This window comes from Carya illinoinensis, chromosome 6 (genome assembly GCF_018687715.1).
Source record: "Carya illinoinensis cultivar Pawnee chromosome 6, C.illinoinensisPawnee_v1, whole genome shotgun sequence".
Taxonomy (NCBI): Eukaryota; Viridiplantae; Streptophyta; class Magnoliopsida; order Fagales; family Juglandaceae; genus Carya; species Carya illinoinensis.
The window spans coordinates 5526696-5598784 of NC_056757.1; the positions used below are offsets into that span (position 1 = coordinate 5526696).

At 34.3% G+C, this 72089-nt stretch overlaps 4 protein-coding genes, 1 long non-coding RNA gene and 1 pseudogene across 7 annotated transcripts; 2 read left to right on the forward strand and 4 right to left on the reverse strand.

Annotated features, from left to right (window-relative positions):
* Window positions 1-814: 814 nt before the first annotated feature.
* Window positions 815-3183, reverse strand: LOC122313883. Its single transcript, XM_043129179.1, has 2 exons — window positions 3069-3183; window positions 815-1527 (listed from the first exon to the last, which is right to left on the reverse strand). Exons 1-2 carry the CDS (start codon window positions 3076-3078, stop codon window positions 1124-1126), a joined length of 414 nt encoding a protein of 137 aa, XP_042985113.1. The 5' UTR covers window positions 3079-3183; the 3' UTR covers window positions 815-1123.
* A 10752-nt stretch (window positions 3184-13935) lies between these two features.
* On the reverse strand, window positions 13936-18040 carry LOC122313755 (annotated as a pseudogene).
* Window positions 18041-19796: 1756 nt separating this feature from the next.
* Window positions 19797-25916, reverse strand: LOC122313756. Of its 2 annotated transcripts, XR_006243486.1 has the most exons (6): window positions 25623-25916; window positions 25161-25378; window positions 25000-25065; window positions 24750-24826; window positions 22187-22236; window positions 19797-20779 (listed from the first exon to the last, which is right to left on the reverse strand). It is a non-coding gene; the product is annotated as an uncharacterized LOC122313756 (long non-coding RNA). The 2 variants fall into 2 exon arrangements; XR_006243485.1 differs by having other exon boundaries at window positions 19797-22236.
* Window positions 25917-27551: 1635 nt separating this feature from the next.
* Window positions 27552-28698, reverse strand: LOC122312456 (ethylene-responsive transcription factor ERF014). Its single transcript, XM_043127065.1, has one exon. The coding sequence runs from the start codon at window positions 28525-28527 to the stop codon at window positions 27859-27861; it is 669 nt and encodes a 222-aa protein (XP_042982999.1). The 5' UTR covers window positions 28528-28698; the 3' UTR covers window positions 27552-27858.
* A 22642-nt stretch (window positions 28699-51340) lies between these two features.
* LOC122314306 (transmembrane emp24 domain-containing protein p24delta3-like) lies at window positions 51341-54940 on the forward strand. Its single transcript, XM_043129808.1, has 4 exons — window positions 51341-51745; window positions 51928-52140; window positions 52276-52352; window positions 54482-54940. The coding sequence occupies exons 1-4, from the start codon at window positions 51509-51511 to the stop codon at window positions 54624-54626; spliced, it is 672 nt and encodes a 223-aa protein (XP_042985742.1). The 5' UTR covers window positions 51341-51508; the 3' UTR covers window positions 54627-54940.
* An 11199-nt stretch (window positions 54941-66139) lies between these two features.
* Window positions 66140-71190, forward strand: LOC122312943. 2 transcript variants are annotated; one of them, XM_043127618.1, is made up of 3 exons: window positions 66140-66534; window positions 66618-66707; window positions 70744-71190. In XM_043127618.1, exons 1-3 carry the CDS (start codon window positions 66274-66276, stop codon window positions 70819-70821), a joined length of 429 nt encoding a protein of 142 aa, XP_042983552.1. In that variant the 5' UTR covers window positions 66140-66273; the 3' UTR covers window positions 70822-71190. The 2 variants fall into 2 exon arrangements, with proteins under 2 accessions (XP_042983552.1, XP_042983553.1); XM_043127619.1 differs by lacking the exon at window positions 70744-71190 and adding an exon at window positions 66952-67209.
* The last annotated feature ends 899 nt before the right edge of the window (window positions 71191-72089 follow it).

The following is a 72089-nucleotide window of genomic DNA, read 5'->3' on the forward strand; positions in this document are numbered from 1 at the left end:
ATAGTCTATATTAGATTATTAATATTTTTTTATACCATATATAATTATATAATTAATAATTTAATTATATACAACTATTATATAAATAATATATATAAATAATATTTATTTATTTTTTATTTCTATTCGGTCCGGTCCGGTCCGAAGTGAAAAACTCCCGGACCGGGACCGGACCGAATCTTTTCGGTCCCTTAAAAATGGGTCCGGTCCGGTCCGGTCCAAACAGTGCCGGTCCGGTCAGTTTTGCCGGTCCGGACCGGCCGATGCTCACCCCTACTTAGTAATACAGTCTGCCCCCAAAAATATTTCGGCCCAAAACTAAATAAAAAAATTCCATCTCATTCATAAAATGTATCAAATGATTTTAATCTAATTATTAGGCCCAATCAAAATGCACATCTCATTAAAAAAAAAATTAAAATCGTTTTCCATTCTCAAAATTAATTGTTAATCTCAAGTGAGTTTTTCATACTTATAAACACAAACATTTTTAAAATGGCTTGGTACTGGATGTTTTTTGGGTGGAGGGAGGGCTTTCACTTGAAGAGGCCAAGAGGATTTCAAGATTTTCGGACTTCTGTTGAAATAAAAATGTACGCATTGTATGTTTTCATCTTTTGTTCTCTTTTGTTTTGTTTTGTTTTGTTTTTATTTCGGCTGCAATCTCATGATGGATTATGATATGTGATGTAGAATTTATGAAAAAATCATATATGTTCGTTCCATTCACTCTTAATTATTAATATCCAAACAACGTCGGAATTCTTATTTCATTTCCTTCGTATGAAACTCTCAAACATGAAAAACATTAAAATATTCTAAAATTATTTTATTTTTTCCATTCCATCCTTTCCTCCCAAACAAGTTGTAACACTCTAAGGAGTAAAAAACACCAACATAGATATAACAACAACCAGAAATTTCCCCCCAAAATATCAAATATTGCAACATGTAACGATCGAACAGTACTACTAAGTGCAAATTTAAACACACCAACAATCTTAAAACTAGTACAATTAAAAGGTCCGACAAACAAAGTGGTAACATATTAATATCATTTCAACTTTAGTACAAGTTCCATTCAGCAGATCGACTACATATATAGCAGTCATCTCTAACTTGATCAAGTGGAGCTGCTCGATTGTTTAAATTGTTTGATCTTTTTAACGATGGGATCGTAGATTTCTTGTTTATTCTTTTTTAGATATTTCTTGATCTCCTTTTCGTTTGTCTGCGGATTCTTAACGTACTCTAACCACTTATTCAAATGGTCAATGGCTATTTCAATCTCTTTCTTAAGTGCAGGCCCAAGATTTTTATCCTTCACAACATTTTTCATCTCTTGGATGTCATAGCTTTCCAAAATTTTCTTAGCCTTGGCTATCACTTTGTATTTATCATCTTCAGGATTGAAAATGTCATCTTCGCCGTTGGTTTTCTCCTTAACAGAAACCTCCAGTACGATAGAAGGCACCTTGATTTCAAGATTCTTATAAGTGACACTGTTCGTAGGCTTGTCATCAGGACCTTCAATGATAAGATAAGATAAGATAAATCTATCACAGGTTAGAATTTTATGAAGATATGTTAAAAATTTAACATTGAACATTTCAACACAGAGATGAGACATGACATTCTTAAAATTCTCAAACTTTTTCAATCATAATTTATTTTTTAAAAATTACTCAAACAAGAAACATTTTTTAATTTTAAATCTCTTAGCATTTTCATCTAATCATTACCTAATCATTATTCAAATACAAAAATCAATACAAATTTTAAAAACTTCAAAATAAAACACAAATTAATATTACTATTTCAAAATTAAAAGAAATATATTTGAACAGTTTTTCAACTTTATAATATTTTTATTTAAATTTTTCTCACTCATTTATCAAAATTCAATAAAACATTTTAATTCTAATAATTTTACTTTTATTTACAAAATTCTGAGATACTTCAAGTGTCCAAACAAACCCTTAGTACTCTTTACCTGATATTCTTAAATTTCTTAAAACTTCTCGTAATTTTCTTTTCGAATACTACTCAAATACAAAATCAAAATATTTTTATTCAATTTTTTTAACTCTCTTTTTTCAAAACTCAACAAAAGCATCTTATTAATTCAAACCATGAGATGCTTCAAGTGTCCAAACGAGCCCTTACTCTCTATCATATAAAACCAAAGCTGATTCTCCCACTAGGGAACCTAGGCAGCCGCTAAGGCCCCTAGCTAGAGGAAAAAAGCCTCCAAATAAAATCTTCCAATCTTTCTTAAGGGGGGAAAAAAGCTACAGTTAGGATAAATTGATTAAGATGTCATTTGGATAGTGAGTTGAGATAAAAGTTAAATAAAATATTGTTAAAATATTATTTTTTATATTATTATTATTTTGAAATTTAAAAAAACTGAATTATTTATTATATTTTGTATGAAAATTTAAAAAAATTAGACCTAAGTCAATGAGAGAATATCAAATTTTTATAGATCGTATGTAATTGATAATATCTTTAATTAATTTTTTATATTTCTCTCTTCTTTCTTGTGAACACTAATCTTTCCTTACTATATATATTCCTATAATTGCGTGGATTTGTTTTATTATTATTATTATTATTGAAATCTCACATGAGTTAATCTTACCAGAAAAGTACTCATGCATGTAAGACATTAGAATTATTATTATTATTATTATTTGTTTTGACCCCACTTTTCTTAAAAACAAAACAAATATGAAGAAAATTAGCATGAGCTTTTTTCTTTGTATGCGTATCTTTTATAATTATGTTTCTAAATAAATAAGTTATTGTTATAATTATTTAGAAACACAAATGGTTTTCGTATGATTCTTTAAAGAGGTAAGAACCCATTATATATAACTGCTTCTCAAAAGCCATTTGCAAAATTAAATTTAATAAAATCCTAATACTTACATAGATCAACAATATTAATGCGATCTCAACATAGAAGATGATGTACTATAACGATAGAAATGATATTTAAAAGTTAAATTTATTTAGAAAGTTGCTTATAACTGGTCGAAAAGAAAGAAAGAGAGAGAAATTACCAGGATTCATGGCGACCTGCAGGTTCTTGGCGTCAACACCTAGTGCTGCATATCACATGAGAGGATGCAACACACGATGGCGTCGTTCTATTCCCTTTATAGAGTTTGTTTCCAGCTTGCTGACGGACCGAGTACAGATCACGACACACGTCATCGGTAGACTACTGTTACAAGTCAATGTTTGAGTGATCAATTGCAACACGTTTATCTGAAATGAAGATTTCATTCATTTTGATATGGAAAATGTGACCATATCCCAAGTCAATGATTTCTTGTCCACGAGCCATCCGACACAACCAATATTTTTTATTGAGAAATGTTAAGTTGTCCTTTGTCATACGGTGTGTTTTTGTCTTGAAAGTTGAATGCCTTTAGGGCTGCATCTTTCAAATCACAATTTTTAAAGACTAATTTTATATATAGAGAAAAAATTTTATATTAAATTATATATTTTTGAATCAAATAATAATAAAATATTATTTTTTTAATTTTTTTAAATTATTATTTTTATATATTTTATAATTAACATAATATGTTCAAAAATACAAATTTCATATATCTAAATATTATCAATTTTATATATTAAAATGACCACTTTTATCAATAAATATTAATATATACTAAAAAGACACTTTATATCATCAACTTAATATAAATTTAATATATTAAAATCATCTTAATATAAATTTCACAAAATTGATTTTAATGAATAGGAGAGAAAAAAATAGTAAAATAATATTTGAAGAGTGAATTGTAGTTCTTCAAACTTGAATAAATACTATTTTTTATTCTTCAAAATTTTGAAGATGCATAATCTAATGTAAACTAATTTAGAGGAATATTATATAAATATGAAGATGTATAAGTCATTTCCAATGCTCGAAAATATTATTAAGAATATAAAAATAAGATGAGGATTTTAAGTTTAAAATATTATTTTTTAATATTATTATTATTTTAAGATTTAAAAAAATTAAATTAAAATTTGAAAAAATTATATTATTTATGATATTTTTTATAAAAAAATTAAAAAAATTATAATAATAAAATAAAATAAAATAAAAATTTTATATCTCCACTTACTTTCAAACCAAATCGTTCCTAATCAAAATCCCTATCTCCGGGCGCAATCTTATCCTCCAGTCGGCCATTGTAGACGTCCAGAATGATCACAAAAGTCTTGTGACAAGCCTATTAAAGTAGAGTAGAAAGATGGAAGATGAGGGGGTGTCTTTTTATTTATATATATATATATATATATATATATATTTCTTTCTCGTGCCCACAAAAGGACGAAGTATGAATTAAAAGAAAACTAATTAAAATTAAATATATCACTCCCCTTTTACATATTATATTGTAAGCACTAGGAAACTTGGTGAGCAAGACTTGAGTGTGTGTGAGTGATAGAGATATGTTTATGAGTTTTGCTATATACAAGCACAGTCGCACATTAATCTGTGTATTAATATTGATTTATTTATACTTAAAATTTAAATTAATACTGTTTTTAATAAAATTTACTTTTTAACCAATCACATCACATTAGTGCACGGATTAGTGTATAATTATGCTTGCAATTATATTTTTTCTTAAAATATAGATCTTACTAAGGAGGACCCCATTTGGCAGCTCATATTTGCCAACTATCAATAAAAATGATTTTTGTTTTTCAATCATATATCACAACCATAAATAAGTCATTTCCCTTTAAAAAAAAAAAAAAACTCAAAAAGTTAAAAAACAATTTTTTATTTATCCATTGTTTGTCAAATGTGATGCTAAATATCATTTCTTTTAATTGGGTTAATTGCAAAATCAATCGTTAGATTTTCACAAATTAAAAATCTAAAATATTTTTAAAATAATTGGAAAATGACAAAAATTGATTGCCTAATTAATCCTTTTTCCATATCTACATCTATTTCACGCAAGTATGTTGCTTTGGATTTAGAGATAAAATAAAATGATTTTAAATAAAAAATAAAAATTAAATAAAATAGACGAATTAATTTATTAATAAGATAGTATGTCTTTAATTTCTATCTCTACCAATTTTCGACATAAATTTACAATAGATCTCAAATCTTAAAACTTCGGATTACTAAGCACATCAATTTCAAAATACTTCAATTAAAATCTTAAATTGATTTTCTCATTCTCAGAAAAATCAAGAGAATAATACTTTTCTGCAAGATAACATATATCATCAATATTAGACTGCGTTTGAATGTTGAGTTGAATTGATATGAAAGTTGAAAGTTGAATAAAATATTGTTAGAATATTATTTTTTAATATTATTATTATTTTGAGATTTGAAAATGTTGAATTGTTTATTATATTTTGTGTAAAATTTAAAAAATTTATAATAATTAAATGAGATAAGTTGAGATGAGTTAGGAGAGGTTGCGGAACCAAATGGGCCCTAATTATTTAAACCCATCCTTGGGATTCAAAGTTGAGCTAAGCGTTAAAAGCTTTGTTGTTCATTCGCCAAACCTATTGTCAAATTCTTGTATTTTAAAAATGGAAAGAGGTTAGAAATACTATTGGTAATGGTTAGATTTTTTTATAATAAAAATATGTATTTTATTTTATATGAGATATGTTTTATTTATTTATTTTTATATAAGATTAAATTTTATAGAATGGCCAAAATAATTTTTAGACGAGGGACCAATACATGATTAATTCATAAGTAGGAGATCAGGTGCCAATGTCATATGGGCAGCCCACAAATAAAGTAATAAAAAATGAAATAACAAAAATTACAATATGCACACTAGAAAGTCTATTCACATTTGGTTAATTGGGATAAGATTTGTACTCTTTATCATTGTGTTGGGATTTTGAAAGTTGAGTGTTTTTAATAAAGCATTAATAGGAACAAAGAGTAACATAAAAATTTTGAATTTGAGATAAAAATTTAAAAAATTATTTTTTAATATTATTATTTTAAAATTTGAAAAAGTTAAATTAAAATTTTAAAAAAATTAAATTATTTATTATATATTATATAAAATTTTAAAAAGATTATTTATAATAATAAAATAAGATAAGATGAGAATTTTATATCTCAACATATTTCTAAACCAAGTTGTTCCCAGGTCAATCCCTATCTCCGGGCGCAATCATGTCCTCCTACCCCGGGCGCAATCATGTCCTCCTTCCGGCCATTTTGGACGTCTAGAACTACCGCAAAACTATTAAAGTAGTCTGTAGAGTAGAAAGGTGGAAGACGCGAAATATATATATATATATATATTTTCCCTTGCTCATGAGGGGACGAAGTATGAATTAAAAGAAAACTAAGTAAAATTATATATATCAATCCCCTTTTACATATTACTAGTAATAGAGCAATGTCCAATGGACATTTGCCTAGTTTAGATTTTTTACAAAAATTTTATAATTTTTTACAAAAGCAAAATGATTAATAAATTATTTAACCTCATGTTTAAATACCCAATTTCATGTTTTCACAATAGAAACAAGACAAGATCCTAACTAACCGCTTGAACTATAAAATGTAAAGAAAAAAATCAATTCCATTAATATAAGAAAAAAAATAATTAGATGACTACCAATAAATTAACCCTTATTCCATTGAGGTAATATTCATTTATAGATGAATAAATTTATATGTTGAAGAAGAATATCCAAAATAATGTGACATTTATTATATAGAAATATATATATTAGCCTAACATGGTCAATATTAACATAAAATATGAAATCAAGTTTGATTTACCATGAATACAATCAAACCCATATTTATCTACGTATGATCAATTTGTAAAAGTCATGTATTATCATCAAGAATATAGAAATGTCAATATTTAAAATAGTTTTGTTAAATTTGTAGGATTTATTTATGATTCAAAATTATTATATATTTTTTAATTTAGATATGATATATTTTTTAATTTATGAAATTTATAATCTAAACTATAATCTAACATGTCAGAAATTGTTCTCATAAAACTTTTATAAACAATTAGTATTAATTTAAAAGAAAAAATACTATAAATCATTTGTGATAAAATTTTTAGATGGACTAATTTTTAAGATGGTTTGATTTTAAATATAAAGCCTAAGGTCAAAAAATGAAAACCAACCCGTGTGGAAGCCAAGAGGTCTCGATTCTTCGTTCATGGTTATTGTTTGTTTTCTTTTTGTTGGTTCTATTCCGTTTATGTTGGTTTCCTCGATATGATTTCTTCGTAGTCCCTATTTCTCGCTTCCCATTGTGTATTTGTCAGTTCTTCTCGGATGGTGGAGTGCGGTGGAGTCGTATGTGACGTAAGGAGCTTTTGATGCTGATTAATGACAAAACAATAGTTAATGGAAAATAATAATAATAATAATAATTACTGTAACAATTAGATAACCACTTATTATAATAGAATAGATATGATTGACTATATAATATTGCTGACAAATTAAAGACTGTTAATTTAAAAATAACAAAATGATAAATATTATTTATAAAATGATTTAAATTAATGTGATGCATGAAATTATAAATATAATTTTCTCAATCGTAAAATAAACTTAACATACGATATAAAATTATCAACTCATAAATTCCTTTCCCTAATAAATTTAACAATTCTCACAAAAGCAAAGCCATGGATGTGTGTATATATATATCTATATGATATTGGTGCTTCTACTCAGTTTTATAATTTTGTCTCCTCAAATTTACCAATAGTACAATTGAATTTTTTTCCCTTTTTCTGTTAATTATTTTTTAAATGGTTTTAAATATTAAAAAAATATCACTTCACTAATAATCATTTTTTAATCATCAAAAAAAAATTAAAATACCCAATCATTAATTTGAGAGACACAATCATAAGGCAAAGTATCATTTTCCTGGAACTTACAGTCTTCTTGGGTCTTCTTCTATGCAAGCTTTACAGTTACGTAAAGGAAACATTGATACTCCAAGAAAGCCCTATTGACAATAAAGAAAGGACAGAGAATATGTCCAAATTAATTGAATTTCCTTTTCATTTTATTCATTTTCCTTTTAATTATTACAACTTTGATACTACATTAATTATTAATATATAGCGGTAAGTTTCAAATAATCCTATGACAATATTTTTTTATCTTTCTAATTAAATATTACAACAGATAGTGGTAATAGTTTGTAACAATACTTTTTTAACATTTTAAATTATTATTATAATTTCACATGCAATTTATATACCTAAATAAACTATGTGATAGTAGGTAAGTCTATAAATACATGATAATATATTTTTTTCTCACAATCCCCACAGCCCTTCTCATTCCCGCCCCTTTTCTTTTTCTCTTCTCTCTCACCCATTTTCTTTTTCCCCAGGGCCCCATCCCTTTTTGTTTTCCCACACCCCTTTTCTCCCCTCCCCAACAGATAGTGGTGGTTGTTTGTAATAATAATATTTTAAATTATTATTATAATTTCACGTGTAATTCATATACCTAAATAAACTATGTGATAGTAGGTAAGTTTACAAACACATGATAATGTATTTTTTTCTCACAATCCCCACAGCCCTTCTCGTCCCCGCCCCTTTTCTTTTTCTCTTTTCTCTCACGCATTTTCTTTTTCCCCAGGCCCCATCCCTTTTTGTTTTCCCACACCCCTTTTCTCCCCCTACAGCAGATAGTGGTGGTAGTTTGAAACAATACTCTTTTAATATTTTAAATTATTATTATAATTTCCTGTGTAATTCATATACCTAAATAAATTATGTGATAAAACATGATAATGTAAGTCTATAAACACATAATAATATATATTTTTCTCATAGACCCCACAGCCTTTCCCATCCCTGCCCCTTTTATTTTTCTCTTTTCCCCCACCCTTTTCTTTTTCCCCAGGGCCCCATCACTTTTTATTTTTCCACACCCTTTCTCTCCCTGCATTCTTCCCACCTTCCTATATGCCACCCCCCCCCCCCCCCCCAAAAAAAATTCAAATTCTCTCGAAACTTCTATCCCCTTATCTCTCTCAATCCTCTGTATATGTCTACCCATTCAGAGGTTATTTGAGTTTTACATATTAAAATATATTTGAAAATAAATATCAAAATCATATTTTTACTTTCTCCTAAATGTAATTTTAAACTTATTTAAAATTAAAAAGTATTTTAATACACAACACTCAAACAATATAATTTTATCATTAAAAAGCTTTTAAATTTATTTAAACACTTATTAAGATTCCTAACTCAACCTCAAACAATCCCTTGAAACATTTAGTTTAGTTCAATTAACTGATACGATAAATTAGAATATTTGGCTAAGCTTTGCATCAACCGAGTATTATCATTTTATTTCAATCATTCTACACCATAATTGGCTCATTATATTTTATACGATTTTAGATTTATACGGTATCTGTCACATTATAGGGTTTTTTTTTTTTTAAATAAAAAGTATATTCATTTAGGGGGCATGATATTTAATATAGGCTTTTTTTAGTGGGAAGGTAAGATGGTTTGGATTTACTTACACATATCATGGGTGTCAGAGATATGAAAGAATTATATAAAAATAAATTTATAAAATGATATTATTTTATGTGATGTATTATATTTATTTTATGATAAAATAAATTTATAATTTAACATATGATATTAAATTACGTTATTTATTAATTTATTTTTATGAAATTCCTTTAAAATTAAATTATTTTTCTATTTTTATTTCAAACTCTTATTCGTCAACAAAAGCCGTTTCACATGACAACGACGTCATGACCCGTTTGATTATACACAGCCTAACGATTGTCCTTTCCCAACCCAGCCCGATTTTATTAAAGAAAAAACTTCAGAACTACATCGTTCCAGACTAACCCTAAAACCCAATTTTCTATTCTTTTTCTTACCTCTGTTTCTTCATCCCATCCCGTCTCCTACATCCATCGCCCCCAACTCTCTACAAAACACCCCCACGCGTCTTCCTCTCTTACTCTTCCCTCTCACCCCTCTCTCTTTCAGTCGCCCTCTCTCCACATCGTTAAGCCTCTCCGACCACCGCACTCCCTACCTCGGCCTCTTTCTCTCTCTCGTTGCCGCCCGCCTCACTCTCTCTCCCTGAAATTCTCAGCCGCCGCTCACCATTGGGCTATTGCCAACAACGCCGCCCACACTGCCGCTCGCTACTTAACCCTCTTTAGACTTGCCCACGCCAAAGCCACTACACACCTCACGCCACTCCAGCCCATCCTCCACTGTCCCCTCAGTCGTCTGTTGCAACGCCCCGCCACAGGTAAATCTCTGTTTGTGCATGCTCTCTCTCTTTCCATCACTCTCTCTCCCTCTCTTGGTCTCTCGTGCCGTTTCCTCCCTCTGTCGCTTGCTCTCTCATCTCTACAGGTCTGCTAAGAGGCTCAGTAAAAACGTACACAAAGCAGGGGTAAAATTGAAAAAAAAAAAGTTAAACAAAAATATTGTAGAAGCCGCATTCGCGTTGATATATATAGTAGATATATTTGGTCCTGCTGCCCGCTCGCCATTTCATCCCTATTTTGTAAGCACTATGAAATTTCGTGAGCAAGACTTGAGAGAGAGAGAGAGATCCGTTTATATATATTACATAAAAATCTCAAATAAACAAATATTTTATAAAATAATAAGTCTTACTAATGAAAAATAATTTTATTATGCCTTTTTAAAATGAGATTATTTTTTTATAAAGACTTGTATAGCATTTATTTATTTTAAATTTGTATAAATCATTTCTCTATTTATTTATAAGCTAACTTTTGTAGACCAAGTATACCTCTCTCTTTAGGATATATATCTTACTAAGGAGGACCCTATTTTGCAGCTCATATTTGTCAACTATCAATAAAAATGATTTTTCTTTTTCAATCTTATATCACAACCATAAAAAAGTCATTTCCCTTTAAAAAAAATCAAAAAATTAAAAAATAAATTTTTATTTATCCATTGTTTGTCAAATGTGATGCTAACTACCATTTCTTTTAATTGGGTTAATTGCAAAATAAATCGGTAGATTTTCACAAATTAAAAATCTAAGAATCTTTTTAAAATAATCGAAAAATGACAAAATGTGATTGGGCAATTAATCCTTTTTCTATATCTCCATCAATATCACATCCGTATGCTAGTTTGGATTTAGATATGAGATGAGAAGATTTTAGAAGAAAATTAAAGAAAATATTATTATAATATTATTATTGTTTTATAATTTAAAAAAATTGAATTGAGATTTTAAAATATTGAATTGTTTATTATATTTTATATAAAAATTTAAAAAAGTTATAATGATAAAATGAAATTAAAAAAAAAATACTTTCTAAATCCAAATGGGATAAAGATAAGAAGTGAAAGAAATCAAGTGATCCTCTCAACACCACCTAAAACTTCTCATGCCAACCCTAGAGATAAAGTACATCACTCTTCCTCCTCTCCCCTACTCATAACTGTTTAACTTTAATAATACTGGCCCAAAAACAATTTTCAAAGACTTTGTATCCACAAGAGGTTATTAGAATTTTGTACCACCTTACGCATATTGCTTTAATAATTCATCAAGGTCCCATACTATATCATGACCAGCAATACAGAATTAAAATCACTAAATTTATTATTAACTAATCAAAGCACAAAATGTTATAAACCTCAAATGAATATAAATGTTTATGGCATATTGAGCTTGTTTATGCAAGTATACATTTTCTATCAAATGTCTAAATGAATTGGATTGAATCTTTAGCAACTAAGAATCGGCAAGGAACATTGAATAGCTCAATACTTTAACTACTAATTTCCTTTTTCTTTTTGGATTCTCAATTCACAAATACCTGAACTCTTTATGAGCACTAGTGTTCTCGAATATCATGCGAGCAACACTAAACCTAGTTACAAAATAAGGAGCTAAAAAGTGATGAAAGAAATTCATTAAAACAAGCTCCATTAAGTACACAAGAGGATGCCCAAAGAAATAAAGAATGGAAGAAGAAACTTTTTAGCAAATCTAGAGAATGCTCCTTATATTCACAACTTCGACCATTCCTTTAAATCCATAAACACCAAATGATAAATAGAGGAATCATCCTCCATAAATTGGCAATATGTGAATTGGCCTTACATCTTTGCCAACATGCTAACAAATTGACCACCCTATTGGGCATTACCCAAGCAATGCTCGTTCTATTAAAGAACTCCAACCATAATATCATTGCCACCTTACAATGAAGTAAAAGATGATCCACCGACTCTCCATTCTTCTTTCACATATAACACCAATCCATTACGAAGAGACAACTCATTTATCAAATTATTCAAGGTCAAAAATTTTAGAAAAGATGTTGCCCAGCTAAAGAAAGTAATCTTAGGCAGCACCTTACTTTTCTAGTTACACTTCCAAGGAAATAAAGTATGTTTTTGACTTGACAAAACCTTGTATAATGGCTATAAAGTAAACTTCCTACTCCTTGTCTTCATCCAAGCATCATGTCTACCACATTATTACCAAAATTCAAGGAATACAATAAACTGTAAAAGTATAAATAACTCCAATTTCTCAATCATGAGTAGCTCTACTGAAATAAGCATTCCAATGTGGGGAACTACTAGAACAATCCAGCAACTCAACACCAAAGCCTCTTGATTAACAACCAACCAAACGAGAGAGGGAAACATGGTCTTAAGGGCTAAATCATCACACCAAAATTCATGCCAAAAACTGACCCTAGATCCATCACCAACTGCGAAACTAATAAAACAAGCAAAAGCCTCCCATCTATTTCTAATATTCTTCCACAAACCAACACCATGCACACTTCTCACTTCATTAGAACACCAACTTCCTTGCAAAATCCCATACTTCATGATCACAATAACAATCTTCCATAAGGACTTCCCTTCCAGATGGTACCTCTATAACCATTTTGCAAGAAGTGTCTTGTTAAAAATCAAGCAAACAAATCATACATAAATCTAAATAGTTAACAAAAACTAATTAATAGTATAAATCCACAATACCAAACCAATTATATTATAATATGACATCACCTAATATCAATTTTTTTTTTTTTTTGGGAAAGAAATTTTTTTTTTCTCGCTCATCGATACATTGACTTCCTATCATTATCATTATAATAAACTTATATCTTTTATCATATTTTAAATCTTATTTTATATTTATATTTTTTTTCAAAATATACTAAAGCTTTTATAATTTTTGGGGGCGTTGCTCTTTGAGGGGCCTCAGACAACTGCGTTTACGTCATATTTGGATATTGAATTATGTTAAAATGAGTTCAGTTATTTATGAATAATAATTAGTTGAAATAGTAGAGTGAATTTTATAATCTACTTAATATAAGTTTAAATGTGTTTTAATATTATGATAAGTTTATATATATTTATGAAAAGTTAAAAAATATTGTGAATCTCCCGTATAAAAAAATATATTGAATTAAAAAAAATTGTAGATCTCATAAAAGATTTGAGTTGAGATAAATTTAGTGCTCAAGAGTTGGTTTAAATGTCAATTTCAGCTTAAAATTAGTTGAATCCAACTTGCAAACGGAGCCGGCACTAATAGGAGTCGATCTTTCTTCGTCTATCTCTTATAGTAATATTTTTAGGGTATGATTCGGCAAATGATTCAGCAAAATAAAAATAATTCACCAAGGCATGAATTAACTGTCATTTGCATTTCAACCAGAATGTACCTCCCAAGATTCAGCAAGGCATGAAGTTTAACTACAACGCATTCCAAATACACCTTCCAAAAAACAAAAAAATAAAAATTAAAAGTTCAAAATTATTAAAAAAAGAGAGAGAGAGAGAAAAAAAAAGAAAAAAAGAAAAAGAAGAAGAAAGAAGGCAGCAATATCAGAGCACTTTTCACATCAATCCAACGTTGCATCACAAGATCAACACGAAACCTTGATACTCAAAAATCAACACCAACAATTCCAACCAGAAATTACAGACCATGCATAAACTTTAAACGTTCCAAACTATACCAAACAGTGCAGATTTAAAACATACCAACAATAAAACTGGACAAACAAAGTGGTAGCATCGTTGCAACTAGCAGTGAGCTCAATGACTCTTTATCATTCATAACAATCAGCTCTATTTTCGAGAGGAGCTGCTCGATTGCTTATGTTGTTTGATCTTCACAATGATGGGCTCGCAGACTTTTTTAGTCTCTTTCAGCTTTTCCTTAGCCTAGGCACTCTGGCGACCCCCTAACCATTGAGTCACCTGGCGAATGGCATCTTCAATCTTCTTCTTACTTTCGGGCTAGCTCAAGGTTGGACGAATCTCCTTATCGTTGACAATACTTTTCAAGTCGTAGTCATAATCCTCCAAAGCTCCCTTAGCCTTGGCCTTCTTTTTGTACTTTTCATCTTCAACCTTGAAATTCTCTGCATCCTTGATCATCCTATTAATCTCTTCTCTGGGTAGTCTCGCCTTGTCATTGGTGACGGTGATCTTTTGGCTCACGCCAGTGGTGCTCTCCTGAGCAGAAACCTTCAAGATGCCATTGGTGTCAATATCAAAGGAGACAACGACCGTAATCTTACCCCTAGGTGCAGCAGGAATGCCAGAAAGCCTAAATTCTCCCAACCAATAATTATCCTTAGCTCTTGTTCTTTCTCCCTCGTAAACAGCGAACAAAATACTAGTTTGGTTGTCCTTGACGGTTGTGTAGTTTCGTCTCATCTTGGTGGGACTGGTAGTATTCCTTGGAATCACCAGAGACATTATACCATCGTCGGTCTCCACCCCAAAGGACAAAGGAATGACATCTACGAGCACAATGTCTTGAACCCTCTCATTACCCGTACCAGCCATGATTGCAGCTTGAACAGAGGCTCCATAGGCCACGGCCTCATCCGGGTTCAGGTTCCTTTTAAGCTCCATGCCGTCAAAGAATTCCTGCAACAGCTGCTGGACCTTTGGTATTCTGGAAGAACCACCCGTAAGAACAACATCATGAACACTTCTCTTGTCCAGCTTAGCATCAGCCAAACATTTTTCCACAAGCTTAACAGACTTCTTGAAGAAATCCATATTGAGTTCTGAAAATTTGGAACAAGTGATATTTGAGCTGAAATCAATACCCTCATAAAGTGCATCCACGGCAATAGTAGTATCAAGTGCAGAAGAAAGAACTCTCTTAGCTCTCTCGCATTCAGTTCTCAACCTTCTCATAGCTTTGGCATTTCCACTTATGTCTTTCTTGTACTTCTTTTTAAATACTTCTACACAATGGTTAACCATTCTGTTGTCAAAGTCCTCACCTCCAAGGTGAGTATCTCCGGCAACAGCCTTCACTTTAAATTCACTCCCTCCAATGGTAAGAAGTGAGACATCAGCCGTACCACCACCCAAGTCAAAGATCAACACATTTCTCTTTCGAATGCTACTACCCAGCTTGTCAATGCCATAAGCAATCGCGGCTGCTGTTGGTTCATTCAGAATCCGCATGACTTTGAGGCCTGCAATGTGGCCAGCATCCATTGTAGCCTGACGCATTTTCTACAGGCATGCCCAGGTAAGACTCAGCAGTAATCCGCATCTTGACAAGGACCATCGATGAGATTTCCACGGCAGAAAATATCCTCCTTTCACCCTTGTAAGCAACCTTGATCATAGGCTGGTCATTGGAACCTTCAATGACCTTGAATGGCCATAAGTTAATATCACTCTGAACCAAGGGATCACTGAATCTCCTACCAATCAACCGTTTTGAATCTGCAAGATCATAAAGGAAAAATGGAGAAGTGAGTAGACAACACTAGAGAATATGCTATACAGGTGGCAAGCCACACTCAAAAGATTTTTTTCTTTTCCCCCTTCGGTGAAACCTTTTTCAAGAGACTTGTCTCTACTCTCGACTTTACACTCTCGGAGTTTGCTCAAAGATTGATGCATTCAATATTGTTTTCACAACTCATATCATCTCATCTAATTATTACAATTTTTTTAAATTCTCACATAAAATAAAATAAACAATTTAACTTTTTCAAATCTCAAAACAAAAATAATATTAAAAAAAATATATTCTAATAATATTCTATTCAGTTTTAACTTTAATTTCAACCCATTTCATCTCATATATAAAAACAAACCCCTAAGGTAAGTAGTGAAGGGAAGTTCGATTTTACAGTTTATGGGTTCAGATTTAATAAACCTTTAATATGTAACCGAAAAAATAATAATAAATTGATTAATTTTCACATTAAATTTTAAGAAATAATTAATGCTGATAGTCCAAGTCTAAAATCCTAAACCTAAATATATTAATCTCTTACAAACTAGAACTACTAATTCTACAAGAGATCCATTGAACAATCATGTTGGAATTGGAATGAAAGAAAGGGCAAAATAAATGCCAAGAGCCTGATGGCCTGAACGGCATCTCAATTCTCCTATTAGAAAATTTAGATTTGAAACCTCTAACCCCTTTATAAAAATTTAAAAACAAAAATAACAAAATAATATTACCTATATTTATAATTTGAGTAATTCTACATATAATTATGAAGTGCGTAAATGCTGCATAATCGCTTTGAAAAAGAGTAGAATTCACTATTAAAAAAAATTCATGTGAATCCTATGTTTTGTTTATTTCTTTCAAAGCTATTACACGACAGTTGCACAATTCGCGGTTGCAAATATTTTTTTCTTTAAAATTTGAAACTTGAATTAAAAATAAAAAAAAAAAGTGATATCATATGGCTGTCAATCAATACATATAAAGTTATGCATAGTATTACTAAAAAACAATTATAAAATCAACTAGGGTTTTTTTTTCTTGTTTTTCAAAGAGAAAAAAAGAATAGTTTTTTTTTTTTTTAAGGGAAAATAAACTAGTTCGAGCCAGATAAATATAACACAGGTTTAAAGATTAATTACGTTGAAAAAGAAAAAATAGATTCCAGATATATTACGAATTTAACCTTGGCCTCTAGATTTCCTCTTATGCATTTTTTTTTTTTTTTTTCCTTCCCTATCCTTAAAACTTCGGCTTTAAAGAAGTAATCAATTTCTTAAAAAGAAAAAGAAAAGGTGGGGAAACAAAGAAAGAAAGAGAGAAATTACCGAAGATGGAGTTGATGGGGTTCATGGTGACCTGGTTCTTGGCGGCATCACCGACGAAGCGTTGTGTCTCAGCGAACGCAACACATGACGGCGTCGTTCGATTTCCCTGATCATTAGCTACTATCTCTACTCTATCATGTTGCCACACTCCAACACAAGAGTAAGTAGTTCCCAGGTCAATCCCTATCGCCGGGCGCAATGTCCTTCTGTCGGCCATTTTCAACGTCCAGAACGATCACGAGACTATTGAAGTAGAGTAGAGAAGTGGAAGACGCGGGGGTCTTTATAGATATTTTTTTCTTCTTTCCCTTGCTCACGAAGTAGATTGAATCCGGACAAGAAAACTCATTTTATATAAGAAAATAATGTGATTCTTCCTAAATTAATTTTATATATCACTCCTCTTTTATATATTTGGTCCTGCCGCCCGCCAGCCCCGCCCGCCATTTCTTCTCTATTTTGTATTAAAAAATGCTTTGGAACCGAATTTGGATCCCGGAATGTTTTTTCTTCTTCTTCTTTTTTAAAAAATTTATTGACATAGGAAATAGTTTTTATAACTGTTGTGAATTTTTTTATTTTTAAAAAAATATTTAAGAATAGAAACAAATAATAATAAAAAATATATCTTATTCGGTGGATTCTCGGCTGTAGCACTACTCTTTTGCATTTGTAAGCACTAGAAAACTTGGTGAGCAAGACGGAGAGAGAGAGAGAGAGATTTGACTTGTCAACGGTGGCTACGGCCTACCGTGGATCAGATGGAAGAAAAGGATAAAATCTTTAGGAATAAAAGAAGTTGTGTACTCACGCTCTAACAGTGTCTTTTATCCACCCAACATTTAGGTTTGGCTTGACTATATAAATTTTTTATCTCAAATTTAAAATTTTTATTTTTATTTTTTAAATTTTTATATAAAATATAAGAAATAATTTAATTTTTTTAAATTTTAAAATAATAATAATATTAAAATATAATATTTTAATATTTTATCTTAAAACTTAAAATTATCAAGTGCCAAACCAAACTTTACAACTTGAATGAATATATATAAACAAATATTTTATAAAAAAAAACTAATAAAAAATAAATTTTTTTATGCATTTTTTTTTATAAAGATTTGTATAGTATTTATCTATTAAAAACTTGTACAAAACATTTTTCTATTTATTTATAAGCTAATTTTTGTAATCCAAGTATTCCTTTCTCTTTAGAATATAGATCTTACTAAGGAAGATCCCATTTAGCAGCTCATATTGGCCAACTATCAATAAAAATGATTTTTCTTTTTCAATCATATATCACAACCATAAAAAAGTCATTTCCCTTTAAGAAAACTCAAAAAATTAAAAAACAGTTTCGTATTTATCCATTGGTTGTCAAATGTTATGTCATTTTTTTTAATTGGATTAATTGCAAAATCAATTCGTAGATTTTTGCAAATTAAAAACTAAAGAATCTTTTTAAAATAATCAAAAAATGAGAAGAACTAATTGGGCAATTAACCAGAAAAGAATTGGGTTGGTTTGAATTTAAAGATGAGATTAAATGATTTTAGATGAAAGATGAAAATTAAATAAAATATTATTAAAATATTATTTTTTAATATTATTACTGTTTTAGAATTTGAAAATGTCATTTCCCTTTAAGAAAACTCAAAAAAGTTAAAAACATTTTCTTATTTATCCATTGGTTGTCAAATGTTATGCTAAATATCATTTTTTTTAATTGGGTTAGTTACAAAATCAATTCATAGATTTTCGCAAATTAAAAACTTAAGAATCTTTTTAAAATAATCGAAAAATGAGAAGAACTAATTGGGCAATTAATCGGAAAATGACAAGAACTGGGTTGGTTTGGATTTAAAAATGAGATTAGATGGTTTTAGATAAAATATGAAAATTAAATAAAATATTATTAAAATATTATTTTTTAATATTATTACTGTTTTAAAATTTGAAAAAGTTCAATTAATATTTAAAAAAGTTGAATTGTTTATGATATTTTGTGTAGAAATTTAAAAAAATTATAATGGTGATATGAGGTGAAACACTTTCTTAATCAAAACGAGGTCTAAAATTAGGAAATGAAAGAAGTCGAGTGACCCTCTCAACCCCACCTAATAAATCTCATGCCCACCCTAGAGATAAAGTGCACCACTCTTCCTCCTCTCCCCTACATAATTTTTAACTTTAATGCTGACCCAAAAACAATTTTCGGAGACTTTATATCCACAAGAGTTTATTAGAATTTTGTACCAATTGATGCATGCTCCTTTAATCATTCATCAAGGTTCCACACTATATCATGTCAAGCAATGCAAATTTAAAATCACTAAATTTATCATTAACTAGTCAAAACTCAGTAGGTTATAACCCTCAAATGAACATAAATGTTCATGGCATACCAAGCCTGTTTATGCAAGTATACATTTTCTATCAAATGTTTAAATGAATTAGATTGAATCTTTAGCAATTGAGATTTGGCAAGGAACATTGAACAATTTAATACTTTATCTACTTTTTCTTTTTGGGTTCTCAATTCACAAACACCTAAACTGGTTGTGAGCATCATTGTTCTGGATTCTCTTGCATGCAACACTGAACCTAGTTACAAAATAAGGAGCTAGAAAGTGAGAGAAAAAAGTCATTAAAGCAATGTCCATTAAGTACACAAGAGGAGGTCCAAAGAAATAAAGAATGGAAGAAGAAACTTCTTAGCATATTAGGAGAATGCTCCTTATCTTCAAAGCTTCGACCATTCCTTTCAATTCACAAACACCACATGATACACAAAGAAATCATCCACCATACATCGACAATATGTGAATTGGCCTTACATCTTTGCCAACATGCAAACAAATTGACCACCCTACTGGGCATTACCCAAGCAATGCTCATTCTATTAACAATCTCCACTCATAACATCCTTGCCACCTCACAATGAAGTAAAAGATGATCCACCAGCTCTCCACTCTTCTTACACATATAACACCAATCCGTTACGAAGAGACAACTCCTTTCTCAAATTACCCAAGGTCAAGAATTTCACAAGAGATGTTGTCCAACCAAAGAAACCAATCTTAGGTGGCACCTTACTCCCTTCTAGATATACTTCCAAGGGAATAAAGTATGCTTTTGACTTGACACCCTTGTATAATGATCATACACTAAACTTCCTACTTTGTCTTTGTCCAAAGCATCATATCCACCAAATTATAACCAAAATTCAAGGAATACAATAAACTATAAAAAGCATAAATAACTCCAATTTCCCAATCTTGAGTAGCTCTATTGAAATAAACATTCCAATGTGGGGAACTACTAGAACAATCCAACAACTCAAATACCAAAGCCTCCTGATTAAGAGCCAACCGAAAGAGAGAGGGAAACATGGTAAGGACTAAATCACCACATGAAAATTCATGCCAAAAACTTACTCTAGATCCATCGCCAACCGTGAAACTAATAAAACAAGCAAAAGCCTCCCATCCATTTCTAATATGCTTCCACAAACTAACACCATGCACACTTCTCACTTCATCAGAACACCAACTCCCTTGCAAAATCCCATACTTTATGATCTCAATAATAATCTTTCATAAGGACTCCCCTACCTGATGGTACCTCCATAAACATTTCACAAGGAGTGCCTTGTTAAAAATCAAACAAACAAATCGTACATAAACCTAAATAGTTAACAAAAACTTACTAACAGTGTAAATCCACAGTACCAAACCAATTATAAAATGAAAATCAATAAAACCAAGAAAAAAAAACCCGAAACTACCAAACATGTCATGCAATATGTGAGACGCAAATGTTAAAAAGGTGTGATGCATGAAGTCCGCCAAGTGTTACAAACCAAACTTGACCAACCAGTTAAACTTGTACAACCATGAATTGGTCTAATTTTTTATCTGGTTCACCCCTCAAACCACTTTTAATTTTAGTTAACCAGATGGATGCTTTTTTATAAGTTGAATCAAATTGAATAGGTTGTAAACCACTAAATTGATAAAAGTTATCAATCACACCAAATAATCTTTCCAGAATACAAAAACCTTTTCTTTTTTTTTTTTTGTTAATTTTTTTCCCTCAAAATACCTAACGAGTCTTGCATTTGACTAGTGTAAAAGTAAGTTCACGTAAGATTAAGCTTGTTAAACTGATGTTGAACTAGCCGCCTTTCTAGTTCATTCATCTGGTACAGTTTTTAAAATATTGGGCATGTAGTGTGCCTTCCCACATGATGCTAGAGCACCTAAGAAGCCATCCAAAACAAACAAGCCTAGCAATCTGCTTGGATTGCCACAAGCTAGCATCACTGGTCTTTATTCTTGTGTTTATGGGCATCATCACTATTTCTAGCTTTCTACTATTTTCGTATATGGCTTATATTCTTAAGAAATATGCGACTAACTTGTAATGATTAACGAGTTGGGAGTTTTATAAGAGTGATATACTGCAATGAGAGGCTAAAACATTAGGTTGCAAAGGGCCATTAGTAACAAGAAGTTTTTAGCTCGTTCTTGGTATAAGACGTTGTCTCAAACAAATGGGATTCACTCTTTTCCTTGGAAGAGTATTTGGAAGAGTAAGGTACCTTCAAAGGTTGCGTTATTTGGATGGTTTGCTTCTTTAGGAAAGAAGCAATAATAATATTAAAATATAATATTTTAATATTTCATCTTAAAACTCAAAATTTTCAAGTAGCCAAACCGAACCTAAATGATTTCATTAAAGATGTATTAGTCTTCAATACTTTAGGATTTCTTCTTCATTGAGGAAATTAAGTTTTTCTAATAACATCGATACAGCTATAATGCAAGACCAATAAAAACACCAAAAATGTAACTGACAGAATTGAAACCTTTCACAAAAAAAATAAAATCAGGGCCTAGAGTCACAATGCCATAACATGTATAAACTGAAAAGTATTCATCAAAAATGTATAAACTGAAAAGTTGAAACAGAAACAAAGAAAAAGTTCAATTTCTAGTGCAAACAAAGTTACTGCATACCTTGTTGAATCATTTACTAGTGCAAATGGAGTGCTACAACCCAAAGTTGCCTTCCCAAAAAATAAAAAATAAAAAACAAAAGAAAAAAATAAATAGGAGCAACAACATCAGAAAGCTGATTACAGTCAAATTAATGAGCAGTTCATATCTAATAAATATTCTAACAATAAAGAAAAGAAAAATTTTACATTTCATTTACTCGTAACAGAGTATATCAAGTTGAATATATATTATATATTTATCAGGAAGTTGAATATATTATTTTTAACTCTCATAAAACAAAAGGTCATCCATAGAGTACTATGGATTGAGTATAAGAAGGTGATGAATGAGATCTCACATTACTTGAGATGGATAAATTATTACTCTTTAAAATAGTTTCCATAAGCTCTAATTGTAATATTGACTAGTCATTTTAAAGTATAGATCTAAATATGGCTTGGGTCTTCCTTGGATCATTACAAATAGTATGAGAGCCAAATGCAACCAAATGAGCTAGACATATGCCATGTCACCTATACGATAGAAGGTTCTAACAAGGACATTGTAATACACCAAATTGAGTGTACGAAGGTGGGAAATAGGATGCCACATTGCTCTAGAGGGAGAAGTTTTTGCTCTTTGTAATGATTCCAAGGGTATCCAATTATACTATTGCCTAGTCCTTTTAGAGTATAGGCTCAGATGTGGCTTGGGCCTTTCTTGAGTCATTATCTCATCCTCCTCAATTGACATATATTAGCCACCCTAACCAAAAACTAAACAACCAAATGGTCAATCAAACGGACTTGGAGTTTTCAATATCACAAGGTGACCAAATTGACCATCCAACTAGTGCTCTACCTCCTTATGGCTCAATTAAGGAAAAATATTATGCACAAATACCATTTCTCAAGAAAGTGATAGTTCATAAATGTGCAGTTCTAGATACCATAGCATATAGAATATGAGCGAGCTGGAAATCTTTCAACCTCTACATATATCTCGAGAGTTATCATTAGACATATTTGTGGAAGAATGTAGGGATCACATTTAAGGAGATATTTATCAAGTACCTATGCTGATGAAATAATGTTTTGTAACAAACCATGGAAAATTGAAACCACATCAAGGCAAAGTTACAATTGGAGCCCCCTGGAATTGTTATGAATCAAAAGAACTTCTCCCTCACATGCAATGTGGAATCTCATTCACCACTGTTTTATACTAAATTTGGCATATTACAATCTTCTACCCCAAATTCAAACGTCTTCGTCCAGCCATCCCATTGTAGATGTCACATCTTAAGTCTCATACTTCTTGTTGGAATTGACTATGATACCATTTTGTAACAAACACAAGGAAAGCCAAACCACATCTTGACCTATATACTCCAAAATGACTGCTCAAGATAACAAACTATCTCCCTTAGAATCATTATAAAATTGCAAGAACTTCTCTCTCCCAAACAATGTGGGATCTCAATCACCACCCTCTCATACTATATTTGGGGTATTATATATTCATTCTCTATTATCATATGGTAAAGTGCTCGATAACAAATAATACTTGAGGAAAGAGATTGGAGTCGAAGGAACATCTTATACATTCTGTGTTTGGATTCATTTTTTGGTCAGTTTTTTATTTTGCTTATAAAAGATGAGTTGCACTCGAAAAAGTAATAATAAGACCAACATGCCTCGGTACAAGATGGTAGATGGTAGAGTAAAAAAAATACTAGTGTCCAACTTGAGCCTAACTAAAAATAAGATCTATGATAGTGAATAGAGGGAAGAAAAGGAAGGGTGGCTTAAACAGTAAGTAGGAACCCAATCAACCAATTAAAAGTATGACCAAAATACCAAAATATAAGAGCATCTATGCAAGGACATCTTTCCTTTTTGATAAATAAGGACATATTACAATTAAGTGACTGTCAGTCTGTCAAGCTTTAAAACAAGTTTAATATACTAGTATCAAGATGATGACTACTCCAGATTAAGAAAATAACATACATAGGGAAAAGAAAATAACTGATAAAAGTATGGGGAAGTTGGGATCGGTTAGTACTCAAGTGAGCGGAACATCCTATGATAATGAATATTGTCTATAAAGGTGGCATGCTGCATAAAAACTAAGTCAGATTAAAAGAATGAATCGAGCTTAAAAATTAAATCAGAATAGAAGAATGAATCAATTACATTGGAGTGTCCCTACACTAAAACAGACCCCATGTGCAATGAGAGGGACCAAAAAGATGAGGCCAAACCTTATTGCTTGAAAAATGTTAAATGGATCCAAACCCAATTCAGTTAGATTATCACACGGTCAATGTTTGAGCCTATACATTCTGTAAGATATTAAGACTTGGTTACTGTTTGAGGCGGTACATTATGTCAGATATTTCATTCTTCCATATGAGCTAAATATGCATCACATGTAGGGAGTATTTTTCTGAGAAATGGAACTCTTAGCAAAAAGGAAAACAAATGGGAAAGGGAAACAGTGCCGAAATAGTGCAACTTGTCATTATAGGCACAAAACACGGGGCTGAGGAGCAGAAATTTTTAAAACATATGCCAACCTGAAGTATTTCGCCCAATGCTTCATCAATAGCCATTCTCAAACCTCCTCTCCCCAAGCCAAGCCCTTGGGATGGAACTGCTCAGTTTTTAAAGTCATAAGGAATTCAATCAATGCCCAGGAAAAGATAATGAATATGAGAGCAAGACCAACCCGATATGACTTCAGAGACTGCAAAAGTCCCTAGATATATATCTACATGCCCATATGTGAAGGTGCTTGGTATTGAGAAAATATACTCTATTACATACCTTTCAGATTTACATTGGTATCTGCCAGTGCGGAAATGACAGAATCTATTTTTCATTTTTCTTGTCCTGCATAGACAATCAAGTCCAGGTGTTGGGTCATAGTCTGTATCAACTAGCGGAAAGAGAATACGCAGCAAAAGGCATACTTTCGAGTCTAGTACCTTGAAGAATAGATTTTTACTCAGTGCACCCTCCGTATTTCCTACATATTTTGCCAGCCGGAAAAGTCATATTCTTTCTTCAGAAAACTTTAGTACATATGTAGACAGAGGGAGGAAAGAAGGAAGAAAGCCCAGTTTTTTTGCCTGTATTCTTTTACCTGAGCTTCAACCGTCATAAAAATAGGAAGTTCATACTGGGAAAATTCAATTTGAAGCTCCTAATGAAAACCAAACATATTATTCAGTGGCAAGAAAACAAACAGAATGCCACAAGTCCAAATATTTGGGCCATTGGCGTGATTCTGAGTCGCATAGATTTACAATTTGGTAAAATAGGTCAAAATGAAAACGAAACTAAACACTAATTCCTAAATGTAATCAGTAAGTAGTAAGAGTTTTAATTTGAACTGGGTATTCAGCTAAATAAGACATTGTAGAATCCAGCAAAGTATCACCTTTTACCTTATAAACCAAAGCCCAAAACAAAAGTCAATTCCTTCACAAGCGGAGTTTGCTTGATTTTTAATCCAATCATATAAGGTCGAATACTACCAATTGAACATGGAAATCGAATTCTGAGCCAAAATTAATATTCCAGATCAAATGTAGATATTAAAAGAACAAAGTGAAACGCAGCAAGGAAAAGCAAAATGGGGAGAACTAGGAAAAAATAAAAATAAAAAGACAGACAAAACTGTAGGCGCCGATACTTGGAACAACCGGATTCTCTCTCCGCTTGCCAAATTTGAAGTTACTGCGGAGACCGCGAGCGAATAAGTTTAAGCTATGTTTGACTGTCAAATCCATTTCAATTTATTAATTTTTTAAATTTTGTATAAAAAATTAAATTTATATTAACATATTTTATATATTTAAATATATATCTTAATATATTTTATATCATTGAACACATTTTATTAAAATTTATAAATATTACTATTTATAAATTAACTCAAATAATTTACAATCATCTCAACACGTAAACAGAATTCACAAGCTTGTTTGGCTTGGATGGTGATTCGTACGCACCATTGACTCAAATTACTAGTCAAAATTTGTGATATTATAAATAAAAAAAATTACTACAGATATAAAAAGATTATTCAAAATAAATTTATAAATTGATGTTATTTTATATAATCTGTTAGATTTACTTTATAATAAAAATAAAGTTACATTAATTTATAAATTTACTGTTATGAAATTGATTAAAGTATTTTTCTAAATAGAATATAAATATAAATCGACTAATTTTTATTTTAGTTTTTGTCATTTCCTCGACAAAACAAACACAATTTTTTCCAATGAGATAGCCAACATTTTTCCAATGGGGGAGCAATCTAACCAATAAAATTGTTAAGAATATGATTATAATTTTGAAAATCCTAAGTCTAAAACTCAAACATTACTTGGTATTTCAGATTTTTTTTTTCTAAAAATATATTTCAAAAGATTTTGTCCCATTAATCACTAGTTTTGCCGATAAGATAATGCTAACCAAATAAAACAGAACTTGGTTCGGATCATTGCATCAACAAAAACATGTTAATGTTAACAACAATAGAACAATAATTGTGTAGCAACCACGAAATCTCGTATTCATCTATGCTTTAATATCACATGAAGTGTCTTTAAATTGAGGGAAATTGGATTTTTCATCATTTGAACAAAATTCATTGAAATATAGGTCCAACATCAGCTACAATGGCTTGATCTTGAGCTCTTAATTTCAAGCCTCCTTTTTATTTCCAAAGTGAGTATGGCCCATAAAGAACTCCTCGGACAAACCAAATGCAATGTAAAGGAAACAACCGAGGATGGGACTCACGCGTTATCTTGTCCACAGCACAACTAGACAGGTCATATGATATGGCCATCTTGGCTAGTTTGAGCCGTGCAATCGTCTGAACATTGAATTGGTGTATTGGATTTTCCATCTTTTTTTCTCCAAAAGTTTGTCGATTGTGATCCTAATCCCGTCCTACTAGTATCTGAGCATTCTAGACTCGTGTAGTGCTACGTACTTACCAATTAATTGTACTGCAAGTTTCACAATTTCCTAGGACGACCCAAAAGAAAGGTTCCAAAACATAGACCAGAATATTCCAACTCATTAAAATTTAAGATTATTAACAATCCGTGACCCTTCGGGCAGAGCTGTGTAAACTCCATAAAAACACGCTTTCAGATGCATTCAAGTTTCTTCCACGTCCTATGCAATTTGCTCTCAGGAAGATAGGCATTTCTGACATCTCCTTAGAGAATACATGATCCTTCCACACACTCCAAAAAGTGCCCGAAACCTGTAATTTCCGATAAAAATAGCATTTTTTAGGAAGAATAAAATAAATAAGAAAAGAGAGATTCTCACACAACATAGCCAAGAGAGCATTGATCAAGAAATTATAATTTTGTTCCTTTTCTTTCATTACAGCAGAAACCCATGAATAATCTTAATATAACACATGACTTTGAACGAATCATAAATACTCTTAATACATAGAAATTCAATTACAGGGGAGAGTCCAAAAAAATGTTTCATCTCCCGGTGGATTTTACTTCTCCTAATTCAGAATATAACAGAATAAATGAATATTTGGTCACTGTCAGCAATGTCTTCAGGCAATAAGCGGGAGTCATTAACGAATGTGAATGGACAAAAGAATGATTTCTCTTCCTTCTTTTTTTCTTCTTTTTTTCAGCAGAAGCTCCATAGACGAATATCGCTTTCTTCGTACAGATAATTGAACATTGGTGGATCAAACAAGGAATCATTAAGCAGTTGATCAAGGAATTTTGGTGATTGCAGGTCTTCGAAGTTGTACCAGGATTCCGTCATGGCCATTGGCTCATTGACCTGAACAAAGGATTGCATTAGAGAGACATCATCATCGAGGTGATCGGATGGTGATGAGGACATGGCTGGAGACGAGACTGATGATGATGAGGAAGAGGGAGGAGGAGGAGGAGGAGGAGGAGGAGGGGATGGTGGGGTGGCAGCATCGGCCACAAAACTGTTTGCAGCAGCTGCAGCCATTCTTTGTATGGATTTGGGTGACAAAATACCATTGTTATCTTGAGGAATGCAGTGAGAGGAGGAAGTGATGGGGAAGTTGAAATTGGCTTTGGAGCCTTTGAGGCATAGAAGTGCAGCATCATAGGCTCTGGCTGCTGCTTCTGGTGTGGAATAAGATCCAAGCCATATTCTTGTTTTTTGATTTGGTGCCCTTATCTCAGATACCCAAGAACCCCAGCTTCTCATTCTTACCCCCTTGTATTTCTTCTTTATGCTTGCTGATGCTGATGCTGATATTGATGGCATTGGTTTTGATGGCTCTGGGTTATTCTTCTGCTCTGTCTTCACCATTTGTTGAGAGCTGCAACAATCGATGCTTTGGTGAACAAAGGGTGGTCAAGAATAAATACTTAGGTGGAGAAAGTGTGTTGCTGAAGTCTCTCTCTGTTGTTTTCTCTTTTTTTCCCTTTCTTGTTTTGAAAGTGAGGAAAGCAATGAGTTTTATGGAGTGAAGTTTGTAGAGAAAAAGTTAGTATTTATAGAGGGGGGTGCCTTAGTTTTCAAGTAGGTGATCCCGCTAACCAGTCAATGCAAAGTAGGGCTCTGATCAACATATGGACATTTCTCGGCAATGACATATGGACCTGAATCATGAGAATGGATGACAGATGTTTTCTAATGCAATCCAAATCAAAACTACCCATCCTAAATTTTATTTCAAAGTGACTATTTGCCTTGTCAAGACAAAATTGTCTCATTTGATTATATATTTTAGATGGAAAAAGATAAAAGAAAAGATATGTTATTAAAAATTAAACTAAAATATTATTATAATAAAAAATTCTATGTACAATTATTTTTATATATTCTACTAATATAATTAATTATATATTAAAAATTCTAGTGTAATATAAATTTTTAATATTTATTTTATTTTAAAATTAAAAAAAAAAAATCGAATGATTTATTACTTGATAGCTGGCCTTATTACTATTTTTTAGGGTTATGATGTATCTCCTTAGAAAATCAAGCATATTCATAAAGCTTGATAATTGATATGTTTTTTCAAGTATTTTTTAAACTACAACTTGTTTGATTTTTGAAGAGCTTTGAATTAGTCAGGCTCATGATAATCTTTAACCTCAACAAAAGAATCTCTGTCACTTCTGCAGGAAGAGTAGATGACCTAAAAAACGGGTACTTTGTCACATGTGGCGTGCTTTATGACGAAAATCTGCAGTGGTAATACAATACAATAATAATTCTAGACAATGACTTTTATGTCTTTTTTGGTTGGTAATTTTTCTGGGCACTGGGAAGTTACTTCTCTGACCAAAGAATAATAAGAGCATATCGCCTTAATTACAAGTTATATCTTATACCAAGTAGTGTAGAAAAATTCAAATAACGCCTCTGTAACTTCCAGAAAAAGCAACGAATATAATGTCCTGTAACCTGCAACATGGACCAGTGAGACCAGCATGGAAAGCGTAATAAATTACTGTCCTTCTTGTTCTAGAGTTTCTCGACTTACTCAACAAGTCATCCCAACCCAAGTTGTTGCCCAACAAAATTCTAATAATAAAAATTTTATTTAAGTTTACTTTTATATATTTTTTTATGTATTTTATTAATATAATTAACTAATTATTTTTATTAATCATATCAGTTAAATCTATAAAAAATTATATAAAAATAACTATATATATTATAATTATTCTAATAAATAATTCACATTCGGGAAACATTCATATTGGTAATAACTTTAATAAAAGTTAGGGGGTCGTATTTATGAACTATAAGCATAATATCCGACCATTAGATCGAATTGGGCGATTCAATTTTATGGTGAGATATACATATTATATGGCTCCTATAATGTTTAATGCTATCTGTATAAGATTTTTGAAAAATAAAGTAAATTCTAAGTGAGCATTTAATATTGTGTTATGAGTAATGCTGCATATAGTTTTAGAGTATATAAATATATACATTCTCATTAAAAAAAGTGAAATCCCTCGTTAAAAAGATGATTTTTACATATAAGTTTCTAATTTATTCAACTTTTTCATAAAAAAAAAAAAAGAGGATTAACGTATTTTAAAATTGTAAATACTATTTATATTGTACTTAAATTTTTAAATTGTGCAATTTATAATGTAGAGTACGTAGGAGATGGAAAAGAACATAAGATTATTAATTTCTGTCGTGATAGGCAACATCCAGGATTTGACGGCAGGTAGAGATAATTAAAAATAAGCATTTTGAAGTAGTGTTGGCTGTAATACACAAAAATAAATAAGCATATTATAAATGAAAACGAAACTGATGAAGAAGACGCGCAGCCTTGATAGTGAGGGGGGAGACGATATATTTCCCCATGGAAATCAAATCACCAGCTGTACTTGCTTCACTGTCTCGCAGAAACTCCAAAACCGCGTCATGGGCCTCATGCAAATTATGAAAAATATACCAAATTCAAAATCAAATCTCTCTCTGTCTCTCTCACTGTGAAAGCAGAAAGAGATGATCGAGTTACAATAAATAAACTAATAAAGGTTCACATCTCAACCGTTTCATGCACTGCACATTCATTTCGCTGCGCGCATGCTTACGCCTACATGACTTGACTTTTTGCTCTTTTTCCAATCTCTCTCCCTCTTAAAAAAGAGTTTTTGAGGTTTAAGAATCAAGATGGATCGGTCGTCGACGGTCGATGGGATTGTCTTTTGGTACGGTATGACCACCAAAACCGGACCCTTTTTCCTAGCTGTGCTAAAGGAACTGCCGCCAGTGCACATGCATGGGGGATCGAAGAGATATACGAGCTTTCCTGGAACTTCCATATATTCATGATCTGTACCTTCAAGGCGGGCCCAGGATAAATAGGTTTCACACTCTCTAGAAAGCGTCAAGAAGGCATGGTCTCTTTTCCAAGTTAACGCAGTATATATATTGCTTGCCGGTCTAAATAGGGCGTTTTTGTCAACTTTCCAGCACACAGACTACTGTTGTAATTTTCTGGCATCAGTGCCTCGGAATGGGAAAAGGATTTGGGATATATTGTTGTAGGAGGAATACAGCCATGAGAACCCTTAGAAAGTTTTTGTTCTTTCTCTGTAGCTCTATATATATAGTAACATAATATTTGTTTTTTCCCCCTTTTTAAAGCGTGTTGGAGTCTTCATCATGAGTACTAATGAGTAAATATATGAAGCCCCGGCAAACCAATGACCCTACGAAAATTGTTACACCTGCATGGACTTACATCATGAGAAATTTCTTACTCTCTAACTCATTACACAATGGATTTTAACACATAAAATTAATCCCTTTAACCTGCCTTCCAATTTGCAATCACTCACACATGCACTCAATTTTTTTTTTACAGTTTAAAGAAATGATTATTAAGCCCACGTCAAGTCATCTCAAATCAATCAATAATTATTATAAAAATCTATTACTTTTTTAATTTTTTATAAAAAAATTAAACTTATATTAATTTATTTCATGTATATAAATATACAAGACTTATGAAATATTACTATTTACAGATCAATTCAAATCATTCGAGATCATATCAACATTCAAAAACAATTTTAAAAAATTTTATAAATTTTAAATAGATAAATTTCACATAATTATTATTATTTTTTTTATAGAAAATTGATATAAAATTTGCCAATTTAAAACTAATAGAAAGGAATATTGTACCTACTGAAGATAATATTTATGCAGGTGGACCAGCCAATGCCTACTCCATCGATCGATCGGGCTTTGATTAGGAGTGGTCATCCTAGAACAGTGTGCAAGGGAAGGTTTGAGTAGGATCCATGGAGGATAAGATATCTTCTCGATGTCGTTCACTACTATATATATATATATATACATATATATACGTGTGTGTGACATCAACATGAATTTGTCCGTTCAGTCAGGACACAGGACTCAGAACCACAAATTAAAACTAGTCGCCCACGTAATACGTACAAAACCTACAAAATCTATCATTTCCATCGATCATATTAATATTTATATATAGTCTATAATGGCAAATTAAGGTTGTACGTATGTTCCTTTTCCAATTAATTCATTAGTCATAAGACAAATTAGAATTAGTAGGTGTATGTATACGTACAAGCTGGAAATTAACAAAGATCAGCTGATTAATTTTTGGGCTAAATCTGGATATTCTAGCCGATCGATTTACTCATCAAAATCTTCATGATTTTCTTAGAGAAAGTAGATAAAAGTTGGCATGTTTCAACAGCTAATTTGAGGTGTAAAATAAATATTAATGCATGTTGATCTTTAATTGCTTACATGTACATGAATATCTTACCCTAGCCTCCTCCTCCTCCCTGGAAACTTCCTTAATTTTCCTGAATTAATTAATCACTTGAAAAACCACATAATTAAGAAAAAGTATATCTTATTGCAATTTGCAGGCATCTTTTCCTTATAATATATATATATATATATATGCGCTTAGTAATATTGGGTATATATAATATGGGTGACAGCCGTATATATATAGGACTTCACGACATGTAATTAATATTCATGTTATTAAATGAATGTCACATGATGTTCGTACCACAAAATTCTTTTTCTTTTTTTATATTATAAGATCATCTGTCAGAAATTAATGCAGGTATGAATTATGAAACATGAAGGCCAGTTTTCTTTGTTGGAAAGTGGATGGAAATTTCATTCGTACATATATAGTTTACTAATTAAGCTGCCATTAATAATGTCTTGATTAGTAATTTACTTAAGTTAGCTAGCTTCCGGACATTGAACAGTCCAAGGTACCTGTACGTGATGGTCGAATAAATATATAGGAATCATCGTATTGTCAAAGTTACACTGTTTGTCACCGAATGGGCTGGCTGGCTCGCATGCATGGGGTTGAAATGCAAACACGAGGAAGCGGGCTTTCATCGTTTACATGATGATCAGAGATCAAAACATGAATCAATATAATATCGGCGCCGGTGATCAAAACACGAGAAAATTATGGCCATTTTTATTTTATTATTATATATATATTGAGTTCCCATAGTTGTTTCAGATATATTGAAAATGCTCAAGCCTCATGAACATGTACTACTTCACATTGCATATATTATGGCCGGCGATCATATTAAGCTTGAAGTAATATATATTATCCATTTCGAATAAAATATTAGGTATTTTAATATTTTTAATTATTATCAAGAATATAATAATTGAAACTATTTTAAATTTAATGGGTCGTTTCTATTTCACTAAAATGGGAGAGGATCATATTCCTTAATTTTCTAGTAATACCATTTATTATTAAAATATAATAGCCTACGTCAAAAGGACCAACTAACAAATTATCTTTTCTTTTAAATGTTGGAACTTGGAAGGACTTGTATCTCCTTTCTTGGAATACGTGTATACATATTATCTACTTATTATAAAGAATAATTATAATAATTCTAGGATTCCCGTTGAGATTTTTTTTTTTTAATTTTATAATTAAAGAAGTATATTTTAATGATATTATAAATTTTTTAAAAAATATTTAAAAAAATACATGAAAAAAACACATAAAATTGTAATAATATGAGCCCCCAGTAGCACCTCCTAACGGGGGGGAGCAGCACCACCCTATTATAAAATGTCAATAAAAAATTATTTTAATAGTATTGGAACGTGCAACCCTCCTATTTTTTTTTTTTTAGAATAAAAAAAAAATTAAGATATATATAAAAAAATATATATCTGTCTTTTAATAGTGAGCTGCATTTTAAAAAATCTATCAAAAAATTATATTGTATCTTTTTTTTTTTTTTTTGTCAATAAAAAAGATATTTATAGATAAACTAATGAATACAAGATATAAGTTTGATTGGATAAGAATCCCTTATAATCTTCTCAAAACCAACACACATTATAACACAGAAAAAAAAAAAAAAAAAAAAAAAAAAAAAAAAAAAGAAGGTGATAGAAACCAAAAAATTGCCTCCCACCCAAACCCCACAAGGGAAGACTGGTTGGTGACGGTTTTTAAATAGTCTGATAAATAGATTATAAAATTGTAGCTAAAAGCTGCAGTACAGAGAGGTGTGCTACAACGCGTGGTTTGGACTAGCTGGAATGAACAATCACATACACTTTCACTTGATCCTTGGTTAAGGAAAGTAAAAACATAGCGTAGCAACTGAACATTGTGATGAATTCGCCGACGAGGAGCCGATACTGATAGTGGAGGCGCATGCAGGCCACGCGCCACATTTGGAGAAAAGAGAATAGTTGGATCTGGAAAATTCGATACTGCTGGTTCCAAAACTGCCTTGTGTGGCGGTAGAGAACTCTCCAAGGCACTTCGACACATGGATTTCATGCGCATCTACACGTGAGGCGCATATGAGCAGATTTCTTCTACTATCTAGGCTATCGGCACCTGAAGAAGTTATTGGAGGGGCACGTGACAACTCTATATAGTCGGAAAGCAATAGATTGACAAGTGATGGTGCTAACGGGAAAAAAGTGAAAAACCTACTGAAAATAGACAAAGAGAAACAAAAATAGATAAGGCAGTGGCTGGCGAGGAGGGGAGGTAGGTGGAGCTGAAGTACTAACCCTCCTTTCTTCCTCCTGGGTAAAAAATAATAATAATAATAATAATAATAATTGAGATTTATAGATGAGGCGATGGACGGTTTTATGAAGAGAGAATAGAGAAGTATCTAATATTTCTCAAATGCTAATAACTAATAATTTATCCTTCGAATATTATAAATTCCTAGAATTTAAGTAAAGAGCTTCACAAAATCCTATTTTTGTATCTGTATCTTGAGCACTACAAACAAAGTTAATGATAATCGAAATCAACAATTTCTAGCTTTAGTACTGTTAATGTTAATTTGTTTTGTTTTTTGAGGTGTCAGGTCTGAAAATAACAGATATCTGAAACTAGATCCATGCTTCTCGATCGATCTCATCTATATTCGACTGATGCATGCATATAGTACTACAAAACCTACCCTCTCTTTCTCTTAACTGGCCCTTACGTACCCTGTACCCATGCATGACCCTCCGCACCTTGCATATCACCTAAAAGACAAGCATTTATAATGAACTCCGTATCTAAATGATGAAGAGAATATCGGGAAGTAGGGCCAATGTATTAAAATAGGGGAAGAGTTAGATCAGGACATAACACCAATATTGTCATTTAAAAAAAATTATGGTATATATGATATGATATAGAAATGGAAGGAGATTGGGGTGGGGTTTGGGTCTGGATGCAGGATGATGAAGAGGTAATGGATGTGGCCGACCTCTTCTTACGAAAATATCAACATATATATATATATATAGAGAGAGAGAGAGAGAGAGAGAGAGAGAGAGAGAGAGAGAGAGAGAGAGAGAGAGAGAGAGAGAGAGAGAGAGAGAGAGAGAGAGAACTTCATTATTCATGTATTGCTTTATGCTCGACGAAATTTCGAAGTGGGAGTGAAATCAAATCCAAATAAGATAAATGATTTTTTTTTTTTTTTAATCTCGGATTTTTATTATACTAGCTCGTATATATTACTTTGTGTGAAATTATTATTTATTTAAAAAAAATTAAATAGATGAAAATAAGTAAATTTAATTATTTATATTTAATTAAGTATCTCTCTTATAATATCATATGAAATAACCATAATTTGTTATAAAAAATTAAATGGATGAAAAGATATATAAATTTAATCATTTATATAATTTATCTTAAAAACATGATATCTTATAGATGATTATTCAAAATAGGAGACAAATAAATTCTCTTAAATAAGTATCAACAAGACAAAAAGTGTGATGATGATATATAAAAACTTAGACTCATCGCATTAACGTGTTTTTTAATTTTTTTTTTTTTTAAATGGCATTAACGTGTGTTTGCTAGACACATCTTCCCTGGCAAAGTAGCTAGGACACAACCCGAATGAGATGCTTTTGCGAGCTTCCCATGAGGGCTTCCTTGTTAGCCATTAGGCCCGGTTTAGATATTGGTAAGATAGTCTCGTTCCATTTTAATTTATTTCATTTCATTACATTTTATCTTAATATATAATTATTATAAATATAATTATTTTTTATTTTTAAATTTTTATCTAATATTTTCTTATGATTATACTTTTTTAAAATTCTTAAATAATATATAAAAATAATTTAACTATTCATAAATTATTTTTTTATTATTTACAAATTTTTCATCTATCTTAACAAGCAATCAAGGGGTTTCAAATTCATTCTTACGCAGGGATTTTCGATGCCAAGGCCTGAGTTTTGCGAAAATTGAAATTTCTTAGGTTTTGAATCACAAATTCATAGGCTTGACCGTCGATGATACCTGTCGACAAACTTCTCATCGACTTATTTGGAAATAAGTATTATTTTAAAATTTTTATTTCATCTCATCTCATTTTTAAATATAATTCAAATACAAAGTTTTTAAAGTAATTATTTCAATTTTTCATAAAAATTATTACAATTGTTTTAAATTTTTAAATAAAAAATAATTTAACTTTTTTAAATTTTCAAACAAAAATAATATTATAAAAATAATATTCTAATAATATTCTAATAATATTTTAATTTTATAATATTTTTTATTTAACATTTTTTCTCTTATTTTTTAAAATCTAAAAAATACTCAACTCAAACTATCTTGCTATTATTCGTAAATTATCTTATTATTATTTTCAAAATTCTTATCTCATCTCACTCTCCAAACAAAGTCTTAGTTTGTTTTTATATATGAGTTGAAATGAAATATAAAAATTGAATAACATATTATTAGAATATATTTTTTAATATTATTTTTTTTTTAAATTTAAAAGTGAATTACTTATTTTATTTTATATAAAAATATAAAAAATTATAATAATTAAATAAGATGAATTTAAATAAAAATTATAAAAACAAGCGAGGTCTCACTAGTCACTATTATACAATTTGAAGCAAAATTGGTACTTTTCCTTTGTGGAAAATTAAGAAGGAACTTTGTTGGGCGTAAAAACCACCATATTAGTAGGCCCAAGAAAGGGCCCAAAGTATATTGAAGCCCATCTCAGGAAAAGAAGGAAGAGACAAAATGAGACAAAGGAACCTACTATCTTGAAGCCGTTAGCTCATAGCTGCAGGGAAACGATTAAAGCAAAGAGATCAAAGATGAGATGAAGAAGGGGTCTTGGCAAATGTTCCGTTTAGATATAACAAATATTTTATCTCCTCTTATTTTATAATTATAATTTTTTTAAATTTTTATATAAAATATAATAAATAATTTATTTTTTTAATTTTAAAATAATAATAATATTATAATAATATTTTATTTAAATTTTAACGTTTATTTCACCTTAATTCACTATCTAAACTGTATCTAAAAAAAAAAGGATAGCAATATATATTAGGATCCGTAAATTTGATATGAATATAAATAAAATAAATAGATTTGTGTTTAACATAAATAGGTTTGGGATAAAACTGATTGATCTGATAAGATATTATAAATAAAGGAATCAATTGTGAAACTACCTGCAATTAACTTAGATAACACCAATAAATCATATTTTCAAATTCTATATAAGTTTCGTTTTATATGCATTTATTAATGTTGGAATATAATATTAACATTAATATTTAACTACTTAATATCTCAAATTATTTAATTTTTTTTTATAATATGGTATATATTTTATGAAAATACAAACTTTCTTATATATTATTAGTTTGGATATTGATCATAAAATATTTTATCATGAATCTAGAAGTAATTTTACAATATTTATATAATTTATATTATATATGAAATTATATTAATCGGGTTAAAAAATAAATATGTGGATTAACTCAACTCATTTATATGAAATGGGTCATGTCCAAGCTAACCCAATAAAAATTAATTATTAAACAAGTTATGCAGATATTGTTGTGTCACTCACTAATTATATAGGCCGCATTAGAATTTTAGGTTTTGATCTAATTAATAAAATGAGTAGTGTTTGAGTTGACCTATATAATCTAATATCCATGACTTGACACGGTAAGAATACGACCTTAAAATGAATTGTCACCCTAAAAAGGATAGGACACAACCAAGACAAAGGGAATTCTAGTAGGATCTCTTCTCCTTCAACTTTACAATCTCTCATTCCTTTTCACCTCAATTACTGTCATACAATTTTTTTGATATCGGTGAATTTGGGGAGGGGATCGAACCCAAGACCTCTCTTATGGAGGCTGAGGCTCATGCCATTTGAGTCACATGCTCTTGACCAATTACTGTCATACTAGAAAGTGAAGTAAGGCTATGAGAGTTGGTAAAAAAATCATATATAGTGAATTCCGCTGCAAAAAAATCCGTGGATATATATCTTAGGCCCTATTTGGATACAATAAATGTTTCATCTCATCCCATTTTATTACTACAATTTTTTTTAGATTATCAGACAAAATATAATAAATAATTTAACTTTTTCAAATCTCAAAATAATAATAATATTAAAAAATAATATTCTAACAATATTTTACTAAACTTTTATATCAAATTATCTCGTTTTAACTCACTATCCAAATCGCACCGAATATCAAATCATGTGAATCTTGTTATCTTCCTCTTATCTGATATTTTCTGCACTTTATTAATGTACAAGCATGAATAAACACTCCAAGCACATCTCAACCATCATCAACCACCATAGTGGATCGTTGATAGGGGTGTTCAACCAGATTTCGGACCGGGTATCTGGGTATACTAGGGTTCCGGAAATGGGGTTCAAAATCCGGATCGGGTTCCAGCCCAGTTATACCTGGGTTTTGACCTGGTCCGAAACCCGGATTGATCCGGACTTTTATAACCTGGAAATCCAGGTTCCGGATCAAAACAGGTTTTTTTTTTCCTATCTACTGAAATCTTTCTGTTATTAATTTTTTTATGTTGAAAAAATGTTTCTAAAAAATCCAATATTTATTGCAATTTTTTCAATAACCATTGTTGAAATGCAAAATTTTTTTGTTTATAAAAGCTTATATTTTTTATATCATTGTCCATGTGTGACGCCCCCAAATCCCCACACACGGACACGGGAAAATCGAGACGTCCGGATCGGGTCACCACCCTAAGACGAGTGCCAAGTGTGTGTAAGAGCAACAAATGTGCAAAAGGAAATGCAGCGGATAACGAAAGTCATATAACTAAGTACCAGAATTTTTCTTAATATAATACAAGCTGTTTAAAACATACATAAATAAAATATTACATAACACAAAAATAGTTTTAAAAACAGCTACACAGCACAACTTTAACTCAAAACTCCGGCGGAGCTGCATCCTCGGGCTCAGCCTCCTCCTCCTCCTCGAACCCTGCACCAAAATCTACGGAATCAAAAAAATGGCGCCGCAGGTAAATAAAATCCAAACACCACCAGATAAATACATATAAAACTCAAACAATATGCATGAAGTATGCCCAATGCACATGTCTCATAAACCACATCTCAAAACCCATAAAAACATATTTTTTTCCACGCACGCCAAAATCTCATTTGACCCAAAAACATATCCTTTCCAAATATATTTAAATCTGAAAGTAGGGTTTGAAAAATACTTACAGTGCTATACGGTATTTTTAAAAAGCTTGCGGCGTTGCAAACGGCGGAGAAAAAACAACTTAACAATGAAAATTCACTGTGGCCGTGGGTTGTAAAATACCCACTTTTGAACGGGGACAAACCAAGGCTTGAGATTGATAGGGAATAGTCTAAGGATGATTATGAAACTAGTGGAAGTGAAGTTTGGCCGTGGGTGGTGGCAAAAACGGTGGTTGATGGCCGAATTTTCCAAAATGGAAAACTAGCTCGTGGGAGCTGTTCCGGTGGCTATTAGAGGCCGGAAATGGGTGGGTTAGGACGGCAAAGAACCGGTGATGAAGTGGTGAAGAGGTGGTGGCCGGAGGTGGAGCGACGGCGGCGGATCGGGGCAAAAACCGTGGGGCTTCTTGGGCATTTTCCGGCCAAACGGCTGGCCGGATGGGGCTGGGGTTCGGTGGGGTGGTGCGCCGGCAGGAGGGGGTTCGACCAGTGGGGATGGTGTCGACCACGGTGGGCGGACGGCGGTGGGTCGAGGCTGAGCTGCAACCGGCGTGGGAGAGGAGAGAGAGAGAGACGAACGGGACGCGCAGGAAGAAGAAAAAGAAAAGGAAGAAGAAAAAGAAAAGAAAGAAAAAAGAAAAAGAAAAAGAAAGAAAAAAAAAAGAAAAAGAAAAGAGAAAAAGAGAAAAAGAAAAAAAAGGGAAAAGAAGAGATGTAAGAAGAAATGAGGTCCAATCCTCACTCCGGATAACAAAACAAATCCGCCGAGAACGAGATTAAAAACTGTAAAACAAATAAATAAATGAAATACAACATCCAACAAATAAAAATCAAATTTAAAACGCAATAATTTAAAATAAATAAAGTAATATATTAATTAAATTAAAAGCAACCCTTCACTGAAAATACACCCAAAAGCGGGTCATCACATCCTCCCCCTTAAAACAAATTTCGTCCTCGAAATTTGCAAGATCAACTACCAACTTAAAGCAAGCCACATAAATTCACATAAACCAACTGTGACCAAGATTAAGATACGTACCTTCATTACTCAAACAAGTATGGGTACTGCTCCCTCATGTCCGCTACTCGCTCCCAAGAGAAGTCTTGAGCTAACGGATTTCCCCACGCTACCTTAACCAAAGGTATCGTCTTGGACCTCAACTGTTGCTCCTTCCAATCTATGATCTGCGATGGAACAACCTCATAAGTGAGATCCAGTTGCAACTGAATACCCTCTGGGTCGACGAAGCGTGGCTCTTGCTGTCCAAAGCTCTTCTTCAAGGACGATACGTGGAAGACATCATGAATATCCCCAAAATACTCTGGCAAAGCAACTATATAGGCGACAGACCCTACCTTCTCTAGAATCTGAAAAGGGCCGACATACCGCGGATCTAGTTTCCTCTTTTTACCAAAACGCTTAACACTTCTCGTGGGAGAGACTTTGAGATAAACCCAATCACCAACTTCAAAAGACAACTCTCTCCTCCTGGTATCAGCGTAGCTTTTCTGGCGACTTTGAGCTGCCGCCATTTTATCTCTGATGATCCGGACTTGGCTTTGCATCTCTTGAATTATTTCGGGTCCAATAATCTTACTCTCCCCGACTTCATCTCAACACAAGGGCGATCTACACTTCCTCCCATAAAGAGCTTCATAGGGAGCCATCTGACTGGTAGCATGGAAGCTATTATTATATGCAAACTCTATGAGCGGCAAATGGTTTTCCCAACTCCCTTGAAATTTCATGACACACGCTCGCAACATGTCTTCAAGAGTCTGAATGGTGCACTCCGATTGGCCGTCTGTCTGAGGGTGGTAAGCAGTACTGAACTTCAACTTAGTACCCAAAGCTGTCTGCAAACTTTTCCAGAACTGCGATGTGAATCTTGGGTCTCGATCCGACACTATACTCTTTGGTATGCCGTGCAGCCGCACTATTTCTTTCACGTAAAAGCGTGTCAACTTACCCAAGGAGTCGGTGTTATTAACAGGCAGGAAATGAGCACTCTTCGTTAACCGGTCAACAATCACCCAAACAGAATTTTTCCCACTAGGCGTTCTCGGCAAACTCACTACAAAGTCCATCGTGATGTCACCCATTTCCACTCAGGAATAGGGAGGGGTTGGAGCGTACCAGCGGGTCTTTGATGCTCGACCTTCACTTGACGGCATGTGTGACATTTCTCAACATATAAGGCAATATCCCTCTTCATTCCATTCCACCAGTAATTTTTTTTCAAGTCCCGGTACATCTTTGTACTGCCGGGATGAACTGAATAAGGGGTCGCATGAGTTTCTGCCATGATCCGCTCCTTGAATTCTGAATCTTTGGGGACCACTTTGCGATCTCGGAACCGAAGTATCCCATCTTTATCCATGCTATAATGCAACAGCCCTTGAGATTTTCTGACCATTTTTCTGATATTCAACAGCTTTGGATCCTTCCTTTGAAGAGTCTTCAATTCTTCAAAATCAGTTACCCGAATATCAAACTGAAGATAAAATCTCTTCTTGTTGCGAACTCTCAATAAGGAGCCTTCTCATCCCACAAAGCAACGAATTCAATTCCGATGGATCGGCTTCATCTTCCAAGTGCAATTTTCGGCTCAAAGCATCAGCAACTATATTAGCCTTCCCCGGATGGTATTTGATCTCACACCGGTAGTCACTGATTAGCTCTAGCCATTGCCTCTGCCTCATGTTCAGATTTTTCTGGGAAAACAAATGCTTCAAGCTCTTGTGATCAGTGTATACCTCGCATGCTTCCCCATACAAAAAGTGCTGCCAGATCTTGAGTGCAAAAACAATCGCAGCCAATTCCAAATCGTGCGTCGGATAATTTTTCTCATGGTCCTTTAGCTGACGAGATGCATAGGCAACAACCCGTCCTTCCTGCATAAGGACACAAGCCAAACCAAACTTAGACGCATCACTGAAGACTACGAATGGCTTATGCGGTTCTGGAAGCGCTAACACTGGTGCAGTCGTCAACCTGTTCTTTAATTCTTGGAAGCTTCTCTCACACTTATCTGACCAAACAAATTCTGTATTCTTCCGAGTCAGAGCTGTGAGAGGTCCGGATAGGCGAGCAAATCCCTCCACAAATTTTCGGTAATAACAGCAAGCCCCAAGAAACTCCGGATCTCGTGCACTGTAGTCGGACGCGGCCATGATAGAATGGCTTCCACCTTAGTAGGATCAACAGTCACTCCGTCTCGGGAAATCACATGCCCGAGAAATCTGACTTCCTCCAGCCAGAATTCACACTTGCTGAGTTTGGCATATAACTGGTGTTCTCTCAATTTTCCAAGTGCCAGACGAAGGTGATACACATGCTCTTCAACATCTCGGGAATAAATCAAAATATCATCAATAAACACTACCACAAAGGAATCCAGATAAAGTCGAAATACTCGATTCATTAAATCCATGAAAGCAGCAGGGGCATTAGCTAACCCAAACGGCATCACCTTAAATTCATAATGCCCATACCTCGACCTGAAAGCAGTTTTAGGCACATCCTTGTCTCTGATCCTCAGCTGGTAGTATCCCGACCTCAAATCAATCTTCGAGAACATGGCTGCTCCTTGAAGCTGATCAAATAAATCATCTATCCGCGGGAGAGGATATTTATTTTTGATGGTCACCTTGTTTAATTCCCGATAATCTATGCACATACAGAGGGTCCCATCTTTCTTTTTAACGAACAACACTGGCGCACCCCAAGGCAAAATACTAGGCTGAATAAATCCCTTATCTACCAGCTCTTGCAGCTGAGTCTTCAACTCTTTTAATTCAGCCAGTGCCATGCGATAAGGAGCTTTATGTACAGGAGCCGCTCCAGGTTCCAAGTCTATAACAAACTCCATTTTCCGAATAGGGGGTAGTCCGGGCAAGTCATCCACAAACAAATCGGTAAATTCTTCCACAACTGGAATGTCTACTAAAGACTTCTCCTCGGACGGCGTGGACACCATCTGAACTAAGAATGCATCCGCTCCCCATGCAATCTCTCTTCTTGCTTGAATTGCCGATATAATTACCGGCTTTTCTTTTAACTTACTCCCTGCAAATTCCAGACAATCACCATCTGGAAGCTGAAAGGTAATTACCCGACTTCTGCAATTAATACTCGCAGAATATCGGTATAGCCAATCCATCCTGAGGATGATATCAAACCCAACAGCTTAAACACAACCAAATCAGCATCCAAGAACCTTCCATCAAAATTTAACGGGCATCCTAACGCAACCTTGGAGCACCATATCATTTCACCATCGGGTAAAGCCACCACCAATGACTTTGGCAAAGGTTCCGTGACCAAATTACACATCCACGCAAACATGGAAGATACAAATGACTGTGAAGCACCGGAATCAAACAAAGTGCAAGCATAAAACTCATACAAACGGACTCTCCCTGAACCAAACACATAACCCATGAAATCCAAAATAACAAAAGAGAAACCAAATACACCAAAATTAAATCCAACATAAAATTAAATTAAATTAATCCATACCTGTAATTACTCCAACATCATGGGTCGTTGGTGCCTCATCATCCACCTCTCTGGGTGTGACAGCATAAACTCGGGCTTGCACTGCTTGCCTTGGATTCGTTCTTCCACCGTGTCTACCTCCACGGCTTCCTTGAACTCTGACGGGGCACTCCCGAGCAATATGTCCTTCTTGGCCGCATCGGTAACACTGGGGTCCACCACTCAGCCGACACTCGCCCTTATGAGCTCTATTACATGCTCCACAAATTGGCACCCGTCCTCCCATACGAACACCTAAGGACGCTTGAGGTCGAGTTCCGGTCCGCTGAATAAATTTCTGAGGCGAACCCGAGCTGCTTCCTTCACCAGAAAAACTCCGCCTCTTATGACCCGGAGGGGAGCCCATACTCAGATTATTTTCTCGCTCCACAAGGGTGGCCACATTCACTAATTCCTGAAAAGTGGATATCCGATGGCTGACCACCATACGGTGTATATCAGGGCGTAGTCCCTCCTGAAAACGATCAGCTCGCATCTCCTCTGTGGTGATAAGGTGAGGAGCAAATCGCCCAAGTTCTATAAACCTTCGGGCATACTGTTCCACTGTCATGCCTCCTTGGACCAAATTTGAGAAATCTCTTGCCTTTTGCTTCCTTACCGATGAGGGAAAGAAGTGGTCGTTAAATTCTTTCTTGAAGCGCTGCCAGGTTACAGCGGCGAATGATCCCAACTCTGCTTCTAATATCACCCTCTTGGTATCCCACCAATCAAAAGCAGTGCCTTGCAAGAGATAGCTGGCGTAGAGTACCTGTTGCGCCTCGGTGCAACCACACACCTCAAAAGTTCTTTCTAGGTCTTTGATCCACTTTCCAGCTTGAAGCGAACTCTCTTCTCCAGTGAAGTGTGGGGTTCTATGCGCCAGAAAGCGCTCATAGGTGCATCCGGCTTGCACCATGCTGCTAGATCCTCCCGGGTAAAGCCAAGGCCCTCCCTGATATGGCCAAGGGCCTCCTGGTTGCGGCCAAAGTCCTTCTTGTTGCAGACAAGGCCCTCCTTGTGGTGACCAGGGACCCCCTTGTTGTGGCCAAGGTCCCTGTCTGCTGTGGTCTAAAATTTTGCTGCATAAACTCCGTCATCTGTCGTATGGCTTGGGCTATGGAGTCATCTCTTGACGTATTGTCCCGTGGCTCCTGAGTAGATTTCTTTGGCCTCCCCATTTTCCTGCCACTACAACCTTTGACCCCCTTTTAGAAAATAAAACAAATAAAACCAACAACAAACAAAAACAGAACCAAAGACCTACACCACATCACACAAAACAGAAGAAACCAACTTGCAAAAACATAACTAAATAAATAAAAACAAACAAACAAGTTCAAACAAATAAAACAATTTAAATAACTTTACTTAACATAAATTTTAAAACACAACTTTAAAAGCATTCTGGTACTACCTACGAGACATGTGGTTTTACCCAAAGCCAAACCGCTCTGATACCATATGTGACGCCCCCACATCCCCAAGCATGGACACGGGGAAATCGAGACGTCCGGATGATGACAACCCGGGTCACCACCCTAAGACAAGTGCCAAGTGTGTGTAAGAGCAACAAATGTGCAAAAGGAAATGCAGCGGATAACGAAAATCATATAACTAAGTACTAGAATTTTTCTTAATATAATACAAGCTGTTTAAAACATACATAAATAAAATATTACATAACACAAAAATAGTTTTAAAAACAGCTACACAGCACAACTTCAACTCAAAACTCCGGCGGAGCCGCATCCTCGGGCTTAGCCTCCTCCTCCTCCTCGAACCCTGCACCAAAATCTACGGAACCAAAAAAATGGCGCAGCAGGTAAGTAAAATCCAAACACCACCAGATAAATACATATAAAACTCAAACAATATGCATGAAGTATGCCCAATGCACATGTCTCATAAACCACATCTCAAAACCCATAAAAACATATTTTTTTCCACGCACGCCAAAATCTCATTTGGCTCAAAAACATATCCTTTCCAAATATCACGCCAAAAGTCACATTTGGCCCATATCCATCTCAACCCATTATCCAATTAATCCGTATGCACCATGACCTCCCCTAGGGGTCATCCGCACACCCTGGCTCCAGTACCACACCGCAGGTTACGACCACGCATGTGACACCTAACGAGCGATGCCCAGTTCCGCGCCCCCCGCATTCGTAGCCAAGCATCCTCTAGCCCTCGCCAGCGAAGGGCCACGGAGTCGGTGCATAGAGCGATGCCCGGTTCCGCGCCCGGCGCGTTCGTAACCAAGCATCCCCTAGCCCCCATTCCCGTCGTCGCCCAGCGACAACTCAGGGGACGTCACTCAGTTTATTCCGCTCCCGAGTGACCAGAGGAGCTCCACCGAGATAATACCCTATCCCGGCTTGGAGTCGTGATACACACGCACCCGAAAATCCACTTACGCCAATAAAACAAGCTTTTCTCAATTAAATAAAAATGCATGTGCATGCACCATGTAAATGCGATATCAATGCACAAAAATAAACAACCATCCATAAATCAATAAAACAAGCAACTCCGTCCTCCATCCATCCGACCCCCGAACTCCTCGGACTCAGTCCGGAATCAGCCAACCAACAGATAAATAATTATTGAATGAGCAAAATATATTTAAATCTGAAAGTAGGGTTTGGAAAATACTTACAGTGCTGTACGGTATTTTTAGAAAGCTTTCGGCGTTGCAAACGGCGGAGAAAAGTAAAGTAACAGTGAAAATTCACTGTGGCCGTGGGTTGTAAAATACCCACTTTTGAACGGAGATAAACCAAGGCTTGAGATTGATAGGGAATGGTCTAAGGATAATTATGAAGCTAGTGGAAGTGAAGTTTGGCCGTGGGTGGCGGCGAAAACGGTGGTTGATGGCCAGATTTTCCAAAATGGAAAGCTAGCTCGTGGGAGCTGTTCCGGTGGCTATTAGAGGCCGGAAATGGGTGGGTTAGGACGGCAAGGAACCGGTGATGAAGTGGTGAAGAGGTGGTGGCCGGAGGTGGAGCGACGGCGGCAGATCGGGGCAAAAACCGTGGGGCTTCTTGGGCATTTTCCGGCCAAACGGCTGGCCGGATGGGGCTGGGGTTCGGTGGGGTGGTGCGCCGATAGGATGGGGTTTGACCAACGGGGGTGGTGTCGACCACGGTGGCCGGACGGCGGTGGGTCGGGGCTAAGCTGCAACCGGCGTGGGAGAGAGAGAGAGAGAGAGAGAGAGAGAGAGAGAGAGAGAGAGAGAGAGAGAGAGAGAGAGAGAGAGAGAGAGAGAGAGAGAGAGAGAGAGAGAGAGAGAGAGAGAGAGAGAGAGAGAGAGAGAGAGAGAGAGAGAGACGAACGGGACGCGCGGGAAGAAGAAAAAGAAAAGAAAGAAAAAAAGAAAAAGGAAAAGAAAGAAAAAAAGGAAAAAAAGGAAAAAGAAGAGATGTAGAAAGAAATGAGGTCCAATTCTTACTCCGGACAACAAAACAAATCCGTCGAGAACGAGACTAAAAACCGTAAAACAAATAAATAAATGAAACACAACATCCAACAAATAAAAACCAAATTTAAAACGCAATAATTTAAAATAAATAAAGCAATATATTAATTAAATTAAAAACAACCATTCAGTGAAAATACACGCAAAAGCGGGTCATCACACCATGATAATAAAAATATCAACTAATTATAATTAACACATACATATCAGCTAACATTATAAACAACTAATTAACCAAAAAAGAATAAAAAAATTTATTACATATTATATTATTTGTACTGATTTGCTTAGAACATTATAAAACACATACATTGCTTTAATTAAACTTCAATATAACAACAAACATGAACTAATTTGGTAAGAACATTCCTACTACCACTACACCCAAAGGACTATAAAAATTAACATTGCTCTTCAGAAGTCCAATAATAGTACAGGGAAATATGTAGTATCAAAATGTTGAAAGGAACCTTTAAACCTACAAAAGAACACACCTAAACCTGCATAACTGAAACACAAGCTTGAAATTTTCTTAAGAAGAGAATGGGAAGCACTTTTTGACAAGTAAAGATGGCAATATCAAATTCTACTCATTGATAATATTAAGCATTGCCTAGACTATCCTGACACAAAACATCCTCAAATCTTAAAGAGAATTCTTCAGCATGCTGCATCTTGAAATATCCTACAGATCATGATCATCATGACAATACAAAAATCTAATATTTGAAAGGAATATGATGTTTCTATACTTGAGAATGATAGCTACTTTTCATGTACTATCATGATTTCAGCTGATCACATGATGCAATTTTACTAAATCAGAGAGGGAACTAATCTCACTTCTGGGAATTACATCCCTTTGAAAGGATGGGCAGTATTTTTTTTTTTTTTTTGGGTTGGTATCATGTAAGTTACCTCCTACTTTTACTTTGAGAGAGTCAAACCCAAAGATAGCTCCAATCCCACTGTCGAGAACCCCATCAACAAACAGGATTTTAGACTTTAAGGATCAATTTTCTGAAACAAAAACCTTATCTGTCAATGAATAAGAAACAACATAGGCATTGGATGCAGTGTGTGTTGAAAAGAGTGCAACTTGTAACAGTTGTTCATAAGCAAATCAGATCAAATTCTTGGGTACTACAGCTTGTAAAACTCACTCCATATAACAAATAATAAGAGACCTAGAGGCCAGACGAAAGACATCTCTCTAACTTGACATTTCCTAATCGCTTCACATGCTTACCAAACCATTCTAATAGGTTCTGATGGGACTCCTTAACTGACTTCACAGCTGCCTCGTCTTCAACATCGTACCTAACTATCCAACCATAAGCAACTTTCGGGAATATCTTAACATAGCCATCCACTTGAGAAGAATCAGGACAAGACAAAATCTTTTTTTTTTTATAAGTAAAAATCAGGACAAGACAAAATCTATCAACTAATCTCTTTACCACTGGATCCGAGGCCAAAGATGTTCGAACCATTTCAATACTTTAGCATAAAGATTCAAAGAAATCTCCAACATGAAATAAACGAATCTGTGGCTAGTATTGAAAATCTTTACTGAGCTCACACATGAATGAAATCAATCTAGATCTCAACCTTATTACCAAAAACCCAACTTTTTTTTGCCTCCCAACGATAAATCTCACTCTTTACATGTTTTTCTATTCCGATTAACGGGGAAAAAAAAAAACTTGTCTCCATTTTGCTCCATGAAGAAAAACAGGATAAAAGCAATAAAAAAAAGGAAACGAGCCCATCCCAGAAACCATTACTCCGACTGATACTAAACCTTTACATCTAAGGTTGAAGAATGAGAAAAAAAATGCAGAAGGACGTGGGGGCCTTACTTGAATGACCAGTGAGAGCCAAAAAAATGTCCAAATGAAGAGAGAAATGGAGAGACTTACCGGATCTAGAAGGCTTGGATGGATGTCGGTGAGAGATGGGTTTGAGAGCTTGATGGGTATGAGTGTGTCGGTGGGCGTAGAGAGAGGGGATTGAGATCATCACGGTGGCGGCTAGGGTTTCGTAGGTAGGGTTGAGAGAGAGAGAGAAAGAGGGAGCAGATAAAAGAAAGTGAATCGGGGGGCAGGGATATGTAGGGCATCGCAGGTGATATATGACATACTCATTTTCATTGGTGAGGAGTGAAAAACGAAGGATACGGCGGCTAGGTTTTCACTTGTAAGAGAGAGAGAGAGAGAGAGAGAGAGAGAGAGAGAGAGAGAGAGAGAGAGAGAGAGAGAGAGAGAGAGAGAGAGAGAGAGAAGACGGGGGGAAGACGAGAGTGAGTGTAACGAAACAGAGCTTGTATACCAACCCGGTTAAACCGGGTTATGAATATGGAACCCGGGTTTCATACCCGGGTCTGAACCGGATAAATCTGGTTTTAATGATGCGGGTTCCAGTCCGGATCAGAACCCAGAACCGGAATCTGGGTATTCGGGTTCCGGACTAAGCTGGGAAAAAATCTACCTGGATGAACAGTCCTAATGGTTGATAACCCTTAGTGACAAAAGGAAAATCATCAACAAATTTGAATATAGAATCTTATATAGATAATGATATACTTATAACTTTTTTATAATTATTTTAAATCAACCTTGATAATTGTGATACTTCATTGAAAAATAATTTTACTTTTACCTAAATACCTTCCACTTTAAATAGGTGGTAAAATAGTTGTAGTTTAATTGTAAATTCATTATTAGCAAGAATAAAATAAAAAATAAAAAATCAAACGAAGTGTATGGTCTAGGAACGATGAGTAGAAGAGCTAATTAGAAAAATCTTATAGTTAAATTTGACTAAATTTTTATCTAAATAAGTGCTACAAAAAAAAAAAAAATTAACAAAAATAAAATTATAAATTGACATTATTTTATATGATACGATATATTTATTTTATAATAAAAGTAGTTTTACAATCTAATATATTACATCAAGTTAGGTTAGTTTATGATTTATTTTTGTGAAATTTATCAATAACTAAAGTCTCATTTGGATGTTATTATAAAATGAAAAATTTGTAAATAGTGATGAAATCATTTGTGAATAGTAGTAAAATAGTTTGAATTAATATATTTTATAAGACTTTAAAAAAAGAGAAAAAAGTTAAATAAAAATATTTTAAAATTAAAATATTGTTAAAATATAATTTTTTAATATAATTTTTATTTCAATATTTAAAAAAAGTTAAATTATTTTTTATATTTTATTTTAAAGTTAACAAAAAATAGAATGATCATGTAGTGTTCATACAAAAAATTTTAAATTAAAAGATATTTATATTTAAAATATTTGAATATTGAGATTAGAATTAGACGAGACAGTGCTCGGGACGAAAGTGCGAGTGAAATCAAACGCGCCGAGGCATTGAGATTGCAAACACGTTGGATGTTCTTGCAGCGCCTTTTCCTCCGTGGACAGCCAAGCCCGAATTTTATTGGACAATTGAAACTTGTTATGCGTCAAATGTCAAGGGAAAGCCGTGGCTCCCTACACCATACCAACTCGCAGCCTAGTTTTCACGCGCCCTCCACAATTTTTCTCGCATCTCACGGCTTGCGTGATAAACCTTTTGGTTTGACAGACACCGGAGCACCTACTTTTTCCCGCAAACTCGAACGAACAAAGCGCTCTGAGATCTGAGAAGGTGAGAAACCTCCTTCCTCCCTCGACATGGCTCATAACATGAGCACACGCGCTCCAGTTATTGCTTGGCTCTTTTTCGTGATCTTCTGCTCGATGAGTCATCTTCTCCTACTACCTGTAGCTGAAGCGGTATGGTTGACCCTCCCGAGTTCCGGCACGAAGTGCGTGTCCGAGGAAATCCAGAACAAAATCGTTGTTCTGGCCGATTACTACGTCGTCGATGAGGTTGCCCAATCCCACCATACTTCCACTGTCTCTGCTCGGGTACTTTTCTCCGATTTCCTCTCTGAATTTCTACCCTTTGTGTTTTTTTTCGTTTCTTTTAGATTTCTGGCGATGATTTTAGATTGATCCTTCTGCAAGCAAGAAAATCATTGTTTTTTCTGAAATTTGGATGAATCGAGTTCTTTCTGCAAATTTTGGGTCCTAAGGGTTTTTCTCTTCAGGTGACGTCTCCTTTTGGTAACAATCTTTATCACCAAGAAAATGTGACCCATGGTCAGTTTGCGTTTACGACTACCGAGTCTGGCAACTACTTGGCTTGTTTCTGGCTAGACGGGAACCGCCAAGAAGGTGGAGAAACAACCCTTAGCCTTGACTGGAGAACTGGAATTGCTGCTCAGGATTGGGAGTCTGTTGCAAGGAAAGAGAGAATAGAGGTGGGTTCACTACAAAAAAAAAAGAAAAAAAAAAAAAAAAAAAAACCTTAATTCCCCTGAAACTTTGTACGATACTTTAATGTATCTATACAATTTTCTTTCCCTTCTTCGTCTTATTAAGCTCGTCAAATATAGGGTGTTGAGCTTGAGCTACGAAAACTCGAAGGAGCAGTGCAAGCCATCCATGAGAATCTCCTTTATCTCAAGACCAGGTACTTACCTCTTTTTCTTCTTCATTTTTATATTTATTTTCTTTCGTTCCCATGTTATACATACGCATATTGTGGGAATTCAATGCAGGAACTCATCCTCCTCCCCATTCTTTCAGGGAAACAATATAGATACATGTATATATTTATATATATATATATACATTTCGAATTCGTCAAGTTTATACTGTGCTCCCTTGTTTTGATGTGCTTCTCCTTGTATTGTTATATTTAAGAACCAAATTCTTACAGCTAAGAACCACCAAAAAAGCAGTTTTCAAAGACCTTGCGCAGAACACGAGCCAAACAACAATTTACTATCCTAACAACAGTTAATTATCCCTAATAATTTACTATCTGATAATTTCCATGACCCATACCTTGTGCGTGATCACGTTACAAACTTCTCTAGATGTACCTTGACACTAGGATTTCTCTCATGTGAGATGCCAGAGATTTTTGGAGCAAACTCGGTCAAACTACTAGCCATTCAATTGTCTTCCAAATTGTTGCTGACCCATGATATGTTGCCTTTCCCACAGAGAGACTGCCATTCAGAATATAACTGGCAGGAGTAAAACAAATGATCCAAAGTTTCGTCTATTCCACCACACAAAGAACCCTTCACTATGTGAAAAGTTCCGTGGTTTCTCAAGAGGTCCTGGGTGGACAATTTGCTCCCATTGGCTGGTGAAAGGATGAATGGATGGTGGGATGGATTTTCTGTGCCACACAATGTGATGTCAGTGCCTGAGGGCTATAAAAGCTAAGGATCGTGCTACTTGGACCGATGATTTAACCTAAGAAGTGGACCGATAAGTGCAAATGCACTTTTTTTTTCCTCTTTTCTTTTAATCATATTTTTACACAGTTTAAAAAAATTTTTAAAAATAAAAAAATACCAATTCACTAATATTCACTCCTTTAACAATTAAGTTAAAAAAATAAAAAATAAAAAATTCAATCGGTCACTTTTATCGGTTCAACTAGCATTTTCCAAAAACTAAATATCATGTCAAGAAGCTTAATAGAAACTGTCGATTAGGAGCATCCAGGGAAAATACTGTCACTAGTCCTAAAGTTGGGCTTTGAGTAATTATACACATCATCACTGATCTCTTGCCCATTCAGAGAACCCACTCGGTTCTCCTCATCACTTCGTCGATTCCCCGCTCCCACAACACACCCCCCCCCCCCCCCCCCCCCTCCTTTCCTTTTTGCTTCCTCTCCTAAACCAGAAGCCGAGATGAAATTGTTCCCAAACTTACTGGCGAGGACCAGAGGGGTGGAAGTTGTCATACCAAAAGGAAGTAGGGCCACCATTTCCCACCATCCCACCATACCTTTCATCTTATGCCATGCCCATGATTTCATTTTCTGTAACACTTTCCATGTCCAAGACCAGTCTCTTAGAATTCAACCATCAAGACTTCATTTTGTTACTGAGTATACCGTTGGTTGAAGTTTCCAAAACCTTTTATCACAGTTAAGGTAATTTCACTAAATAGGAAGTAATTTTCATTTGATTGATTTGAGATTTTTATTTTTGGCCTTATTGTTGGGAGAGAAAATGGAAAAGTTGTGTTTGATGTTTGCCTCCTAGAGTAGGTTATCAAGGTTTTATTACTTATAAAAAAAAAAGGTTATCAAGGTTTTATTATTTCATTTTTTTTTTCCTGTCTCTCGTTTTACTTTTGTTTTGTCTGTTTTTTTTTGTTTTGTTTTTTGGGGGGGGGGGGGGGGGGGGGGGGGGGGGTGGTTCAAGAATGCTACAAAGTTCAAATGGCAAGAGTCTCGATAATAGGATGGAAGATAGACATTCTATTAGTCTATTCTACAAGATTAAATTCCCTAAGATTGGAGACAGTAAAGAGAACAAATGGATTTTTAGTATCTCTTCTTCCTAAGATTCCATACCAAAATTTATAGGTGTTCTATAGGGAATTGCTGACATATTTTCATCACATGTTTTCTTTCCCCTACCCATCCAAACCCAACATTGGAGGAGATGTAGTACTCTTTGTATAAAACATTAGAAATTTAGAAAAAAAGCATGTAGACTATATGCTCGAACTATTGATATTAATGCGAACATTGAACTCCTTTTCTTCCCATATTTTTGAATTACACAGGGAAGCGGATATGAGGGAAGTCAGCGAATCAACGAATGCTAGAGTTGCTTGGTACAGTATCATGTCCCTCGGAGTCTGCATTATTGTTTCAGGTTTGCAGTTGTTGCACTTGAAGCGCTACTTTCGAAAGAAGAGGCTCATATAGATCGTATCCTTTATTGGTTCTGATGCAAATCGTCACAAGAGTGGAAAAGTTTGGAATCAGTCTTTCCTTGTTGTACCGTAGTTACTTTTTCAGTTTTTTTTTTTTTTTCTCGGTTTCATATTTTCTGTCTGGGGAAAGAGGGGTTGATTCTTTTATCATAATGGACGGTATGAATATTTTGCACAATATTTGGTTAAGAGAGAGGAAGATGAAGTGATAACCGCAGGTGTATCATTTGTTGCTGTTAAGATTAGTTTTAATATACTGAAGATCATATTAAGATTAACAGATTAATGTGGCAAGTTGGCAACAAAGCTCTCTTTGTGTTCACTTTAAAATTGAGTGTCTATTCAAATTAACAGTTCTTCTATATAGAATTGCGACTTGCGCACTTCAGGTGACGTGGCAGCAGTTTAAACTAAGGTAAAATATAGTTGTAAATATAATTGTGCACTAATTTGTGTACTAATGTGATGTGATTGGCTAAAAAGTAGATTTTATTAAAAATGATGTTAATCTAAGTTTTAAGTATAAATAAATCAGTATTGGTACACAGATTAGTGCACGACTGTACTTGTATGTAGCAAAACTCTCAAACTAAAATGAAAAACACAGAGAGAAGGCTTGCTCGCACACACACACTCTTCAATAAGAGTAACACATAGCTGTGGGACATGGAAGAAAAGGCTCACTAAGGGAGGAGATTGTGTGAGGTGGTAGATACTCCTATGTGCAACGCCAAGACATAGAGAGAGACAGAGTGAGAGAGAAAACCAAGAGGGAGAATGACTGAGAAGCTTACGGTGCAAGCATGCATGGTGTAACACGAAAGTGCATACTACATTGGGCCTCAACCTTCGCAACGGTGGCACATCCTAGGCGGAAGGTGGCATAAGGTGGCGTTGCAAAGAACACGAAGACCTTCGAACATGGGGTGGACTTGCTCTATTTTTTGGTTGCAAAACAAAGTCAATTGAAGTGGTGCAACCATAGATTGCAGGTGGCAGAAAGACAATGATAGCTTTTGAGCACAAGGATTCTCTTAGGGGACCACAATGCTACGCGGGCTTCTTACGAGGGATGAAACGTATGGGGACTTTGGATTTGGCTACGGTTTAGAATGGAGAAGAGAAGCGAAGGCAATGCACATGGAGGCGGATGACGTCGTCTCTCAATTTGCGACAAAATGTATGGGGGCTTTGGATCTGGCTATGGTTCAAAGTAGAGAAGAGAAGTGAAGGCGTGGGCTTTGGATCTGGCTACAGTTCATAGTGGAGAAGAGCACATGAAGGAGGACGATGTCTTCTCTTATAGTCTACGACGAAGCGCATTGTTGCATCACTTACTCAGTGTTTTATTCATGAAACACATTTCTTTTATGGAAAAATATAGTTGTAAGCATAATTGTGCACTAATCTATGCACCAATGTGATGTGATTGATCAAAAAGTAAATTTTATTGAAAACAATGTTAATTTAAATTTTAAGTAAGAATAAATCAGTATTGGTATATAGATTAGTGTGCGACTGTACTTGTATGTAGCAAAACTCTTTTTTTTATTATTGTGGCTCACCAAGTCATTCTCGTGCGCAAGGGGTGCACGAAAATGATTGGCTTAAGAGTTTTCCAAAAAAAAATTAATTAGCCTCGCATAAATTTTTAATTAGGAAAAGTAACATTTTTATTTTGCTTTGGTATTGATCTTTTAATGCTGGTCGGGAAAAGTTTTCATCTTTCCTGATTAACTTATTAATGCTTAATTTGAACATAAACGATGGTAAACATATTCCAATTATTTGTATTGCATTCAACAACACTTTGCCTACTTTCTATGAGATTTATATACTTTTTTCCAATATTAAAACAACAAAAAATCACAATTCAGCACTATAATTCAAATTAATGATATTAACAGCAACAATATAAGAACATGATGTCGGTTTCCCCACGTTTGTCGATTCAACATTTTGTCACGAGGCTTTGATACCGGCATCTCCTTCACGTACTAGGAAATCCTTCGTCAAGGAACACTTTTGCTGCAATGTAATTTTAAAGGCATCCTATGTCGTTGGCTTGCTTACTTGCACAGCCAAGGCCTGCAACAATTAGATTAAGATGATTGGTAGTTGGTAGTTGGTACCATCCTATCATAAAAAACTGAATGTGTGGGAAAGTAAGGACTGGCATTCCTTTCATATGGGTAAAAATAGTCTTACTATTTGCAAGCCAGTGTTGTTGACACACATTCTACATTACTGACACTACATGATTTAATTTATAAGAGATCTTAATTTTTAATCTCTTATAAATCAAATCAAATTAAGTCATGTCAGCAGTGTGAACCAACTTAAAAATTATGCACTACTAATAATGAAGACGTGAAAATATGGAAAATATGTGTACGTATACTCCAACAGGACATTACTCCCTAGTTCTTGTTAAATCATAGAATTATTTATTTATTTATTTTCTTTTTCTTTTTTTAATAAAAAATTATATTTTATTATTATTTTTTTAAAAATGTTAAGGAGGTAATACTAATTGCATTGAACATTGTCCATAATAATAAAAATATATCAAACTAGAAAACTAAATTTTGTGTAAAAAATAACTATAGGTATAAACAACTAATTGCATGTTAAAAAAAAAAAAATCCAATATTAATCATGTAAAAAGCATGCAATGCATAATGCAATCCACTGCATATTTACATTGTTTGGTATTTATACATTACAAAAGCACAAAATTACAATATGTGAATCACTATAATTGCTTGCTGTCATTATTTGACAATGGTGTTGAAGAAGGATGCATCAAGCCAGGTGCTTGGCGTATAGTCTTCTCCGCTCCAACTGCAAAAGAACCAATAAAAATTATTACTTCAAACGGCATCCATATACGTAGGTACAAACGAATCATGTACGTACATACAAACGAATCATGTAAGAGATTGCTAGGATAAAGGCCAAGAATGTATGAATGTGACCTAACACACACACACACACACACCCCTTTTCTATATACCTCTACTGATATAAAGGTCATGAATTGTACAGCCAGCAGAGAAGAAAAAGGAGAGGCCATGAGAAAACACTGTGATAATTGAAAGCTAAGTAATGAGTGAGGAGGATGCTCAGAGAGCTAAGTTCTTGGCCGATTAATGACTCCCATACCACAAAACCAATACTTTGCGAGGAAGATTTGCAGGAGAGCTTGGTTCAGAGATTAACCTTAGTGAGATTCTGTAAAGATGTGGTAGTCTGCCAGATCCTCTAAATGGCCATGGTGGCAGCAAGGAAACCATAAGCTATGCCAAGAATGACAAAGATGACGACAAAACAATAACCAAGGCGAAACATGCCTCCATTGATGCAGAAAAACAATCCAAGATGCCCCATCCATAACAGCAATTCTGGCAGCTAGCCATCCTTGGATCATTACCATTAACGGAGGAGCAATTTAGCATGAGTTATAAAAGAAAGTTGAAGAAATTCAGAATGTATAATGTCGGCAAAGAGAGAAGAAAAGTTAATATGAGAGCCACTTACAACTCTATCAACAAAAGTTAACGCTTGGTCCTCATCACACTGAAGATGAAGTTGGATGATCATCTAAAAAAATAAAAAATAAACTTAGTTAAAAAGATAATAAACTAATACAAACAAGATTTCAAGTTTCAAGTAACTTATATATAAATTCACCTTCAAGTTCAATCGATTCTAAGTATTCTTCTAAGTTCCCGATGTCGACTGGCTTTGTCCTTAACCAATTTTGGGTGCAAATGAGGGCTTCAACAATCTCTAGAGACAATAAACTTCTAAAAGGATCCAAGATGCATCCTTTAGTACTAAATGCAGACTCCAAGGCAAAAGTGGAAATGGGGAATGCTAACACATCATGTGCTACCTCAGCAAGGATAGAATAATTCACGGCATTAATTATCCACCAATCTAAAATATCAAAATCGAGTGACCGTTTTACAAACTCATTGGACAAACACCTCTCTAGTTCTGATTTAGACTCCATAAAACCCTGCTCCTCAAGGAATTTGGCAAGCATGATTTCTAATTTACTTGGAGGCGGTGTCGTCTCATTAGAAGTAGTGCTTGGCATTTTTTGAGCCACATTAGAATTTCCCCCATTAGCCACACGAAATGTATCGTATTGCTCGATCAAGCGGCTTAAAAGGAGTTTAACCTTTGCCTCTATCCTATCCACCAACTCATCCCCTTTGCACATTTTCAACCAAAACCTCAAAGCAATTATCTTATATCGTGGATCAAGCACAAAAGCAACATATATCATCAAGTTGAACCTATCTATGCTACCCCAATACTTGTCATACTTATTTTTCATATTTTTGCCCATGGTATTAGTGATAATATCATCACTCATACACATATCATTTAATACGTCTTCAATCATGCACAGTTACTGAAAATATACATTAGTAGTCACATATAAAGAACCAGAAATGTTCAATGCAAACAAAATAAAAAATTTTCAACAACTCTACAAATATTCGTGCATTTTTCCAATCATCACAAGTGGGGTTCACGAACTGAGCATCCTCGTAAACATATTGTTCAAATGCTGCTTGATGTTTTTCAGCAGTACTCAACATCAAATACGTGGAGTTCCATCTAGTAGGAACATCTAAACAAATCATCCTCCCACCAATATTTTCCCTTACCGCACAAGACTTGAACTTGGCAAATCTTGAAGGTGAAGACTTCACATGTCTGATGGCATCCCTAATTCTTGTTACCAAGTCGTAAACATCTTTCAAACCATCCATAACAATCAAGTTTAATATATGGGCAGCACACCTCACATGAAGAAATTCACCACCCAATATGGTACAATTATTGTCCTTTATCCTCCTACTCATGTAATCAATGGGAACAACATTTGAGGAGGAGTTATCAACGGTGATGGTTAAAATTTTATCAATCCCCCACTCATGTAATCCCAAGTCCAATACCCTCCCAATAGTTTCTCCCTTATGGTCAGGAATTTGGCAAAACTTCAGAATTTTCTTATGCAATCTCCAATTGCAATCAATGAAATGTGCAGTAATACACAAGTAGCTCATATTTTGCACCGATGTCCAAGTATCGGTGGTAAGATAAATCCTTTGACCACCCAACAATTTCTTTAACTTTATCTTCTCTTTGCGATACAACTTAATACAATCCCTTTGTAAAGTGGTTTGGGATGGCAAAGTAAATCTAGACTCCACATCAGCCATGAACTCTATAAACCCATTGTCCTCCACAAGCCTAAAAGGCAATTCACACCTAATAAAAAACTTAGCGGTTGACACCCTAAGTTTTTCTAAATCATACTTCACAAGCCCTGGTGGATTACACACTCGTTTCTTTGCATCTCTTTTAACACTCGAAGTTTGACTTTTTTGAACTCTTTTAATTCTAAGTGGAGAAGTTTCACAAGTATTGTGAAGGTAGTGCATCATGAATGAAGTACTATTCTTATAGTGGCAATTAAACAACTTGGCGTAATAATTGCACTGAGCTTTCAAGTTATCACAGTCAATAGGCTCCACTTTAGTAAAGTGTTCCCATACCACCGATTGATTGCTAGATGCTTTTTTGGGTCTCTTGGCTAAAGATGGGGCAGAATGTGTAGGGTTTTGTGTATTTGTGGATGAAGGTGTTGGAAGACTCCCATGCTCCTCTACATCCACGGGAATAGAAGAAGAGTGATCACCACCCCCACCACCCCCAACGTTACAACTCAATGTATCTTCTTCCATCTGTTATTGAGTAATGAAAAACAAACCACCAAAAGATCAACAATCAACACACCAAAGCAAGAAAATTGTATATAACAAAGCAAAATCACAAACTACTTGAAAAAGATAAGAGTATATAATTTCTAGGAACATAACACAGCAAAGTAAACCATGCACCAACCCAAAGAGGCAGAAAAAGTAGTAATGGCAAACCTACTGTTTTCTTTTATGCTGGTTTGATGGAAAATAGCTCATTCGTGCACAAATAGTAAACAGTATGGAATGGAGAATAAAAAGGATGCCAAATAATATGAAATGAATGGAATGCACGGTACTTTGAAGATACGGAACGTACAACGGCGGAGTTTCAGAACTTTTTTTTTACACACTTTATTGCTTTGGTTTTCAGCTATTGTGTTTAATGGAAACAATGTTCACGAATTTCTGGTTTTAATTTTTGAATCCTAGAATGTATTTAGGTGTTCTCTTGTATATCTCCTGTGTACACAGACTTTGCCTATTTCATTCATATCAATAAAATTTACCTCTTATAAAAAAAATAATAAGAAATGATTAATCAATAATTTATTAAGTTTAGAGCCAAAAGATCCATCAATAACTTTTTTGCTAGTGCTGCAATGTGGGAAAAGGTGTCAAAGGTGAGAAAGTTGATGATGGTGAAGGATGTACAAAAGCGATGGGGATAAATGCACTAGTTTCTTTCATAAAATGGCTAATTCTCATATACGTAACAATGCCATTGAGTTTCTCAAAGCTGATAATACTGTTGTCTTCCCCTGATGAGATTCATGAGCATGCTGTACAGTTTTATAGTTCTCTTTTAACTGAGACAGTGGATTGGAGACCTAAACTCAATGGGCTGTTTTTTGATTCATTGGATTCTGTTTCAGCAAACTGGATTGAGAGGTCGTTTGAAGAGGATGAGTTGTATCGGGTGGTTTGTGGGATGAGAAGAGACAAAGCTCCGGGTCCTGATGGTTATACTATGGCTTTTTTTCAAGATTGTTGAGAGATAGTGAGGGCGGAGGTGATGCAGGTTTTCCATGAATTTTATGATTATCAAAAGTTTGAGAAGTCGTTGAATGCAACTTTTATTTCTCTTATCCCTAAGAGAGTAGGTGCTTCGGAGTTAAAAGATTTCCGACCTATTAGTTTGGTGAGTGGAATTTATAAGATAATTTTGAAGGTTATGGCTAATCGTATGACCACGGTGATGGAGAAGATTATTTCAAAATCTCAAAATGCTTTTGTTAGAGGTCGACAAATTATTCAGTTTGTGTTGATTGCAAATGAGTGTTTAGATAGTCGGCTTCAGGAAGGTGTCCCAGGGGTTCTTTGTAAGCTGGACATGAAGAAGGCTTTTAACCATGTTAGCTGGGATTTTCTGATATACATGCTTAGAAGATGCGGCTTCGGTGTCAAATGGTTTGGTTGGGTTAGACAATGTATTTTGACTGCTATGTTTTCAGTTTTAGTTAACGGTGGCTTTTTTTTAAGAGTTCAAGAGGGCTTGAGACAAGGAGATCCGTTATCTCCTTTCTTATTTATTCTTGTTATGGAGCTTTTAGTCGTATGGAGGAGGCTACTGTAGGGGGTGGATTTATTTCAGGTTTTTCAGTGGGTTCTTCTTCTAATGGCTTTACTTCCATATCGCACTTACTTTTTGCCGATGATACTTTAATTTTATGTGATGCTGTTGAGGATCAGATTAAAGCATTGAGGGCTGTACTGTTGTGTTTTCAAGCCATTTCTAGGTTAAAAGTGAACTTGGGTAAATCGGAGTTGGTCCTGGTAGGAGTTGTTCATAATATTAATGATTTAGCATCATTTTTGGGTTGTAGAGTTTCTTCTTTGCCCATGAAATATCTTGGCCTTCCCGTTGGGGGCATCATTCAAGGCAAGGTATATTTGGGACAGGGTGGTTGAGGAGATTGAGAAAAGGTTGGCGGCTTGGAAAAGGATGTATTTATCTAAAGGGGGTCGAATCACCCTTATTAAGGGTACCCTTTCGAATATTCCAACGTATTTCCTTTCTTTATTCCCTTTACCAGTTGGAGTGATCGTATTGAAAAAACTGTATAGAGCTTTCTTGTGGGGAGGTTTGGGGGAGGAGAAAAAAGTGGAAAAAGTATGCTGTCCTATTGATGTTGGTGGATTGGATGTTCGTAACTTGTGTAGTTTCAATAAGGCGTTATTGGGGAAGTGGTTGTGTAGTTTCTCTGCCCTTAAAACCCTTGTCGGCTTGTTTTATAGGCTTCCATAAATCCTCTTGAAGAAACCTTGTTCTTTTAAGTGGACTATTTTCCTCAATTGGGCCTTCCTATATTTTTAAGGGTTTTAAAGTATTTTTAAAAGTATACTTTTTAGTTTATTATTTTAATTAATATTCCAATTGTCTATTAACTTGTTTTAACCTTGAGGGGTAGCTTAGTTGGTCAGGCCTTGGGTTTGCTCCCCAATGGTCACCAGTTCAAGTCCCCTCAGAGCCACTGGAGGTTTACCTGGCTATTAACTTCAGGACCCTATGGGATTAGGCGAGGTGCGCGCAAACTGGCCCGGACACCCATGGATATAAAAAAAAAAATAGATATTTTTAAATAGAAAATTAAGCGATATGTTATGGGTTTTGAATAATATTATTATGTAGTAATCTTTAATTGAATATGTATTAAATTATCTCTATTTATGATTTTAAGTAATTAGAAAGCTTTGGCACTTTTTTCAGAAAATTAGTAACGTCGAGTACCTCGTATAGGTAACGCACCACAAGTTGGGAATCAGGAAGCAGTGCTAAGAGGTAAATAGTATGATCATATAAATGCATGCGTACTGTATATATTATTGTTATGTATGAAAAAATGATGTGCTTATGATGGTTATCTACACTATGTTAGATTCTTTTCACGATCTTTGATAAATCATGACATGGAAGCCATGAAATGTTCATGTAGTAATTTAAGTCAGGTATGCCATAGCCAAATCATGCCATGTTCATGTAGTACTTAGATTATGTATGCCATGAAATGTCATAAAATGTTTAGATCATGTTGTGCCATGCCATGTTATGTCATGTACAAGAGTATGCCATGCAATATTCTTGTAGTGATTAAATCATATGTGCTATGAAATGTCATGAAGTATTTAGATCAAGTATGTCATGTAACGTTCATCTAGAACTCAGATCATGTATGCCAAGGAATGTTATACTTAAATCATGTAGTGTCATGCCATGTACAAGAATATGCCATGCTAAAAAAGTCCATGAAGTTCAAGAAAGTTCTCATGCATTAATAGAGATAAATGTTTAAAGGTGACACAAACCCAAGCATGCTCACCACATGTTATGCTAAGATGGTGCCACGGACTCAAGCGTGATTAACCACAATATAAGTGAAACACGGACCCAAGCGTGCTTCACTCCATGTTATGATCAATTATGTAAGTTAAGTGGAACATGGACTTAAGCTTGTTTCACTCCATCTTATGACAAGTTATGCAAGTTAAACTCCATGTTATGATAAATTATGCAAGTTAAGTGAATATGGACTCAAGCGTGTTTCACTCCATGTTATGACAAGTTATACGGTGCCACGAACTCAAGCGTAGGTCACTATATGATAATTGAAAGACAAGATAAACAAGTCATGAATGATTGTTAGAAATGCATGAAGTCCGTCATTTATGCATTCATGTTACATGCTTGCCATGATAATGTATGATTCCACTCATGTTAATGATGAGAAGATATGCTATGTGAATCTGTGACGATATATGTATGTATTAAATTAAGTTATGTTTATGTTATGATTGTGAAGCTGTGATGATATATGTATGTTATGAAGAGTCTTTCAAAAAATTAAGTCTATGCTAAGCTAAGTAATATTTTAAGATATGATGTGCTATCTACTGAGTATTCAACTCATTTTTTTATTTGTCTTTCTGTTTTCTTTTATGTTTTATTGTCACAGATGGTGATTATGATGACGCAGAGCTGGATGGCCAATAGTAGATCTAGTATAAAGACTTAGAGAGGAATAAGTGTTGTTCACACAAGATTAGTTTTTTTCTTTTATGAATAAGAGTCATTCGTAGGACCAGTGTATGTTCTTTTACTTTACGTTTCAGTTTCAAGACAATTATGTTCATTTCAGTTTTAAATGTTTTTTATGCTTTCCGATAAAAGAGGTATTTCAGAATTTTGAGTCTCTTTACCGAGCATTATACTATGTATGTTAGTAATATCTCTACCCTACGGAAAAAAAGTGTTACAATTGTATTAATTATTCCTTCTGAGAAATGTCAAGGCTATTGAAAACATGTTCATAATCAGATAGTGTCAGGCATAAACAGTTCCAATCATGAATCACTTGCTAGTGCAGAGTGCGACCTTTTCATGAACTATCCATGAACAGGTATCACCAACTTGGTCACTGGCCTAATTTCAAGAGTAATATATAAGGCTTTACAAACTAACTTCCTCTCTCTTCAAAACTCTAAACTCAAATTCCTTTACACACTATTATAAACTGATATATGACGACACACCTGCATTGAAGTAGGGTCCAACTAATGCCAGCTTAAACACATTCACACAAATTGGCTGAAATACCATAAACAATGGAAAAGTCCAAAGAACAACAGCCATTGGGGACAATCAAATCAGAAACCTTATAAAAAATAATTAGATATGGAAACCACTCTCGAATTAACAACTGAGAACTACTTATAAGGGAAAACAAAAAGGTAACACCACCAAGAACTTAACTAACAAATCTTGACCATAGCTATCCAACAAACATTTTGGGTCTTTTGAATTTAGTTAGGGGTTATATGAAAGTTTAAACTCAACTTTAAACTATAAAAGGTTGAGTCTTTCCTTTTAATAAAATTTTGTTCTTATAAAAAAAGGTGGGCTTTTTTTGAATGATATGGCACTGCTTGATTAGAAGTAGTTTGCTCGGATTGTTCTTTTTATTTTTTTCCTTTTACTGTTGGGTCAACTATTTCGTTATTCTCTTTTGTCTTTTTAATTTTTAGGCCATGATTGCCAGGTTACCAGATAAGGGAGAAAAGTTACGGAAGCAGATTGTTGAACTAAATTCAGAGCTCCATAAAATTAGTAAAGCAGAAAGAATAGAAAGCAAAGTTATAGATTCGGATGATTTAAGTGGGGGATTTCACGCAGTTTTGAATGTATAGATCATCATTGCTGTTTAATAGTTTAAATATGACTGAAAATATTGATCAGATCCGAGCAGTAGATTTTTACAGTTTTCGCCTAAAAAAATGTAATAATGTATAAAATTAATAGTTTAAAGCATGAGCCCTACTTCATTTTCCGCCCCTGAACCAAAAAACTACATTTCTAACTTCTATATATCAACCCTTCCTTTTAGCTACTGAAAAACCTCTCCCTTTTTTTGAGTATTTTCCAACTTATTGAAGAGACAAAGAAAAGGCAAGGATCTTCTAGAAACCGACGAGAGAGTAACTTACCTACAGGTTCAGAGGAAAAAATTCCGGCGGCGTTGTCTGTCGAAGCTGACGCTTGAAAAGTCCGGCGAGAGAGAAACGGCGGCCGAAGCTCGAAGGTTTCGGCGAGAAAGAAATAGAGACGAGAGATCTGGATATGATTCTGCAGTGCAAAAAGGTTTGCCCGGATCCAAAACGACGTCGTTTGTTTGATATACAGTTGATTGTTTTTAAAAACTGTCGGGTTGCCGGACCGGGATGAACAGTCCTTTATTAATCAATGGGCTGGAGTCTGGACCGCTGGAGAGCAGATCATAAAAAACACGTCAATATCTTGAGAACGGCCCATAAATATAATCCAAAGTTAGGGGAAGCTATCCGGTCGGAGGATTTGTATGTATGAATATGGCAACTGCATTCGCAGCAGTGGCAAGACCATCCTCAATGGTGTTGCTAACGAGACAAAGATCCATACCCAGGTGGGTCTTCACCCCTCTCGCTTCTTCCCCTTTGTTTTCGTCGACTTCTTCCTCTGCTCCTTTAAGAAAGCTCGTTCTCTACTCAAAGCCCGGTTGCTGTTTGTGTGATGGCCTCAAAGAAAAACTCCAGGCTGCCTTCTTACTCGCCGGTCCTGATTCCCTTCACGATGTTGATTTACAGGTAAATATGTCCGTCTGTGTGTGTGGGTGTGTATATGTTTATTTTATGCGTGTATATTGTGAATGTATCGGTGAGTTTGTCAGATAAGGGATATAACCAGCAATCCTGAGTGGGAAATGGCTTATCAATATGAGATACCCGTGTTAGCCAAAGTACTCTCTGATGGCACTGAGGTCAGTTTTGTTTTTAATTATGTTATTCAAAATCTTTTTTTGTGCTAATTTTGTTGTCTTACATTTTCTCAAAGTTCAACGTTCCTCGCCTTCATATAGCTATTTCTTCTTTGCCGCAGCGCTTAAGATTTTGAAGTAGCATTTGTAGCCTACGTGTTATTCATTGAGTCTTTATTAAAGAAAGAAAATTGCTAGTGGATGTGCTGAGATATTCCAACATCTTTTCCACTTCACATCAATGCAGGTTCTTAATTAATTGACGGCCATTGCTGATTGAAACTATGTTATGATGCACTGTAGTGTGTGGGATTAGTTTCTGACGCTTTTTAGCAGATCTACCATCTAAGGTTGTTTAGTTAGTTATAGCATGTGCGAGTAGCACCTGTACATTTAAGGTGCTATGATGTATGATGTATAAAAGGGTTGTTGGATGGTTACAACTGTGGTCTATAAGCGTAATGCCCCAATGATAGGCCCAAATCACATTGCTTATACTCTAAAAGGACGAGTTAGTGATACAATTGAAGTCCTATTGGAACATTATAAAGAGTAAAAACTTTTCATTCCCAAGTAATGTGGGATCCCATACACCACCTACCCTTATCTTTATCATATGAGATATCACAATCTCTCTCTCTTGAATTCCCAACGTCCTCGTCGAGCCAATCATCGTAGGTGGTATGGCTCAAGCTCCACATTTCTGGTTGGGATAGATTCTGATATCATTTGTAACGCTCAATCGAATGCCCAAACTATATGACCTATACTCCAAAAAGATTAGTCAGTGATACAATTGGAGAGCAAGAACTTTTCATTCCCAAGCAATGTGGGATCTGATACACTACCTACCATTATTCTTATCATATTGGGTGTCACAAGAAGTAAACCAATGAAACCCTTAAAAAAGCCTTCTTTCAGCACATCAATAACTTAGAGAGGAAGATGAATTCCGCTTGTTCATCGTCTTCACCCTCTCTGCATAGCCAAACAACCTATCCATCCTACATTCACAACACCATCACAATGACGTTTAGCACAATCTCTGGGACCTTCAAGATATTCATAAAAAGGTTTGTTCTAGGTGTTGCTATCTGACAGGCTGCTGCCACCACTGTTGTTTTCACAATAAAGAACATTTTCATGTCCTTCTAGGCTTGCCTCAATGCTCAGATTAATCATTCTGTTTCCAAATTCTGATGCATGAGTTTTCTATCATAACTTAATCCTCAAGACAGTCATTTCAACTATAGTGATGTGTAGGACAGCTCTTAGATTCTATGATTAGGGATCTTCTGATCATTATAGGTGGAGAAAATTTTTATTATTTAGGTCCAGAGGATTGGTTCAGTGATTATAAAGGGGAGAAGGTCAAAGTAAATTATGTTTTTTTTTTTTTTAATTTTGCAATCAAGAATAAATGAGTGCTGTGGAGGGGCTGGACCAGTGCACCGAGTGCAGTAATTAAAAGTAATTTATGGGTGCCTTTGAATGGTTATTCGGCGGTTGAATTTATTATCTATTATAAAGTAGGACCTAAAGAAAGACAGTTCTAGATCAGATGATGAAAAAACTAGGATATCTTTGAACTTTAGTGGCCTTCTAGGAATCTCACCTATAATTTCTTTTCATAAATTAGGAAAGCCTTCTAAAAGAGACCACTCAATCATCATCGATGTACGCCAAAATGATTTCCAAATTTTTCCCGTGGACAGTTTATCTAAGAAAATCTTCCTTGCTCTTGTATACTTCAATCCGTAAGTTTTCAATACTGATTTGCGTAATAGTAATGCTAAATATAGGCCTAGGATGTGCAAATCCCGTGCATACTCTTTGAAAAAAATGAGACCCACCATGAAAAAGTAGATCTTTTCATGTGGGTCTCATTTTTTTTTCAAAGGACCTGCATGGGACTTATACACCCTAGGCTTGTACAAATCATTTTCCATTGCCTTCAAGAAGTTCAGGATGATATCTCTCCTCACTTTAATTATAAAAAAAAAAAAATCTCTCCTCATTCTCTGCCCATATGACACTTTTAAGGTCCCAGGCTTGGAAGGGCTTGGATTCGCTTATTGTAGGCTCTGCTTCTTTTCAATTGCCGATAATATATGGGGGTTACCCCTGTGATATGCTTTTTTTTTTTTCCCTCTTTCTCAATGAAACTGGTACTAAATTGCCTGCTCACACACAAGTTTCAGACCCACCAGTCATTTGAAACTTCTATACATCATCAACCGGATTTTTGTGAATAGTGACTATGATCAAATTACTGTGAGAGATCATGTAGTTGGGTTAACTTGATTCTATCGGTCATTTTTATTCAAGCTTTGTTGTAAGACTATGTTGCAAGGTCTTCTGCTACACCCTGCATTTCATCACTCCTTGGTTTCTTGTCTTCTTTCTTATCACCCTTGCTCTCCTGGTCTTTACACATCCTTTAAGGTCTCATTTGGATGTTGAGATGGGATTTGATGAGATTAGATGAGAAATCTGTGAATAATAGCGAAATGGTTTGTGAATATTAGTTAAATGGTTTGAGTTAAGATGTTTTTATGAGATTTTAGGAAATGAGAGAAAAAAAAATTGAATAAAATATTATAAAGTTAATATATTGTTAGAATCATTTTCTAAACTTATTTTTGTTTTAGGATTTGAAAAAGTTAAATTATTTTTTGAATTTTGTTTGGAAGTGTAGGAAAGTTGTAATGATTAGATGAAAAAGTTAAGATTTGAAATTGAAAAGTATGTATTTGAGTGGTGCTTGGATGTTCAGATGAGATAGGACCATCTCAACATCCAAACAGGGCCTAAGACTTGAAATAACAATATATCCTCATTATTAATGGTGGGGCATGTTGGTCAAACAAGAATCCTTGTGTTTTACACCAGCCCATAGTATGTGGGCCTGGACAAGGTTGTATTGGGCCATCATGGATAACTTTCCTGTAATGATCACTCCCATGTCCAATAAAATGTACTGGTTAGAGAGATGTTGCATTCCAACCACTATGGTTTTGTTAACTTGGATTCTGATGAGCATTGTTTTACTAGATACTAGACTGGTGATTATATATACTTAGGTATTCCATATAAGATAAAACAAATGCCCATGGTTTCTACATCTATCAGACAACTCAGGTAATTTTCTAAGATGTAGGCTTTAGAAGTCTGAAGGCTCTTGCCTACAGTAGTCTTTCACATTCTTCCAAGTGATATCTGTAGACAATCATTCCTCAATTAAGTGGGCAGAGTTTTTCAATGATAAATGTCCAGTGGGGTTTAAACAGTCTTATACATTAATTAGCTGCCCCTTCCATTATTTTTAATATTCAGAGTAAGCTACACAATATAGCTGAGACAAATATTGCTAGTTGATTATCATATGGTCAGACTATCAGCGAGTATATAGCCCGTGGTTTAACTAATCAACCTAATGTACAATAATCCGCCCACTGTAGTACCCCCACGAACTTATTAGCTAAAGTTGGTCCCCGCTGGCAAAGGCTGTGTTTTGCAATGGAAAACTAGCAGTGTTTAATCATTGTAGGCGAATCATTGTTTCCCATATCATGTTTATCCTTTACCCCACGTGATATAGCGGTAAAGCACTTCACGTTTGTTCCCATTCATTTAGAACATTTTGGTTTTCTTTCTTTTTGCCTGTTGCTCTTTCATAATCTCATAGGTGACACATGCACGTGTACACGCCTTTTTCAAACAGTCTGCAGTGATGCTTTTTAGTCAGGCCTGATTTCAGCATTAAGTTTGTAAGGTTCAAGCTTGTTGTTTGCATTTGGAAAGCTAGATTCATGTCATCCTGATAATTTGCTTTAAATGGCAAAAACTTCGGTTGACTGTCATATCACCACCACATACTTATTATTAAAAAGAGGCAATAGAATTTCAATGGGTCGGTCAAAATGCCAGAAGCTTGGAAGTGATATGAGACTATTCCTTACTAGAACTATGTTAAGTGAACTAGAAGTTTCCTTGTGTTTTGAAGGTGATGTCTCTCACGAGCATCAATATGTTTCAGGAAATCCTACCTAGGTTATCTCCACGTCTTGGAGTGGAGCTCGTCCAAAAGAAGATTGCAGCTGCTTTGAAACAATAAGAGGATTCGAGGGTCATTGAGTGATCGATACTCAAGGATGCTCTTTGTTTTTTAATATAAAGATCTTAAGTGCGAAGGATGATTCTACTACGATTTTTTTAACATTGATTTAGGGAAGTAAACTTTGAACATTAATCAAATCAGGCATTCTGTCTCTTCTGTGAAGTTGTTCTACTTCCTTTTCCACGTTTCTTTAAAGACAAATCAAGTTTCAAGGCCGAAGCTGTGATTTGCATCATCAAGCACCATTCTCTCCTTTTTCCTTTATTTTATTTTCTGTACCAGTAAAGGACCAGAAAGTGTTTGATATGTATCTTCATTTTCATAAGCTTTTATGAATATGGCTGATCTATGATTGCAAAAGACAAAGCATGGCATTCCTTGTGGTTTGACTGTTCTTTTATCAGCTACTGATTTGAAAATGATAGAAAAAATAAAGTAATATAAAAATTTCCTCCCATATGTATCACACCATGACAGAACATGGCAGCCAATTGCAATGATGGTATAAACCGGCATTGAAGTTTTATGTTACAGTCTGTTACGTTTTCTTAAAAGAGAAATACTAAAGCCACAAAGATCATATAAAAGTTATCACATAAATTAATGTGGTTCATCAGATTGTAAAGTTATTTTTATTGTAAAGTAAAATTAACATATCACGTGAAATTATGTCAGTTTGTATGATTACTTTTGTGAATGATTATTTTTGTATAATCTATTTATGACTAAAATACTCTTCTTCCTTAAAATCTCTATTTACCGGGGTTGGTAGGTTTCAACTAATAGCTTCCTGTATGAGAAAAAAGGATTGTTCTTTATTTAAAATTTATGTTCAGAAGGTACTGATCATCTAAGCTTTATGTTTCTTAATAATTGCACTAAATCATGTCTTTGTTGTCGTATTGTATTCAAATTATTCTCTAAAAAGAACAAGGAAAAGGGGTGAATTTTGACTGCAGGATCTGTCTTCTCTTTCCCTGATCACTGCCTCTCTCTTTTTCTTTTCTAGACAGCGAAGAAAAGTACAGTAAAAAGATACTTAAATATAAATTATAATCCCCACTCAGATTTAGCCAACATGATAAGCATATATATATATATATATAATCAAAGACCAAGTGAATTTGGACTGGAGGATTTGTTGGGTACTTATTCTAGCATTAGCAACAGTTGTCTCCACAGAATTATTTTTTTGGGGGGGGGGGGGGAGGAAGTACTGTAAATTAAAAAGTGAGATGTAAATATGGTTGATTTGAAGACCCACA

Excerpts from the sequence above, each read along its gene's own strand:
- LOC122314306 (XM_043129808.1), top strand. The coding sequence starts at position 51,509 with ATGGCTCATAACATGAGCACACGCGCTCCAGTTATTGCTTGGCTCTTT. Across the intron at positions 51,746-51,927 it reads CTTCCACTGTCTCTGCTCGG|GTGACGTCTCCTTTTGGTAA; the intron begins GTACTTTTCTCC and ends TTTTCTCTTCAG. Across the intron at positions 52,353-54,481 it reads CTCCTTTATCTCAAGACCAG|GGAAGCGGATATGAGGGAAG; the intron begins GTACTTACCTCT and ends TGAATTACACAG.
- LOC122312456 (XM_043127065.1), bottom strand. The coding sequence starts at position 28,527 with ATGGTGAAGACAGAGCAGAAGAATAACCCAGAGCCATCAAAACCAATG.
- LOC122312943 (XM_043127618.1), top strand. The coding sequence starts at position 66,274 with ATGAATATGGCAACTGCATTCGCAGCAGTGGCAAGACCATCCTCAATG. Across the intron at positions 66,535-66,617 it reads TTCACGATGTTGATTTACAG|ATAAGGGATATAACCAGCAA; the intron begins GTAAATATGTCC and ends TGAGTTTGTCAG. Across the intron at positions 66,708-70,743 it reads TACTCTCTGATGGCACTGAG|GAAATCCTACCTAGGTTATC; the intron begins GTCAGTTTTGTT and ends AATATGTTTCAG.